This window comes from Cajanus cajan, chromosome 6 (assembly GCF_000230855.2).
Source record: "Cajanus cajan strain Asha chromosome 6, NIPB_CcT2T_4, whole genome shotgun sequence".
Classification (NCBI taxonomy): domain Eukaryota; kingdom Viridiplantae; phylum Streptophyta; class Magnoliopsida; order Fabales; family Fabaceae; genus Cajanus; species Cajanus cajan.
The window spans coordinates 30,062,752-30,134,840 of record NC_138522.1 but is presented as its reverse complement, the minus strand read 5'-3'; the positions used below and the strand labels follow the sequence as shown (position 1 = coordinate 30,134,840).

General features: G+C 39.4%; 1 non-coding gene across 1 annotated transcript; it reads right to left on the bottom strand.

Moving 5' to 3' along the window:
* Positions 1-50,918: 50,918 nt before the first annotated feature.
* Positions 50,919-51,024, bottom strand: LOC114915654 (small nucleolar RNA R71). Its single transcript, XR_003803744.1, has one exon. It is a non-coding gene; the product is annotated as a small nucleolar RNA R71 (small nucleolar RNA).
* Between the last annotated feature and the right edge of the window lie 21,065 nt (positions 51,025-72,089).

Sequence of the window (72,089 nt, the reverse complement as noted above, 5' to 3'; positions counted from 1 at the left end):
ACTCTCTTCACTCACAAGTCCTTTAGAGGAGATATTTTCCTCCTTACTCTTCCCTAAGATACTTGCTTTTTTTATTTCTTTTTTCCTTGTTTTTCTCAATTTTATTTTTGCTAAAAGTTTTTCTTCCTTTTGTTTAAGAATGTGAATTTCTTCCTCTAAATTTGCAAGTCGTGTTTTTCTTTTAAGCTATTCTTTTTCTCTTGTTAACACTTCTTGCTTTGTCCAAAGTGTTAGTGATTTAAGCTCTTGAGTAGGATGTGAAAAATGTTTTGGAGAGCTTGAGTCATTACCACTTGAGGAATGTTTTCTCATGATTAAACAAAAAGAATTTTATATTCTATGAAAAAAGATAATATTTTTGGTGTTTTCTAGGAATAAGACTAACACTTGGAAGTCTAAGTGTACAAATTGCACTATCAAGGGAGGTGAGCTACTAAGATCCACTAGTACTACACGTGAGTGATCTATAAGGGAATAGATATACCTGACCAGCTTCTTAATACTCCCTCCAAGCTATTACAATTTGAATGAATTTAAAGAAAATTGCAAAGAAAATTAAACTAGACTAAGCACATCAAATTTAGCAACCGATTTGCATCAACTAGTGACGGATTTGCAACAAATTGTTCAATTCCAATCCGTCACTACTTTTGGTGTCCTCCTTTGAAGATCTTGACCTGCACAAATAACAAACTAAATCCAGAAGTTATAGGTCTCCTCACAATGGAAAGGAAAGATCACTCTTGTGAAGGATGTTTAGAAGGTTTTAGGAAAAAATGTTGAATGTCCTCCAAAACCACCTAGCCTTAGGTCTCTTGTCCTTCCTCTAGGATTTGTGAGTTAATGTTTTCTCCTTTTGCAAAAGTTTGATGCAACTTCCAGCCAAGAATCCAAGGAGAAAAACAGAAAATGCACAATTAGGAAAGCTAAACCGAATAGGAATTAAGAAATGGCAAACTCAAAGAATTCCAATCAAGACTAAAAGACTAAAAATTAAGACTCACCTAAAAGTTGGCACACAAAGAAGAAAGTCTTAGATTGGCTCTAGATTAGATTAAGAAAACCAAAATCAAAGAGTAAAAATAAAAACAAGAAGCTATTCAATCAAAGAATACAATCCGGATTCAACTAAGTAGCAATGAATTTCAATATATTGTATTTCTCCTTTGGCTTTTTCTATTTGAATTCTTATTTTTTTTTTAACTTTTCTTTTCCAACTCTTTTCTTGAAATTTTAAGGAGTATATTGCCTTTTTCCAGAAAATTTTCCAACCACTATATATGAAGAAAGCAAGTCCGGATTGATTCAAAAATTTCATCTACAAGTAGTTCAAATTTGAATGAAATTTTGGTGCAATTTCTTGTCTCTAATGAACTTGTTTCTTTTCACTTTTTCTTTCAAACTTCTTTTCAATTCAATTATGTTTTTCCTCTGTTTTCACAAGTAATTTTCCAGATTTCATGGATCCCAAGTTATGCACCAAAATGAACTACTTCTACTAGCCAACAATCAAGTCAAAATGAACACAAATTTTTTTTTGTTTAAGGAATTGGAATTAAAACAATACAAACAAGAATGACACAATGGAAACCTAACTCTAAGAATCCATCAATGAACTAGTGATGAATCACACAAATTGCTAAACTAAGCACATCTTGAATTAATGACAATGAAATGACTAAACATGACTCTTGTAGACACCAATTTTGTCCGGGAGGTACAAAACAACAATATAGGACGTCAGGGACCCAAAAGACAAATTAGGGATTTTTTAGGGGCCCGGAACGGGCTGTTCTGGCCCCGGAACGGGACGTTCTGAATCCAGAACGGGCCGTTCTGGTCCCCCCCGGAACAGGCCGTTCTGATTTCAGAACGGGCCGTTCTGGGGTACAAAATTTAGGCACAACGGCCATATCCAGAACGGCCGTTCCGGTTTTGGAACGGGCCGTTCTGGACCCCCTTCCTGAAGTCTATAAATAGACAGCTGGGGTTCATTTCTCCAGACTCCGAAATTTCGTCCAGACTTCCTATAGCTCGAAATTTCTCTCTTTTTCTCTCTTCCTGATGGAATCATGCTTTGGAGTGCAAGAGGTGACATACTCAAAGAACCAAGAGGAGTTGGCTAGACATGAAGGTTTGGGCCAGTCAGGGCCCAATGGGCCTGATGGGCCTGGGAAGGCCCAAGTTGAACTTTTCATGGGTCATATTTTGTTATAGCTATTTTCATATGTTTTGTATACATCATGTTAGTATAGGTATCATATAATTTGGTCTTGTATTTTGGACCACATAGAGTAGCATTTTAGGTTTTAGGCTAGTTGGGCCTAGTTTTGGGCTTCATGGGCCTTTGGGCTTTTGGTACCCAATATTGGGCTCATTTTCATTCTTGTAATTTTTCCTTTCCATTGTAATTGTTTGACCAATGTAATTAGGTCATTAGAATAGGAAAATACAAGGAATACTAAAGTATGCTAATTAGGTTAAATTAGGTTTAATTTGGAAGTCATTTAAGTTACATTTGAGTCACATGTTTAGCACCATGGGTGGCTGAACATGTGCCACTCAAATTAACCCTAAATGACTCTCAAATCACACCTAAATGCACCTTGGTACCTAAATTTTCGGACTTACACATGTGCACCAAAGTTTGAATTCAAAATTCAAATTTGAATTCAAACTTTAGGCGCCATTTTGTGAGGCTTTAGTTTAGGCACCTATGGGTCACAATTCCGTGCATACTTAAGCCATTCTTTCACCTTTTGTATTCACTTTGAACCTTATATGAAATTTGAGAGCCAAGAGCCGAATTTCCTTTTCAAAGTCTTCTTGAGAATTCACCTCAAAAACCTAGGGAGTTCATCTTCTTCCTTCTCTTTGAAGTGAGTCTTCCATTGATCTTTGAGCTTGGATGCTTCCATCCAAGGCTTGAGCCTTCATCCATCCGTGTTCCTTCTTCATTCAAGCTCCATTTCATTCGGTGTTATCTCCTTAAAGAGGATCCGTGGCTAGGAGGAGCTAAGGAGAAGAACATTCATCACTTCTCCCTACTTTTTCCATCATTTTTGGTATCAAGAGCAAGGTTCTTCAAGGAGATAAGTGCTTCATCTTTTTGTGTCCGAATTTGTGTTCAATATGTTCTTCTTGTCTTGTTTAAGTTTCGTTGTGGATCTATATGTTTTGAATCCTCTTGTGTTCCATAGATCCATTGGTTGATTGTTTTTGAGTTTCTTTCACAATCAACATGAATTAGGACCTATTAGCTTGTGCTTGTTTTGATTTAATTTGAGTCTCTCCATTCTTGTATGTGTCCGTGATTGGACTTCATGCATTTGCATTAGATTTTTGGTTTTTAATCTTGTTTTGTCTTAGAGTTTGTGTGTAGTCCTTATATGTCATAAAATTCCTTGAATAGCATGTTGATCTAATTTTTGTTTTGAGTTCATTGTTCATTAATTTTGCTCTCGGTCATTGTTCATATGTGCCTACCTATATGTGCTTTTTATTTTACCTTATTGTGTTCATGATTTGCTATTAGTCCTAGCAAGTTTCCTTAGAGTTAGGTTTCCATTGTGTTCTTAAAGTTTTCAAATCACTTTCCATTGAAAAATCTTATAAAAACATTTATGATTCAAAATTTCAAGTACTTCTAGTGCATTATCTTTGGATTCAAATTTTAAAAAAAATATATATATTAAGGCTGGAAAAACAGAGTTAAAACAGAGCCTAAAGTGTTCAAAAGATCAAAAGAAAAGAGTTCATAAGGAATCCAAATCAAAACCTAAAGACTAGTGCACTAGTTTCTCAAGTTTACTTGAATTTTGACCTAATTTTTGGCTAACTTGTAGTCTCGGTTTCTATAGCTTGGAATCTTAGAAAAATTTGAAACAAAAGGCAAATATACTCTCTGGACTCTTAACTTGAATATAGAAAAAGAAAGAATTAAAAAAAAAATAGAGAAAGCATTTTAAAGTGAAAAAGCCGAGAGGTGTTCATTGATAAAAATCCATTTGATTCCTTGTTATTGTTTTGACTACTATTTGTTCTATACTTATCCAATTGCTTTCAAATTTTTTTTGTTTTGTTCATCTACTCTAGTACCTATCTAGGAACATTCCTAACTGAGTGCTAGCTTTATTTGGAGTCTTATTTTCCAGTTTTACTTGTTGAACCTCTTTGAGTCTTGTCATATATACATATTACTCTTAACTTTTGGTATAAGCTTTCCAAATTGTGCTTCTATTGCTTGTCTAGTTTTCTTTCAATAATTTCCCTGTGCTGGAAGTGGCCTCAAATCCTTGCTCAAGGATCAAGCATTTCTCAACAAAGAGTAGGAAAAGTTTGGACACTAAGACCTAAAAATTTGACCTAATTTAGTGACCAAAACTTCTCCTAAACTTCCTTTACTTGAGTGACCATTCCTTTCACCTTGTGAGGCAGCCACCATTAACCTCTTTGTTGTGTTTCTTTTGCAGGTCCAGTAGCATCATATTGAAGTATTAGTGGCGGATTAAACACTTGATTAAGTGTTGGAAAATTTGCACAACAATCTGTCACTAGTTGGTTGCTAAAGTCGCCACTTTATTGCTTTCCTAGACTAGTTTACATTTTTGCCAAATCTTTTGTATTTTAAACCAATTTGTAAAGCTTGGAGGGAGTATTAAGAAGCTGGTCAGGTATATCTAAATCCTTGTTAGCATCCTCACGTGTAGTGCTAGTGGAAGTGGCTTGGAAATTTCATATGTTTCAAGCTTCCACTTAGGGAACCCGACTAGTTACTTATCTTGATTCCTTTAAGTTCTTTGTCTTTTAATTGCTTTATTTTTCTGCCTTGAAACGTCTAGACTTGTGTAGATTTACTTGCTCACGTTTAGTTTAGTCTCAAAAACAAACAAATTGTGAAAAAGCATTCAAAATTTTTGTGAAAAGTTTTGGGGAATTGGAAGTACCACAAAGGAGTTTAGTGATTTCCACTTGAAAAGGCTTGGTTATTAAGTGGCTCTTTGTAGCTCACCTCCCTTGATAGTGCAACTTGTACACTTAGACTTCCAAGTGCTATTTTCATTCCTAGAAAATACCAAAAACATTTTATAACTTTTTGCATAGCATATAAAATCTTATTGCTTAATCATGAGTCAACATTCTCAAAGTAGTAGTGACTTTGAATCTCCTAAAAGTTTTAAAAGAATTGTCAAGGAGGTTGAGGCACTAAAACTTTGGAAGCATGATCAAATACTTCAAAAACAAAAAGAAAAACTTGAAAGGAAGTACAAATCATGGCTTTAGAACAAGAGATTCAAAAGATTAAGCAACGAGAAGAAAAACTTTTGAAAAGATTGAATAAAAATAAAAGTCCAAAAGGTTCTTCTAGGAGCTCAACCAAGAGCTCCAATGATTCTCAAAGCCAAGAATATGATGGTAGTTTGAACATGGATGAATACTACCAACCTCATCCTAGGAGAGTCATTAAAGAACACAAAGTGAGGGAATCAAGGGTTGATCTCCCTTACTTTCATGGAAAAGAAGATGTGGATGCCTACTTGGATTGGGAAATGAAAGTGGAGCAAATCTTCACTTGTCACCAAGTAGGTGAAGGAAGAAAAGTTCCCTTGGCCACCTTAGCTTTCCAAGGACAAGCTATGTATTGGTGGACATCCTTAGAGAGAGAGAGAAGACTTCACAATGACCCTCCAATCACTTATTGGAATGAGTTGAGGAGTGCTATGAGAAGAAGGCACATACCTTCTTATTATAGTAGGGAGCTTATGGATAAGCTCCAAAGACTCCAACAAAAGAATATGAGTGTTGAGGAGTATAGTCAAAAGATGGAGTTGTATCTCATGAGGGCTGGCATAAGAGAATAGGAAAGATTGACCATTGCTAGGTTTTTGAGTGGTCTAAATTTTGACATAAGAGATAGAGTTGAGTTACTCCCTTATAGGGACCTTGATGATTTGGTCCAACTTTGTATAAGGGTGGAACAACAAAATTTAAGGAAAAATTCTTTAAAAGGAAAAACTCAAGCTAACTCTTATATCAAGAATGACTACAAGAGGGAGGGTCAATATGACTCTTCTAAAAGCTCTAGTAAAAGTCAAGAAAAAGAAAAAGAAAATGATAAAAATGTTGTCACTTCTAGTAGTAAAACTAGTGACATCAAATGCTTTAAATGTCTTGGGAGAGGCCATATATCTTCTCAATGTCCAACTAAAAAGGTCATGATTTTGAGAGGACAAGACATTTATAGTAGTCTTGATGAATCTAGTTCTACCACTTCAAGTGGTAGTGAGACTAGTGAGGAAGATCCTAAAATTGAAAAGTTATATCCTGTGGATGGTGATCTTCTTATGATCAAAAGGCTTCTTGGAAGCCAACCTTGTCCCACTTCACTATCTCAAAGAGAGAACATCTTTCATACAAGATGTTTGGTTTCTAAAAGAACTTGTTCTCTCATTGTTGATAGTGGATCATGTTCTAATTGTTGTAGTACAAGGTTGGTTAACAAGTTAGCCCTTACCACCATTCCTCACCATCACCCTTATAAACTTCATTGGCTCAATGAAGGTGAGGAATTGGAGGTGAATCAACAAGTGAAGGTCAAGTTTTCTATAGGGGATTATAAAGACAAAGTTTTATGTGATGTGATCCCTATGGAAGCTTGTCATATTTTGCTTGGTAGGCCATGGCAATTTGATAAACAAACTATACATGATGGCCTCACTAACAAAATATCCTTCACTCATAAAAATAAGGAAATTGTTTTTAATCCTTTAACACCATCCCAAGTGTTTGAGGATCAAAAGCAAATGAAAAAGAAAAGAAACAAAGAAAAGAAAGAAGGAAAAAGTGTGGATAAAGGGGACTCCACTAAGACCTTTATGACAAAAGAGAGTTATTTTATGACCAAACAAGACTTGAAAAGAACTCTCTTTATTCAAAAAAGTCTTGACTCTTATCCTAATGCTGCCACTTATCTTAAAGTTGAGAATGAGGAACAAAATGAATTTCAAGTAAAGAATTTTTCTCAACTTCGAGATATAGTGAAGAAGGAGTGGACTATACCTAGTGTTACTCCTTATACTACTTCCTTGAAGGTGCACAAGGAAGGAAGTATTTCTTTAGATTTCATAAAGCACCCAATTTTCGGTTTACATTGTTTAGTAGATATAACTTGTAATAATCTATATTCTATGTTTGATCTTATGGGAAGTACTTATTTTTTTGAACTTAATATGCTTCCTTCCCTACAAGACAAAAATAGATTATATGACTATGAGTATCTAATAAACAATCAAATCCAAAATTGTTTAGGACGTTTTTTAGTAGTATTTTCTTTATATTTTAGGAAAAGCCTAGGATACCATTTAGGGTACTTTAGGCAAGATATTGTAGTGTTTAAAAATCAGTTTTTTCATTATCTTAGTCATAGTGTTCTTACATTTTTAGGTTTTACTTCTAGGTTATGCTTAGAAGAGGAGCCTATTTCTAGAGAGTCTAATATTTTATCTTTCTTTGTTAGGTTAGATACTAAGACTCCTCTTAGGATCCATGATCTTTTATCTTATCATGTTACTTCTTATTCCTTGCATGTTTTATATGTAGGTGTTAATTTTTCTTCTTCCATTCATCCTCGAGATTTGAGGACAAATCCTTTTCAAGAGGGAGGGGATGATGGAATCATGCTTTGGAGTGCAAGAGGTGACATACACAAAGAACCAAGAGGAGTTGGCTAGACATGAAGGTTTGGGCCAGTCAGGGCCCAATGGGCCTGATGGGCCTGGGAAGGCCCAAGTTGAACTTTTCATGGGCCATATTTTGTTATAGCTATTTTCATATGTTTTGTATACATCATGTTAGTATAGGTATCATATAATTTGTTCCTGTATTTTGGACCACATAGAGTAGCATTTTAGGTTTTAGGCTAGTTGGGCCTAGTTTTGGGCTTCATGGGCCTTTGGGCTTTTGGTACCCAATATTGGGCTCATTTTCATTCTTGTAATTTTTCCTTTCCATTGTAATTGTTTGACCAATGTAATTAGGTCATTAGAATAGGAAAATACAAGGAATACTAAAGTATGCTAATTAGGTTAAATTAGGTTTAATTTGGAAGTCATTTAAGTTACATTTGAGTCACATGTTTAGCACCATGGGTGGCTGAACATGTGCCACTCAAATTAATCCTAAATGACTCTCAAATCACACCTAAATGCACCTTGGTACCTAAATTTTCGGACTTACACATGTGCACCAAAGTTTGAATTCAAAATTCAAATTTGAATTCAAACTTTAGGCGCCATTTTGTGAGGCTTTAGTTTAGGCACCTATGGGTCACAATTCCATGCATACTTAAGCCATTCTTTCACCTTTTGTATTCACTTTGAACCTTATATGAAATTTGAGAGCCAAGAGCCGAATTTCCTTTTCAAAGTCTTCTTGAGAATTTGATGGAATAACACTAAGGCCGAGAAGACCAAGAGGTGATATATTAAAGGAGGCAAGAGGAATGGGTTAGTGAGGCCACTTTTGGACCTTAGCTCCTAAGTTCTTTTTAATCATAATTTATTTTACTTGTATTTCCAATTTTACCCTTGTATTTTGGGATGTTTAGGACTTAGAATTTATTTTCCCTTGTATTTCCCTTTTTACCCTTGTATTATGGGGTGCTCTAGATGATTAGGGTTTTTAATTTTGGGCTAGGGTGTTAACTAGAAGGGTGACACATTTTTTTGGTGTTCATTGGATCTATTTTTGGTGTTAGAAAGGCTTAGGCCCAAGTGGAGGGCAAAGGTTGCATGGTCTTATCATGCACCTAGATATAGCCAATCTAAACCCAAAGATTCCATCCTTGGCCACCAAGTTGCATCTAGGGTTCATTTGCATTTCATTTGGAATGCATTTGCCTACTCCAAATGCAACCCTAGATGCCTCCCCTCCTATAAATACCCAACACCCCACACCTTGTAAATACTTTGGATATTGAATATAAAGAGAGCCTTTAGTGCCTTTATATCTTTCCTTAGTCACCCTTGGCTATTTTCGGCCAAACCCTACCATCTCCACCTTGAGAGAAACAACCCTAGAAGTGGCCTTCATCATCATGAAGTGAGCCAACCCTAGAGTACCATTCTCAAGCATTTCCTCAAACACCTTTTACCCAACCTTCATTTTCGTCCATTCCATCATCATCCACCCTAAAACCTTGGTCCACCTTTGAAGAACTTGATCCTTGGAGAAGGCGTCCTCCTCCTTGCTCATCATCTCAAGTTCATGCAAGTAAGGATGCCATCAAGTGGTATCAAGAGCCAAGGTTCTACAAGGGTAACATCTAATCCTTTTGAGTCTCTTTGAGTCTTTTTGAGTCTTTTTGCTTTCGGTCACTTCCCTTCTCCTTGCTTTCTTTGTGTGGCCGAATAGCTTTAGGGTTCACACCTTGTTCTTTGTGAGCCTTCCATGCAATTTTAGGTTTCCATGATTAGGTTTTGCCATGATTTTCATTTTCTTGAGTTTCACATGAACATGATGAACATGCTTTTTGATTTTTGAATCCACCTATAGTTTTGTCATTTTTTGTTTCCTATATTTTTGTCTACATAAATTCCATGTATGTACCAAACACTTTGCATGAAACAAATCAACAAAATATGCCATTTTGCATTACATAGTGGGCGTGCCATACATGAACCATCTAGGAGTCATTCATGCATGCTATTTAGTTCTAGCATGTTCTAAGTGATTTTTGTCATCCATGTGTAAATGCCTTCTTGCACATGCATTGCCGCCCCACTTCCTTGCATTTCTCACTTGATTTAGTCTATTGTATGCCTAATGAAACCCTAAAAGAATCTAAGAGGTGTGCTGAATTTTTTGTGCAAAACTACTTGTCCAAAATAGTACAAAACCAATTCCACTAAAAAGATTCCCTTTGGACCTCTAAATTCACGCCACTTGTCATCACCTCCTCTCCTAAAAGTTTAACCTAATTTTTGACCATCCACAAGTGCAAAACCTAAGCAACAATTGGGCTTAATTTAACAAAAAAATTTCGGACCCAAGACATATAAAAGAAAGAATGCCGTGAGCAACAAAGAAAAAGACTAGAACAAAAAAAAATTCTTGGACCAAAAAGGACTTGTTGCTAGACTTGTGGACTTGGACAATTACCTATGCATTTGGGAGTTGGACTTATGACATTTTGACCTTAATTTGGGACCTTACCTTTGGCTGGACCGAAACATATAAAGGACTTAATCAAGTGAGCTTAAACACTTATTCATTCTAGTACTTTTCTAGGATTATTCTCTTTGTGTGCTTCCTTTCTTTGATTGAGTCTTAATTTTTAGCTTGTCTTTCTTGGCCTCTTTTGTTTTGTCTTCATCAAATTCTCTTTGAGTTTAGCCTTTCTTAATTGTGCTTTTCAGTTTTTATTTCTTGGACTCTTGCTTTGGGTTGGTTTTAATTTCATTGTAGGTCAAAACCCACTCTAGTCATTTTTCACACCTTTGGTGGATTTGAGTGGAGGGGTGAACCGAATCCAAGCCTAGCCTTTGGAGGGACTTACACCACACATAAAGGAGTGAACAAACACTTGGAGAGGTCTAACACGTTTGTTCATTGTGAAGGAACCCATTTGGAAGAGTTTGAAGACTTGAATCTTTGTTTTACTTGATTTTTGCTTAAATTTTCTCTCTCGGCCTTGTAGACCCCTAAAATTGTCCGGGTCGGAAATAAAACTCGAAGACCCTCAAAGATCAAAGGAAAGTCAGCCAGAAGGACTCCTAGAAGACCATAGGATGGCTATCTGTAGGTTTAGAGGTCTTAGAGTAGCTTAAAATAAGGAAGTGGAGGGAATGAAGCCCAATACGGCCGTACTAAACTTAATACGGCCGTATTGAAGCTTCAACACGGCCGCAGTGAACTCAATACGGCGTATTAAAGTTTCTGAAACTTCAATACGGCCGTACTGAAATCAATACGGCCGTATTGAAGCTTCAATACAGCCGCAGTGAACTCAATACGGGCGCATTGAAATTTCTGAATTTCAATACGGCCGTATTGAATTCAATACGGCCGTATTGAAGTTCAAAAATTTCAATACGGCCGTATTGATTCCATAGCCCGTATTGCGCCTATTCCCTATAAATATGGCGTCATTTTGACGTCATTCCAGACTTTTAAAAACATAGTTTCAACCCTCTCCTTGAGTATTCTGGGGTTTTTGAGCAGTGTTCTGCCCTAGAAATCACTCGGAGAGTTGATCCGACGAAGTTCTTGAGCCCCGAGCCATTTTTGCTTGAGGATCGAACCTAGTCGAAGGGAAATCCTCCGGATTTCCATAGTCAAAATTTTATAGGAGGGAGCGAGCGGGCTTGTAGAGCGAGGGAACGCCAAAAAGCTTCCCAGTTTTACTTGAAATATATAAAAGCACGCTTCAAAGGTTTCTTCTTAAAGTCCTTCCTTTTACTGCTTTCTGTGTGTATTTAAACTGTCATCATGTAATTTATAATTGCTTAGAATAAATAGGGGTAATTTAGTAATTTTACACTGTTATTTTAGAAATAATCTGTCATAGGGAACCCGAAAGGGGCGCTGTGGGGTGCTAACACCTTCCCCACGCGTAACCGACTCCCTTACCCGACTCTGGTTGTAATGGCCGAAGTCGATTTTTGAATCGATTGCCTTATCCCTTTTTCCAATGTTTTGAGTAAAACATTGGTGGCGACTCCAAAGAACCCTCCTTTTACGAAAATCGCTAATCCATGGAGGGTCCCGCTTGGGATTAACATGGATTGGTGAGCCTTTTAATAAAATTGCTCGTTTGACGAGGTCTCAGTTTGAGAATAAGTCATTCTAGCAATTCACATTTTTAAACAAAATAAAAGAGTCCAACCATCCTTCGCGAATGCCGAAAGCCCGTTTCGGGCCGGTGGCGACAAATGGCGACTCCACTGGGGAAGCTTCGAGAGTCAGTCCCATTTAGTGACAGATTGTTTTTAACAAATAATAGTTAAAAATTACTTCGTTACCCCTTGCTTGTATGATAACATGATTTATTATATGGCTTTAAATAACTGTTGTATGTTTAAATTTACGCAATTGTTTGAAATAAAAATTGCACACAAACCTTTGCACACAACAGTTCCCTCTATACCCGGGGGCATGAGTGATTAACCATAGGGAGTGGATGTTAGTACGGCCGGTTGTCGAATGGGTCTATAGGTGCCCGTAGACCGTTGTCGGAAAACATCACTCAAGGTGATAACCATGAACTTGAGTCCGACGGTGCGTTGGAGCTTTCCATCGACCTACGATGAGAGGAATTGGGTCCCTATAATGGGGGCACCTTGGGGGCCTCAGACCGGTGAGAACAGTTAGATCCACCTTGAATATGCACTTTTCTGCAGGATACCCCTACCTCGTGATTCGCTCGTGACTGTTCGTGGATGAGTGAATTGTTTGTGCATTGTTTATGTGAAATTGTTTGAGCATACATTGCATTTCTTTAAACATACAACATTCCTATTCTTTTAAAAATAAGAATAAATAGGAATAAGAATCTTCCATTATACAGTGTTAACATCTACCTTCATCACATTCATATAGGTAGTTTCCCTTTTCACCCAAAAAATACAAAAAATATATAAAATAAAAAATACCCAAAAAAAGAAAAAAGGGTTATTTATCCAAACCAAGCAATATCATGCATCATCTTAGGAACATCCTAAAAACATGATAATGCTTAGTTGAATAAACACTATGCATGCATATTCAACCTCATCATCTCATATCATGCATATAGATCATGGAGAGATCTAGGAGTCATTCATACATCTCTCCTAGTAATCCATTAATAAACATTAATAAAAAGAAAGAAATAATCGATGCGTATATTCAAAGAATGGATCACACGCCGTTCGTTATCAAGTGTAAGCCAACAACCGCGCCAAGCGAGCACACGTCAACTCCGTTGTTGGTAATCAAGACAAACAAAGGGGAAGGTCCAACACCATTAAGGATCACAGTTCCAAGGCCTTTCCCTTGCAAATCAAATAAGGCTGTGCCGTGGATATACGACATCCACTCTTCTGCCGACAGCGATATCTCCAACATCGCTGGACTTGGGGGCATGACTAGGAGTGGCAGGATCTACACTCCCGAAGATCTTCATGATAAAGCCCCCAAGAATAAAGAAAAAGAAGAAAAGAAAACCGAGGAAAAAGAATCCGAGGAGGAGACAGACGAGCTGTTAAAGTTTATCCGACAGAGCGAGTACTCCATCGTGGATCAACTTCATAGGACGCCAGCAAAGATTACGCTGTTGTCGTTGATCCTATGCTCCGAACCGCATCGACAAGCTCTGTTGAAAGTCTTGAACGAGGCATATGTGTCGCACACTATCTCCCAAGACAAGTTTGAGGGGATTGTTAGTCACATCACGGCTAATGATCACCTCACTTTCATCGATGAAGAAATCCCTGCTGAGGGACCGAACCACAACAAGCCCTTGCACATCTCTGTAAAGTGCAAGGAGTACCACATCGCTAAAGTCTTGGTAGATAATGGATCTTCCTTGAATGTGATGCCAAAAAGAACGCTCAAGCAAGTGGCAATCAAGGGAGTCCAAATGCGCCCGAGCAACATGATCGTTCGAGCTTTCGACGGATCTAAAAGAGAAGTAGTGGGAGAAATCAATCTTCCAATCCAAATTGGACCCACTATCTTCAACGTCGAATTTCAAGTGATGGACATTACTCCCGCATACAGCTGTCTCCTCGGCCGACCTTGGATTCATGATGCAAAAGCTGTTCCTTCTACGTTCCACCAGAAAGTCAAATTCACAGTGGGTGACAAGCTGGTGACCGTGCAAGCTGAAGATGACATACTCATCAGCAAGCCATCCACCATACCTTATGTGGATGCAGCAGAGGAAGCTTTGGAAACCGCCTTCCAAGCATTGGAAATTGCCAATGTTGAAACGTTTCCCCGAGAAATGAAGAAGGTAGCTCATATGCTCACAAAGAACGGATACTTGCCAGGACAAGGATTAGGCAAGTACTCCCAAGGAATCCCGGAGCTACCCATTATCAAGGACAATCCGGGGAAACAAGGGTTAGGATACAACCCTGTTAAAGATCAAAGAACGAAGAGGAATCAAGATCCTTCTCGACGTTCTTTAAGCCAGATCTTTAGGAAGGCTGGTTCACAAACGTCAAGGCCAGCTGTCGTCATCAAGTGTCCTTTTCCTTCTAATAGGGATGTGTAAATTCAGTGACTATTAGAGATCACTCCTCGGGGACAGCCCGACCCCCGAGCCTCGATAGGGCACATGTTTCCATTATGATTATAATAAAATCATTCTTCATTATTTCTTTATTGCTTCTTTTCTTGCTCGCAATAAAAATCTAAACCACGTTATTTAACCCTGTTTGAATAAACATGAATGAGGTTAAAATCATCTTGATAATAATAAACCCGCATCATTTTTATGTGGAAATGTGCATAACGACTTGGAGCACCTTTTCTTGGCCTCAATAAGTGCCGTCATGGATAAAAGAAATCCATTCAGGACAAAAATCCTAAAAAACAAAAAGCTCGGCAGGAAACCCAAAAAGGGGGCTGCACAAAAATAAGAGCAAAAGACCCGCTAGGAATCCCACAAAAGGGTGACCTAGGCAAAAATTAGGGTTACAAAATAATGAACAAAAACAAAAGCCCGCTAAGACATCACAAATGGGTGTTTTAGGCAAAAGTTAGGGCCGTCAAAAAAAGAAAAAACAAAATAAATCCATGATGGTACCATCAATTGAATTCAACAAGGGGCTCAAGAAAAGCTATCCAAGTTGTCAAAACACAATCATTAATAACAAAGATGTGCTTAACCTCATAAGTGTTTAATCGAACAAGCCTAAACACATAAGCCTACCATGGCCAGCCATTCTTACAAAAACCATTTTTCAAAAATAAAATAATCCCCTCTAAAACACAAACCTTTGAAAATATATCCTTTCCTTCTTTTCTCTCTTGTCCCAAACGATTTTTGAATAATCTTGTGGAAACATGGAGATATAGTGGTCAATAGGAGGGTTGACACATCTTCTAAAGAAAGGGAAGAATCATTTGGTTGATGACACCAAAATCAAATATGCATCATTCCTCGGTAACAGAAATCGGCAGAGCACAGTCCGTCTGGAGGAATGGCAAAATCCAAACACAAAAACGCATCGGTTAATTCTTTTGAAAAAAGAATCAAATAGAATTAGGTGCATCATACTGCATACATGCATACAGATGATAGGTGTACTGGAAGATCACTTATTCTCTGTTTATTGAAAAAACAAAAAAAATAAAAAATATAAATTTCAGAAAAAACAATGCGCCCGTACCATGTTCAGTACACCCGTACTAAAATCAGGGTTATGAACAAAATTTCAACTCAATACGGGCGTACTGAAATGGATGCGGCCGTATTGGCCATAAAGAAATTTTCAAAGACCTCGTCATGAGGCAACTACATAAATTAGAAAAAATAGGAAAAATTGCTTGTGTATGACAGCAGCAAACAAAATGCAAAGATTCAGAAAATCAACAGCGTCATACAGAATAACTAAGCCTGGAGAGGCTTGCCGAAAGAATACTCTCAGAATAACTGAGCCTGGAGAGGCTTGCCGAAAGAATACTCTCAGAATAACTGAGCCTGGAGAGGCTTGCCGAAATAATACTCTCAAAATAACTGAGCCTGGAGAGGCTTGTCGAAATAATACTCCCGCAAAATAATTGAGCCTGGAGAGGCTTGCCTAAATAATACTCCCGCAGAATAATTGAGCCTGGAGAGGCTTGCCGAAATAATACTCCTTCAGAATAATTGAGCCTGGAGAGGCTCGCTGAAATAATACTCTTTCATCATAACTAAAGCCTGGAGAGGCTTGCAGAAATAATACTCTCTCAGAATAAATGAGCCTGGAGAGGCTCGCAGAAATAATACTCCCCAGAGAAACCCCAACTCGAGCTCACGGAACAAATCCCCAGCGAGAGCTATCAAAGCAAGATCGACAAAATTCCCAATGGAAGTACGATCTCCCAAGCAGAATATCCAAGTCAAAGGACTTAAACTTCCTCAGTGAAGATAGCTCTCCAACTCAAGTGTTGAGTGAGGCTAAGCCTGCAGAGGCTTCCTAAATAATACTCTGGGATACATAAGATCCCTCATTCCCCAATCACCTACTCAGAGGCATCCCTGCAAAAAGAGAAAAATCAAAAATATCAATAAGTATTCCCCAAGCGGAATCTGGCACTCAGCCGAACACTGAACTTCAAATCCCCAGTCGCCTACACAAGAGGCACTCCTTCAAAAAGGAAAACCCAAAAAAAAAAAAAAAAAAAAAAAAAAAAAAAAATCAATAACAATTCCCCAAGCGGAATTTGGCTTTTTAGCCAATCATTGAACGTCAAGCTGATACGCCTAACAGAAGAGGCTAATCAAAATCAACGACAAAATCCAAAATCCCCAGCGGATAACAGCCTACACAGAGGCGACAAAAATCAGAAAACCCAAAAGAGATACCCGAATAAAGATAACCGGGATACTCCACCAACGTCAAAGGACGTCAGCCAAACATAAGGCATCGCTCAATTCAAGAAGAGCATCTGTGTCTACACCCCAAGGAAACAGAAATTCCTCAATGGGTACCAACAATGCAATGCAAGTTGGGACATAAGAACCTATGAATGACTGCACATCCCCTAGACGGATCCCTGCGTTATCCAGCCCTCAGTGGCACAAAATCAGAAAAACCGTCGAAGCAGCATCGTGGACTGTGGAGACAAAATCATATCAAAGCCTAAAAGGCAATACCCAGCTACCCAGTTGTCGAGAGCACCGAGGTATGCACCAGCCTGCAGAGGCAATACTCAGCTGCCCAGTTGTCGAGAGCACCGAGGTATGCACCAGCCTGGAGAGGCAATACTCAGCTACCCAGTTGTCGAGAGCACCGAGGTATGCACAAGCCTGGAGAGGCAATACTCAGCTGCCCAGTTGTCGAGAGCACCGAGGTATGCATAAGCCTGGAGAGGCGAAACTCACACTGCTACCGTTGTCACAAGGGTACTTAGCTTCCGGCTCGAACAAAGAGTGAAGCTAAGCCTGGAAAGGCGGTACTGACAGCTTCCAGCTTGGGCAACAAGCAAAGCAAAACCTGGAGAGGCTACTCGACAATTTTCCACCGGAAGACGCTACAAGTCAGAAGGTCGGCGCATCACCCGGACAATTGGGTCAACTCATTTACTTGTCAGCCGGTACACCAAAAGGCCGTCCGACTAAGTAAAGGGGGGGTAGCTGTAGACCCCTAAAATTGTCCGGGTCGGAAATAAAACTCGAAGACCCTCAAAGATCGAAGGAAAGTCAGCCAGAAGGACTCCTAGAAGACCATAGGATGGCTATCTGTAGGTTTAGAGGTCTTAGAGTAGCTTAAAATAAGGAAGTGGAGGGAATGAAGCCCAATACGGCCGTACTAAACTTAATACAGCCGTATTGAAGCTTCAACACGGCCGCAGTGAAAATACGGCGTATTAAAGTTTCTGAAACTTCAATACGGCCGTACTGAAATCAATACGGCCGTATTGAAGCTTCAATACAGCCGCAGTGAACTCAATACGGGCGCATTGAAATTTCTGAATTTCAATACGGTCGTATTGAATTCAATACGGCCGTATTGAAGTTCAAAAATTTCAATACGGCCGTATTGATTCCATAGCCCGTATTGCGCCTATTCCCTATAAATATGGCGTCATTTTGACGTCATTCCAGACTTTTAAAAACATAGTTTCAACCCTCTCCTTGAGTATTCTGGGGTTTTTGAGCAGTGTTCTGCCCTAGAAATCACTCGGAGAGTTGATCCGACGAAGTTCTTGAGCCCCGAGCCATTTTTGCTTGAGGATCGAACCTAGTCGAAGGGAAATCCTCCGGATTTCCATAGTCAAAATTTTATAGGAGGGAGCGAGCGGGCTTGTAGAGCGAGGGAACGCCAAAAAGCTTCCCAGTTTTACTTGAAATATATAAAAGCACGCTTCAAAGGTTTCTTCTTAAAGTCCTTCCTTTTACTGCTTTCTGTGTGTATTTAAATTGTCATCATGTAGATAGTTAATTTATAATTGCTTAGAATAAATAGGGGTAATTTAGTAATTTTACACTGTTATTTTAGAAATAATCTGTCATAGGGAACCCGAAAGGGGCGCTGTGGGGTGCTAACACCTTCCCCACGCGTAACCGACTCCCTTACCCGACTCTGGTTGTAATGGCCGAAGTCGATTTTTGAATCGATTGCCTTATCCCTTTTTCCAATGTTTTGAGTAAAACATTGGTGGCGACTCCAAAGAACCCTCCTTTTACGAAAACCGCTAATCCATGGAGGGTCCCGCTTGGGATTAACATGGATTGGTGAGCCTTTTAATAAAATTGCTCGTTTGACGAGGTCTCAGTTTGAGAATAAGTCATTCTAGCAATTCACATTTTTAAACAAAATAAAAGAGTCCAACCATCCTTCGCGAATGCCGAAAGCCCGTTTCGGGCCGGTGGCGACAGGCCTCTTTGTGTTTTTTGGCCTTAGCTTCTTTATTTTGGTTTGTAATTTGGCCATTATTAAACCTCTTCAACTTGGTTTTAGTTCGTGTAGTTGAAGGTGATTTGAAAACCTTCACCTAGGACCTCGACTAGAACATGTTTTAAGTGCTTTCCTTTTGCATGTTTTAAAGCTTTTAGTAGTATAATTGCTTAGGACTTTATCTTTGTGCAATTACGTTTAGAAGGCTTGTTTTGCCTACTAGGGGTAACGTGCACACACTCACTTATTGCTTGTGCTAATTGTTTTGTAAGAAAAGTAGCAAAAGGCTTAGTGATTTTTACTTGATAGGGCTTGGTTATTAAGTGATTCATTGTAGTCCACCTCCCCTTGAAAGTTCACTTTGTGCACTTAGGCCTTTTCATACCTATCTTGCACCTTGAAAATCCTTTTTTGTGAAAACCCTTTTATCACTCACTCTTTGTGAAAACTTTTTCAAACCTTTTTGAAAACACTTTGTGAAAACCTTTTAGGATCAAAGATGAGTGATCATTCTAGTGTCCATGGTCATAACTCTTGTAGTACTAGGTCTAGTGTTAGGGAAGAAATTAGGCAACTCAAAGAGTACCTAAGAAAAAAAGAAGAGGAAAATATAAAAAGAGAGGAAGAATTGAGAAGAAAAGAAAAAGAGTTTGAAAAAAATAATGAGGAAATAAAACAACTACTTGCAAAATTAGTTGAGAGGAGAGAAACTAGTGGATCCCAACCTAGGATTGTTCCAACTAGATCTCAAAAAGGCAAAGAAGTTAGAGTTCCTAGGAGTATGCATGAGCAAGAAAATACAACAAGAGAGGAGGAACTTAGAAGGAAAGAAAAAGAAAAGAAAATAGAAAAGAAAGAAAAAATAAAGAAAAGTATAGAGAAAGTTAAAGAGTGGCTAGAAAATGAAAAACAACAACCAACACTCTTAGAGAAGAGTAAGGAGGATAATGTTTCTTTCAAAGGGCTTATGCTTGAAGAGAATCACTTTCCCATTGAAAATGATTTTAAAAAGACTTTCTTCATTCATCAAGACCTTAACTCTTGCTCTCACGTTGCCACTAGTCATGAAGTGGAGATTCAAAAACAAATCCTTTTTAAAGAAAAAGAATCTCAACTTCAAGATTTAGTGAAGAAGAAGTGGACTTCACTTAGTCCCACTTCTTGTGCTACTTCCTTGGTGGTGCCCAAGGAAGATAAGCCTTCTTTCTTTAAGACTCTTTCTACTTTAGTTTTCTTCATAAAGCACCCAACTTTTGGTTTGTATGGTTTGTTGGATACATCTCATGGTGTTGTATCTTCTATTTTTGATCTTGAAGGAAGTTCAAACTTATTTGAACTTAACTTGAATACTTTCCTACAAGACAAACTTAGATTATATGAGTTTCCTAGACTCCTCTTAACACCTTTTTCTCATATGTATCTAACAAATTATGCAATACAAAATTGTTTAGGTAATTTTTTAGTTAAGTTTTCTTTATTTTCCAATACATACCTAGGTCATTACATTGGGCACTTCCAACAAGATATTTTAGTTTTTAGGACTAATACATTAGTGTGCGATAGTTTTAGTCATTTTACCTTTATAGGTTTTAGTTATACACCTAGACTTCACCGTGGGGAGGATCCTATCCTTAACATTAGAAAGTATAGTCCTTTTAATTTAGACAATCTTTTTAGCATTTTTAGTAGAACTCCTCTTAGGATACACTTTCCATTTCTATCATATACTATTACCTCTAATGCTTATTTTTATGTTTTTGTTGGTCATGATGCCCACCATAAGGAACCTCTTAATTTGAGGTCAAATCCTTTTCAAGAGGGAGGGAATGATGGAATAACACTAAGGCCGAGAAGACCAAGAGGTGATATATTAAAGGAGGCAAGAGGAATGGGTTAGTGAGGCCACTTTTGGACCTTAGCTCCTAAGTTCTTTTTAATCATAATTTATTTTACTTGTATTTCCAATTTTACCCTTGTATTTTGGGGTGTTTAGGACTTAGAATTTATTTTCCCTTGTATTTCCCTTTTTACCCTTGTATTATGGGGTGCTCTAGATGATTAGGGTTTTTAATTTTGGGCTAGGGTGTTAACTAGAAGGGTGACGCATTTTTTTGGTGTTCATTGGATCTATTTTTGGTGTTAGAAAGGCTTAGGCCCAAGTGGAGGGCAAAGGTTGCATGGTCTTATCATGCACCTAGATATAGCCAATCTAAACCCAAAGATTCCATCCTTGGCCACCAAGTTGCATCTAGGGTTCATTTGCATTTCATTTGGAATGCATTTGCCTACTCCAAATGCAACCCTAGATGCCTCCCCTCCTATAATTACCCAACACCCCACACCTTGTAAATACTTTGGATATTGAATATAAAGAGAGCCTTTAGTGCCTTTATATCTTTCCTTAGTCACCCTTGGCTATTTTCGGCCAAACCCTGCCATCTCCACCTTGAGAGAAACAACCCTAGAAGTGGCCTTCATCATCATGAAGTGAGCCAACCCTAGAGTACCATTCTCAAGCATTTCCTCAAACACCTTTTACCCAACCTTCATTTTCGTCCATTCCATCATCATCCACCCTAAAACCTTGGTCCACCTTTGAAGAACTTGATCCTTGGAGAAGGCGTCCTCCTCCTTGCTCATCATCTCAAGTTCATGCAAGTAAGGATGCCATCAGAATTCACCTCAAAAACCTAGGGAGTTCATCTTCTTCCTTCTCTTTGAAGTGAGTCTTCCATTGATCTTTGAGCTTGGATGCTTCCATCCAAGGCTTGAGCCTTCATCCATCCGTGTTCCTTCTTCATTCAAGCTCCATTTCATTCGGTGTTATCTCCTTAAAGAGGATCCGTGGCTAGGAGGAGCTAAGGAGAAGAATATTCATCACTTCTCCCTACTTTTTCCATCATTTCCCTCTCTTTTGTATTTCTTGAGAGTTTGTGAGGCATTGTAGTGTGAAGGGTTGCCACAAAGCACCTTTTTTGGAAGATCCAATAGAGCTCATTCAAGAGGTATTTCAGTCAATTTTCTTCTCTTTATTTTATTTCTTAGCTTTAATAAATATTGTTTATAATAAAAGCAATCATGTAGATATTTTAGGATTAATTGTATAATTTAATTTTTAAGCATGTAAATAATTATTAATAAGAGGGGATCTAATATTTAATTTATTATTTCTTATTGCGTTAACTTCATCATAGGGTACCGATTTAGGGCGCTGTAGGGGTGCTTAATACCTTCCCTACACGTAACCGACCCCCGAACCTAATTCTGGTTATCAAGGCCATTATTGGACTTTTAAAAACCTTTTCTTTTTCCAATGTTTTGAGTAAAACATTGGTGGCGACTCCATGAACTCATTTTTCAAAACCATTAATTAAGGATTAGTCTGGTGTCCGGGCATTCCTTAATTCATGAGCCTTTTAAAAGGATGTCTAAAGCATTAGTCGCAAGATCGGAAATTTTTGGGTTGCGACAGATGGCGACTCTACTGGGGACGTTTAAAGAGGGTCAGGCCCATTTAATTGATGAATTTAATAAAATAAAAATAATAATTTAAATATTTTCCCCTTTACTTTGTTTGCTTTATTTGTTTGGCTTTAATATTTGTTTGCTTGTTTAAATTCAGCATTTGTTTGAAATAAAAATTGTACACAATCCTTTGCACACAACAGTTCCCCCTACACCCGGGGGCATGAGGGTAATAAACATAGGGAGTGGTTAACGTACGACCGGCCCAAGTTTGGCCTTGGAGCCTGCGAGCCTTGTCGGAAATCACACTCAAGGTGATAACCGGTTACTCTAGCCCGAAATACTGCGACAAACCTTAGAGTTTGCCAGGTGACGGCGATAGAGATACTGGGTCCCTATAATGGGGGCACCTTGGGGGCCTTAAGACCAGCCAGATTAGAACTATCCTATACAATGCACTTTTCTTGCAGGGACCACAGACCAAGAATTTAAACGTGATTGTTCGCGGGTGTACATTTGTTTGAGCATATGTGTGTTGCATTCGTTTGTGTTTATTTATTTCAAATAGATAAGAATTACAAACAAATAAATATTAATAAAAAATATGATAAAATTTTAACTGCCTTCTATATACCCAAACTTCAAAGCATCATATAGGATAGTTTATTTCAAAAAAAAAAGATAAATATATAGCAAAAATCATGCATCATTTCCTTTTAGTAAAAAAAAATGAATGATAAAGTTTAGGCAGAAAACAAATATCATGCATCTTTTAGTTTAGCATATACATTCATTAGAAAATGGAAGACACATAGTATGTAAAGATTTTTGAGAAAGGAGAACATTCTAAAGTACAAGAATCGTGTGCACACACTAAAGAGGCCTACTAGGCTTTGGACTCTCGTCATCCTTTCAATAGAAGGCAAAGTCTACATCTTCTCAGACTTCTTCCGATTTAAAAAGATGTCATTCCTCAACTCAAATAGGAGATTATTTGAAATTTCGAAAAGGAGGCACGCAAAAAAAAAAGAAATTGAAGCGAAAATTTTTTTGATGATAAGTTCCCCTAATCCTCCAATTTGTTATCAAATCACTCCAAATTGCATCTTTCTTTTATGACTCATTAACCTCGTCAATAAAGATGAAAATTTTGGTAATCACCAAAATAGTGGTGAACTTGAAGATCCTATTGATGGTTACTTCTGATGGGAATAACAAGAAGAGAATCTGAGAAGAAACAAGAACTAATTGCAAATCAACGAACGAGCAAGCATGTCCATAGGGACATCATTCAAGCATGAGCTTCTGTAGCCTCAACAACATCATCAAAGTGCACCAAAAGATTTGTACAAAGAATGTTCTCTAAACAAATAAATCAATGAGAATGATATTTGTTGAATTTCTCAATCATCTTTGCATCCTATTTTGCACTTCATATAGATAATATGTCTTCCTTGTAAATAATAAATAAGAATAAAAAGGGAAACCTAACATGTGCGTGTTAATCAAATAATGAGATCACTGGTAGTCAAGTGCAAACTCGATACATCAAATTGAAAGCACTTAAAAACAAGTAATTGTGCAAGAAGACTGGGGGCCATAACACGCCCAAATTGACGATTCAAACACCAAGAGTTCTCCATGCGGAAATGACAATTGTTGGGATAGGAGGAACAATCAAGAATGAATGAATCCTTGCTTCTAGGGAATTACAACAAAACTCAATTGAATAATAAAGGCATTGCATGACAAAAACCCGCTAGGATGAAAACCTGTAAAGGGTGTCCTAGGCAAAAATTAGGGTAAAAAAAAAGAATCAAAATCCCGATAGGATACGTCCTATGCAAAAGTTAGGGATACATAAAAATAAAAAAAAATAATAAAAAAAAAGTAATGCCTACTTGAGTTGAAAACTGAAAGGCGGCTTGAGTATTCCCTTTAGAAAGAAAGAATTCATAAAGGTTTCACTCCGAAGTCGAAACACCTACATTCAAGCAAGTGGGAATGCATTCATAATGTAGTTCAACCAATCGTTAACCATGCCTCTCTAGGGGGCAACCTCGGTTTATCTCTCTGTGTATGAATCACGAACTCGGGGCATGCCCGGGCCTCCGAGCTTTGCTAAAGGGGCACGTGTAAATTGGAAGTACTGTTTTAAATGCCATAACATTCTTTCATTTCTCTTCTCCCTTTAAAATATTCACTCTAGGCCTCATCCATCAACCCTTAACAAACAAAATGTATTTGCAACAAAGATGTTACTCAATAATAGCATGGAAAGGATAACAAAGGAACAACCAGGAATTCAAACATGACTAGGGTTTGATAAAGTAAAGACATTCCATACCTCATGAATGCTGCAAAAATGAAGGCCCGGCAGGAAACCCACTAAGGGGGCTGCGCAAAAGTTAGGGTAAGATCTGCTAGGCAACCCACAAGTAAAAATGGGTAACCTAGGCAAAATAAAAGATCAAAAGAAAATGTCCGCTAGGGAAAACATCTCAAGTAACCTAGGCAAAAGTTAGGACGTCAAAGCAGCGACCTGAGTTGAAAATTGAAAGGCGGATCAGGGGATCATCTAAACAAAGCACAACCCTAAGTCATCACTCCACTTTCCAAAAAGGCTAAAAAACAATGATAGCTTCCTTGTAGCAAATACATTTTGTTTGATAACCCTAAACACCAAAGCCTACCTTGGCTAGCCATTCTTCTAAAAACCCCTTTTGAAAAAAAAATCCTTTCTAACAACCTTTTGAAAAAATACAAACATCCCTTTTCTTTCTTTTCTCTTGACCCTTATGGCATTAAAATGGTACCAAAAATATACACGGAGAATGCACAGTGAATACTCACAGAGGAAAGATCGAGACGTCCCCGAACGGAGTTGGGAGACGCTTGACTACACATTGATAATTGAGGAGCCACTGGAACCTCGTGTTCAAAAGAACATATCCCAACAATGATCATAAACGACATGAATGAAAAGGAATCGTCATCATTAACCTTAACACGTACAGGTTAATTTCCCGATATAAAAAAAATGAATTGCATCTTTAGGAACAAACACAAGCATAAACTGTATCGCATGCATATGAGTTAGGGGCTGTAGACCCCTAAAATTGTCCGGGTCGGAAATAAAGCTTGAAGACTCTCGAAGACTGAAGGAAGATCAGCCAGAAGGACTCCTGGAAGGCCCTAGGAGGGTTCTCTGTAGGTCTAGAGGTCTTAGAATAGCTCAAAATAAGGAAGTGGAGGGAATGAAGCCCAATACGGCCGTACTGAACTTAATACGGCCGTATTGAAGCTTCAATACGGCCGCAGTGAACTCAATACGGCGTATTGAAGTTTCTGAAACTTCAATACGGCCGTACTGAAATCAATACGGCCGTATTGAAGCTTCAATACAGCCGTATTGAACTCAATACGGCCGTATTGAAGTTCAAAAATTTCAATACGGCCGTATTGCTTCTGTAGGCCGTATTGCGCCTATTCCCTATAAATATGACGTCAATTGGACGTCATTCCACACTTTTTCAGATAGTTTCAACCCTCTCCTTGAGTATTCTGGGGTTTTTGAGCAGTGTTCTGCCCTAGAAATCACTCGGAGAGTTGATCCGACAAAGTTCTTGAGCCCCGAGCCATTTTGCTTGAGGATCGAACCTAGTCGAAGGGAAATCCTCCGGATTTCCATAGTTAAAAGTTTTAGGAAGGAGCGAGCGAGCTTGTAGAGCGAGGGAACGCCAAAAAGCTTCCCAGTTTTACTCAATATATAAAAGCACGCTTCAAGAGGTTTCTTCTTAAATCCTTCCTTTTACTGCTTTCTGTGTGCATATTTAAACTGTCATCATGTAGATAGTTAATTTATAATCGCTTATAATAAATAGGGGTAATTTAGTAATTTTACGTTGTTATTTTAGAAAATAATCTGTCATAGGGAACCCGAAAGGGGCGCTGTGGGGTGCTAACACCTTCCCCACGCGTAACCGACTCCCTTACCCAACTCTGGTTGTAATGGCCAAAGTTGATTTATAAAATCAATTGCCTTATCCCTTTTTCCAATGTTTTGAGTAAAACATTGGTGGCGACTCCACGAACCCTCCTTTTACGAAAACCACTAATCCATGGAGGGTCCCGCTTGGGATTAATATGGATTGGTGAGACATTTTAATAAATAAATTGGATAAGATCGACAAGGTCTCAGTTTAAGAACAAGTCGTTCTAATAATCCAATACATTTTCAAAACTAAAATAAAAGCGAGCTCGACCGTCTTCGCGACCGCCGAGGCCCGTTTGGGCCGGTAGCGACAGATGGCGACTCCACTGGGGAAGCTTCGAGAGTCAGTCCCATTTAGTGACAGATTATTTTTAACAAATAATAGTTAAAATTACTTCATTACCCCTTGCTTGTATGATAACATGATTTATTATATGGCTTTAAATAACTGTTGTATGTTTAAATTCCGCAATTGTTTGAAATACAAACTGTACACAAACCTTTGCACACAACAGTTCCCTCTATACCCGGGGGCATGAGTGATTAACCATAGGGAGTGGATGTTAGTACGGCCGGTTGTCGAATGGGTCTATAGGTGCCCGTAGACCGTTGTCGGAAAACATCACTCAAGGTGATAACCATGAACTTGAGTCCGACGGTGCGTTGGAGCTTTCCATCGACCTACGATGAGAGGAATTGGGTCCCTATAATGGGGGCACCTTGGGGGCCTCAGACCGGTGAGAACAGTTAGATCCACCTTGAATATGCACCATTTCTGCAGGATACCCCTACCTCGTGATTCGCTCGTGACTGTTCGTGGATGAGTGAATTGTGTGTGCATTTTTTATGTGACATTGTATGAGCATATATTTGCACCTTTTAAACATACAACATTCTTGTTTACAATAAAAAAAAATAAGAATAAATAGAAATAAAGATTTGCTAGTACATGGTGTTAACGTCTGCCTCCATTGCATTCATGTAGGTAGTTTCCCTTTTCACCCAATAATAATAATAATAATAAAAAATACCCAAAAAAGAAAAATACGTATTTATCCAAACCAAGCAATATCATGCATCATCTTAGGAATATCCCGAAAACATGATAATGCTTAGTTGAATAAACACTATGCATGCATATTCATCGCCATCATCTCATATCATGCATTGTATTGTAGATTATGGAGAGGTCTAGGGAGGTGCAAAGGCCATTAAAGAAAGTGGACTTCCTATTATACCGTGCTGAGAGGTTGGATCACCTCTGCACCTTGATGTCAAGAGAGGCTCGCGTCGAGTTTGAGAAATCTTATGGGCGAGTTCTCGATTTGATGAGGATTTGTGTGGATCCAGCTTTTCTGAGGGCATTGGTTCATTTCTGGAGTCCCGATCTGCACTGTTTTGAGTTCCCCCAGTTTGACCTGGTTCCTACTCTAGAGGAGTACGAGCTCATGTTACGGTGGCCTAAATCAGCTGGGGTCTACCTTTTTCAGGGGAACCATGTGGCCGTAGAGAGAGTAGCCACTCAGGTCAAACTACCACCACGATCAGCTGCCTTAGTAGGGAACGGCAGTATCAAGGGTTGGAAGCTTGCTATGATCGAAGACCACCTTTCTTCCTTGGCTGGTGAGGGAGATTGGTTAGCTTTCAACAAGACTCTTGCGTTAGCCGTGTTTGGAACGATCCTATTCCCCTTTCACGCTAACACAGTGGACCATGCTGCGATGGACGCTTTCTTTGCTTGGGACGTGCATATGAAGAGTCCCGTGCCCGCTATTCTTGCCGACACCTTGCTATCTGTTCATCTATCTCAACAGAAGCAAGGGAAGATCATCCGATGCTGCACCTCCTTGTTATATGTGTGGGGCATCACACATTTCTACGCCTCCAGTCACATGGGGACCTTGCCCGATCCGTTGAGAAGCTTCTCAAAGATCCCCGTCTGCCGCCGATATGCTTCCGAGTGGAAGGATGAGATGGAACAGTGGAGTATCGAGCACTTCACGTGGGTTTGCCCTTGGTTCCGTCCGAGCCATGTATTGACCAGATGCGGCAGTTATTCGAGCATACCGTTGATGGGCCTCAGAGGTTGCATAACCTACTCACCTAAACTGGTTATGAGGCAACTAATGAGGACCCAAATCGTTCCTACCATAGAGGAGCTGGGAGGGTTGTGTTTCTCTTTCGATCCCGAGCATCAGAGAGATATGCACGCTGTTATAAGAGCGTGGGAGAGACCAACCTATGAGGGAGATCTCGAGCTTGAAAAGCCTCGGGTGTCCGTTTCCATTGACTATGAGAAATGGAGGAATGAGAGGGGGGTGTCACGACCATCCACCTCTTGTGCAACCACGACTACAAGGAGGGTGTTGCATGAACAGGTCGACGCCTTTACCAAGAAACTGGGAATCATGGGAGCTCAGATGAGAGTTCTTGAAGAGAAAAACGAAGAATCCAGTTTCACCATTGATGGTCTTCAAAGGCAATGCAAGAAGAAGGACCATGAGATAGAGCGGCTCAAGGATGAGTGTGCTAACCTCAACGAGGAGACTACTCGGGCATCCAAAATGCCAAAGGTTGAACCGAGTAGTCAACTCCGAGAAGTCAATGAGAAGATAGCACGCCTTGAAGCCGAGCATGCAAAGCAGGCACAGTTGATCAAGGACATGCAAGATAATTTGTTTCTGACTCGATCCGACGCACAGCAATGGCGGGAGGTCGCTCAACGACAAGCCGCAAACCTTTCCGATTTCCACAGAAAGGATAGGGAAGGATTGGCACAAATGGCCAAACTCCAAGAGGAGAAGGATCGAGCCGAAGACGAGCTTAATGAGCTACAGGCCATGATCAACTACTATACTCAGAAAGCGAAGGAGGCTCAGAAAATCAGTGACGATATGAGCCAAGCGGTCCATACGCAGATTAAAGCAATGGGTCGTCATGTCGAGGAAGCCGAAGATGAATGGCAAAGAAACATGAACCCGCCTGTGGGTTTTTACCGGCTTTTCTCTTATTGTAAACAGGCCATGATCAACTACTATACTCAGAAAGCGAAGGAGGCTCAGAAAATCAGTGACGATATGAGCCAAGCGGTCCATACGCAGATTAAAGCAATGGGTCGTCATGTCGAGGAAGCCGAAGATGAATGGCAAAGAAACATGAACCCGCCTGTGGGTTTTTACCGGCTTTTCTCTTATTGTAAAAAATTGCTTCAAAGCATTGTATAAAGTTGTACACTTTCTTTAATGAATAAAACAGTATTTTTGAGATTTATTGCCTTTGCATCTCATTAGTCATTCATTTTGCATTTATCTCTCCTAGTAATTAATAATAAAGATTAATAAAAAGAAAGAATTAATCGATGCGTATGTTCAGAATGGATCGCACGCCATTTGTGATAAAATGCAAACCAACAACTGCGCAAAGTGAACACACGACGACGCCGTTGTTGGTAATCAAGACAGAAAAAGGGGAGGGTCCCACGCCGTTAAGGATTGTCGCTCCAAGACCTTTCCCTTACGAATCGAATAAGGCTGTGCCATGGATATACGACATCCATACTTCTGCCGACAATGATATCTCCAATATCGCTGGACTTGGGGGCATGACTAGGAGTGGCAGGATCTACTCTCCCGAAGATCTGCACGATAAAGCTCCCAAGAGTAAAGGAAAAGAAAAGGAGAAAACCGAGGAAGATAGAGAATCCGAGGAGGAGACTGATGAGCTGTTAAAAATCATCAAACAAAGCGAGTACTCCATTGTGGATCAACTTCACAAGACACCAGCAAAGATCACTTTGTTGTCGTTGATCCTAAGCTCCGAACCGCATCGGCAAGCTCTGTTGAAAGTCTTGAACGAGGCGTATGTATCACACACCATATCCCAAGACAAATTTGAGGGAATTGTTAGTCACATCACGGCTAATGATCACCTCACCTTCACAGATGAAGAGATCCCCACCGAGGGACCGCACCATAACAAGCCCTTGCACATCTCTGTAAAGTGCAAGGAGTATCACATCGCGAAGGTCTTGGTGGATAATGGATCTTCCTTGAACGTGATGCCAAAAAGGACGTTCGATCAGATGGCAATCAAGGGAGTCCAAATGCGCCCAAGCAACATGATCGTTCGAGCTTTCGACGGCCCTAAAAGAGAAGTGGTGGGAGAAGTCAGTCTTCCAATCCAAATCGGACCCACTATCTTTAATGTCGAATTTCAAATAATGGACATTACTCCTGCATACAGCTGTCTCCTCGGCCGACCTTGGATTCATGATGCGAAAGCTGTACCCTCTACGCTCCACCAGAAAATCAAGTTCATCGTGGGTGACAAACTGGTGACCGTGCAAGCTGAAGATGACATACTCATCAGTAAGCCATCCAACATACCTTATGTGGATGCAGCAGAGGAAGCTTTGGAAACCGCCTTCCAAGCATTGGAAATTGCCAATGTTGAAACGTTTCCCCGAGAAATGAAGAAGGTAGCTCATATGCTCACAAAGAACGGATACTTGCCAGGACAAGGATTAGGCAAGAACTCCCAAGGAATCCCGGAGCTACCCATTATCAAGGACAATCCGGGGAAACAAGGGTTAGGATACAACCCTGTTAAAGATCAAAGAACGAAGAGGAATCAAGATCCTTCTCGACGTTCTTTAAACCAGATCTTTAGGAAGGCTGGTTCACAAACGTCAAGGCCAGCTGTCGTCATCAGGTGTCCTTTTCCTTCTAATAGGGATGTGTAAATCCAGTGACTATTAGAGATCACTCCTCGGGGACAGCCCGACCCCCGAGCCTCGATAGGGCACATGTTTCCATCATGATTATAATAAAATCATTCTTCATTAATTCTTTATTGCTTCTTTTCTTGCTTGCAATAAAATTCTAGACCACATTATTTTAACCCTGTTTGAATAAACATAAATGAGGTTAAAACCATCTTAATAATAATAAACCCACATCATTTTTATGTGGAAGTGTGTGTGTCAATTTGGAGCACCTTTCCTTGGCCTCAATAAGTGCCATCATGGATAAAGAAATCCTAAAGACAAAAAGCTCGGCAGGAAACCCAAAAAGGGGGACTGCGCAAAAATAAGAGCAAAAGACCCGCTAGGAATCCCACAGAAGGGTGACCTAGGCAAAAATTAGGGTTACAAAATAATGAACAAAAACAAAAGCCCGCTAAGACATCACAAAAGGGTGTTTTAGGCAAAAGTTAGGGCCGTCAAAAAAGAAGAAAAACAAAATAAATCCATGATGGTACCATCAATTGAATTCAACAAGGAGCTCAAGAAAAGCTATCCAAGTTGTCAAAGCACAATCATTAATAACAAAGATGTGCTTAACTTCATAAGTGTTTAATCGAACAAACCTAAACACAATAAGCCTACCATTGGCCAGCCATTCTTACAAAATCCATTTTTCAAAAATAAAACAATCCCCTCTAAAACACAAACTTTTGAAAATATATCTTTTCCTTCTTTTCTCTCTTGTCCCAACGATTTTTGAATAATCTAGTGGAAACATGGAGATATAGTGGTCAATAGGAGGGTTGACACATCTCCTAAAGGAAGGGAAGGATTATTTGGTTGATGACACCAAATCCCAAAATCAAATACGCATCATTCCTCGGTTACAGAAATCGGCAGAGCACAGCTCGTCTAGAGGAATGGCAAAAATCCAAACAGAAGAACGCATCGATTAATTTTTTTGAAAAAATGAATCAAATAGAATTAGGTGCATCATATACTGCATACATGCATACAGATGATAGGTGTACTGGAAGATCACTTATTCTCTGTTTATCCTCAAAAAAAAAAAAAAAAAAAAAAAAAAAAAAAAAATCAATGCGCCCGTATTGAGTTTAATACGGGCGTAACAAGGTGAACGTTGAAGCAACGTTTCGTATTCAATACGACGTATTAAACACAATACGGGCGTATTGACGCTCAATACGGCCGTATTCCATTCAATAAGGGCCGTATTGATTGCCACATTTGTACAATAACGGTAAAGCCAATACGGCCGTATTATATTCAATACGGCCGTACTGGCGAAAACTTCTCTATAAATAAGCCTCCCCCCCTCTCATTTTTGCATACCAATCTTCATTCTCTGCATATTTTGTTTGTGAGTGCACCCTAGACAGCTTCTCAGAAATGGCAGAGTCATCCCGAAAAAGACAGAGAGCCCCAGCTCGACGTGAGATGACGGATCGACACAGGCAACGGCTGGAGCTCATAGAGACATTCAACTTCGAGCCGTCAAGGGTGCTCGACTTTGACCTTCTCCGAGCAGTGGGCTTGGAGGATGACGTCAGGGGTTACTTCGGCAGCATAGGATGGGAATTTCTCCTTGATTCCCCTTCTCAGCTGTACTTGACAGCCACGAAGGAGTTCCTGGCCTCCGTCGGTATTACTGAGTCGACGAACAGTTATGGGGAAGATGTCTGCTCGGTTGACTTCTGGATGAATCAGGGGTACCGCTCCTTGACCTTGGACGAGTTCAATGTCCAGGCAGGATTTTTCAGCCGCACTGATCAGCTGGAATTTCGGGATGCCATATGCGAGTGGCCTGATCAGTGGACTCCGGTTGACATGTGGAGATTGCTCACTGGCCGAGAGGATTACCATTCAGGGGTAAAGGGTTCCCGGCTTCCGACCGCTCTTCGGATCTGCCACAAGATCCTTACCAGTACTATCCATGGCAGGTCCAAGAGCCCCGAGTCGATTACTCGTCCGGACCTGCTGGCATTATATTGCATGGCCACCGGACGGAAGGCCAACCCTGGATATTTCTTCCTCGAGCATGTGAAGAAGCTGGGGACACGAGAGGGAGGAGAGTCTAGACAGGGGTATATCTTGGTCGCCCCACTCCTCTCACAGCTGGCGGAGACATGGGGATGCCCCGATGGCGAAGAGCCAAGGGCGCTGGCGCCAAAGCTGATCGGTGCTACCACTTTGATTAGCATGAGGATCATTACTAGATCAGCTGGGGGGTTTGTACGAGTAGATGGCCCCGATGCCTATGCCGACATCCTCAATGACCTCGACTTTGAGGGCGATGGCAGCCCACAGCCAGAGACCGGCACTTCGCAGTCGGATAGGGCCTACTTTGATGCCCGCTTTGACGCTTTACAGCAAAGCATCGATACTCGATTCGATGCTTTTCAGCATAGCATCGGCACATGGCAGCAGAGTACAGATGCTCGACTAGATACCTTGGTGCAGGGGTTCGACAACCTCTCCGTCTGGATGCATCGCCGCTTCCCGGACCCGTCACAGGACCCGCCGGCAGAGGAGTGAAGACTGGCTTCTGTTTTATTGCTTTTTCATGCATTAGTTTGGTTGGGCTTAGCCCCATTTCTCAAATTTTCCTTGTACAAATTCATTTTTAGTAATGAAATTTGCCACTTTTGAACTCAAAATTCTCTAGCAATTTAAATTCTGTACAGCAAAAGCCAAAAACATAAAAAAGGCAAAATACAGAAAAAGCCAAATCAGAAGAAAAGGCAAAATACAGAAAAAGCCGAAAATAAAAAAGGCAAGGATACAGAAAATCCAACAAACAGTTTGTACAGAATAACTGAGCCTGGAGAGGCTTACCAAAACACTCCTCATCCCCCAACTGTACAGAGTAAATGAGCCTGGAGAGGCTCGCAGAAATAATACTCTCCAGAGAAAACCTCAACTCAAGCTCATGGAACGAATCCCCAGCAAGAGCTATCAAAGCAAAATCGACGCAATCCCCAATGGAAGTGCGATCATCCAAACAGTATATACAAGTCAAAGGACTTAACACTTCCTCAGTGGAAGATAGCTCTCCGACTCAAAGCGCTGAGTGAGGCTAAGCCTGCAGAGGCTTCCTAAATAATACTCTGGGATACATAAGATCCCTCATTCCCCAATCGCCTACTCAGAGGTATCCCTGCAAAAGGAGAAAAAATCAAAAAACATCAATAACTATTCCCCAAGCGGAATTTGGCACTCAGCCGAACACTGAACTCCAATTCCTCAGTCGCCTACATAAGAGGCACTCCTTCAAAAGGAAAAATCATAAAAAGATCAATAATCATTCCCCAAGCGGAATCCGGCTCTCAGCCTATCATTGAATATCAAGATGATCTGCCTAACAGAAGAGGCCAATCACAACCAATGACAAAATCCCCTGGCGGATAACAGCCTACACAGAGGCAACAAAATCCAAAAGTTAAAAAGAGTTACCCGAATAAGGATAACCGGGATACTCCACCAACGTCAAAAGGACGTCAGCCAAACATAAGGCATCGCTCAACTCAGAGAGAAAGAGCATCTGTGTCTATACCCCAAGGAGTCAGAAATTCCCCAAGGGTACCAACAATGCAATGCAAGTTGGGGCACAGGAACCTGTGAATGACTGCACATCCCCTAGACGGATCCCTGCGTTATCCAGCCCTCAGTGGCACAAAATCAAAAAAACAACCGTCGAAGCAGCATCGTGGACTGTGGAGACAAAATCATCACAAATCCCTGAAAAGGAGATATTCACACTACCCCGTCGTCACAAACACGGAGGTACACAGCTTCCGGCTCGAGCAATGAGCGAAGCTATCTCTGGAAAGGAGGCACTCACTGCTTACCGTCGTCACAAAGGTACTTAGCTTCCGGCTCGAACAAAGAGTGAAGCTAAGCCTAGAGAGGCGGTACTCACAGCTTCCAGCTTGGGCAGCAAGCAAAGCAAAGCCTGGAGAGGCGAAACTCACACTGCTCACCGTCGTCACAAAGGTGCTTAGTTTCCGGCTCGAACAAAGAGCGAGACTAAGCCTGGAGAGGCGAAACTCTCACTGCTCACCGTCGTCACAAAAGTGCTTAGTTTCCGGCTCGAACAAAGAGCGAGACTAAGCCTGGAGAGGCGAAACTCACACTGCTACCGTTGTCACAAGGGTACTTAGCTTCCGGCTTGAACAAAGAGTGAAGCTAAGCCTGGAGAGGCGGTACTCACAGCTTCCAGCTTGGGCAGCAAGCAAAGTAAAACCTGGAGAAGCTACTCGACAATTTTCCACCGGAAGACGCTACAAGTCAGAAGGTCGGCGCATCACCCGGACAATTGGGTCAACTCCTTTACTCGTCAGCCGGTACACCAAAAGGCCGTCCGACTAAGTAAAGGGGGGGCAGCTGTAGACCCCTAAAATTGTCCGGGTCGGAAATAAAGCTTGAAGACTCTCGAAGACTGAAGGAAGATCAGCCAGAAGGACTCTTGGAAGGCCCTAGGAGGGTTCTCTGTAGGTCTAGAGGTCTTAGAATAGCTCAAAATAAGGAAGTGGAGGGAATGAAGCCCAATACGGCCGTACTGAACTTAATACGGCCGTATTGAAGCTTCAATAGGCCGCAGTGAACTCAATACGGCGTATTGAAGTTTCTGAAACTTCAATACGGCCGTACTGAAATCAATACGGCCGTATTGAAGCTTCAATACAGCCGTATTGAACTCAATACGGCCGTATTGAAGTTCAAAAATTTCAATACGGCCGTATTGCTTCTGTAGGCCGTATTGCGCCTATTCCCTATAAATATGACGTCAATTGGACGTCATTCCACACTTTTTCAGATAGTTTCAACCCTCTCCTTGAGTATTCTGGGGTTTTTGAGCAGTGTTCTGCCCTAGAAATCACTCGGAGAGTTGATCCGACAAAGTTCTTGAGCCCCGAGCCATTTTCCATAGTTAAAAGTTTTAGGAAGGAGCGAGCGAGCTTGTAGAGCGAGGGAACGCCAAAAAGCTTCCCAGTTTTACTCAATATATAAAAGCACGCTTCAAGAGGTTTCTTCTTAAATCCTTCCTTTTACTGCTTTCTGTGTGCATATTTAAACTGTCATCATGTAGATAGTTAATTTATAATCGCTTATAATAAATAGGGGTAATTTAGTAATTTTACGTTGTTATTTTAGAAAATAATCTGTCATAGGGAACCCGAAAGGGGCGCTGTGGGGTGCTAACACCTTCCCCACGCGTAACCGACTCCCTTACCCAACTCTGGTTGTAATGGCCAAAGTTGATTTATAAAATCAATTGCCTTATCCCTTTTTCCAATGTTTTGAGTAAAACATTGGTGGCGACTCCACGAACCCTCCTTTTACGAAAACCACTAATCCATGGAGGGTCCCGCTTGGGATTAATATGGATTGGTGAGACATTTTAATAAATAAATTGGATAAGATCGACAAGGTCTCAGTTTGAGAACAAGTCGTTCTAATAATCCAATACATTTTCAAAACTAAAATAAAAGCGAGCTCGACCGTCTTCGCAACCGCCGAGGCCCGTTTGGGCCGGTGGTGACAGGGGCATATGGAAGGGCGTTACACAAAAAAAAGTAAAAGAATCATTCTTGTCTTGCATTTTCTTTGCATCCTTGCATCCATGCATTCTACTTGCTATGGGTCAAGAAGAGTCATCAGGACAAAACACTCGTAAAAGCTCAAAAGCCAAGCATGAGTCGAAACGGTGACAAACAAAAACCCCAAGTGATTCTACGTGCCCACTAAGCAAAGACACATCAATAGTAGAATAGAATGGAATCGACCAAGCAAGCAACTATAAGCATGAAAAGGCCACCACGCCTTACTTCTTCAGCAAATGAAAGATGATCCAAGAGAATGCCAGACTAGGAATGGTTTCCTCACCAAAGCCAGGAGTGGCTTCCGAAATAATACTCATTAATAAAGATTCAGCACAAAATAAAACAGAAAAAAGGGCAAGCTTCGTACATGTAGAAAAAGTCGAAGCATCTAAAAATAGCAGAAAAAGGCAAGCTTCAAATGTGAAAAAGCCGAAGCTAAACAAAGAAATGAAAAGAAAAAAAAACCTACAACAAGAAGATGCCTGGAGAGGCATTACAATACTCACCTTGACAAGAACAAAACCAAACTCCTATCAACCATCCCACAATGAAGACGCCTGTAGAGGCATCATAATACTCACATGGCAGGGGCAACACTAGAATCCTTGTCATCCATCTATCTTTGCCCACCAACACAGGGGCACATCAAACGTCTCTTGCCCATTAACTTAGGGGCAGCCTTTCATCCCACAACACCCACAAGAAGACATCAAGTACAAGATCGGTAAGGGTTGCTAGATCCCCAAAACTAGTACATGATCAGAAAAGGTTGCTAGATCCTCAAAACTAGTACAAGATCAGTAAGGGTTGCTAGATCCCTAAAACTAGTACAAGATCAGTAAGGGTTGCTAGGTCCCTAAAACTAGTACAAGATCAGTAAGGGTTTCTAGATCCCTAAAACTAGTACAAGATCGGTAAGGGTTGCTAGACCCTAAAACTAGCAGTGGGCCGGCTGAAGCCCTAAATATCAGTCCAGCTTGGAGAGGCTGAGCTCAGAATATACTCCCTCGTTAACAAGCCACAAATAAAGAGACACACTACCATGAGACAAGCAGAAGCAGTAGGAAGCGTCTATATCAAGACTAGAAGCCTAGATGTTTCGGTTTACCATCCTTATCACCCGACTGAGCATAAACCAACACTCAGTTACTCTTAGGGACAGGGATACAGGTAAACACCATCTACCCGAAAGGAATGATGTGGGAGCATCTATACTGCTGAAGTAAAGGAGAGGATTCGGACACAGAAAGCGACATGGGGCATTCACATGGATCTTGAAGGCTGGATGTTTCGGTTTACCATCCTTAACACCCAACGAAGCATACAACCTAACACTTAGTTGCTTCAAGGGGCAGGGATATAGGGAACACCGTCTACCCAAAGGAAACAATGTGAAGGTATCCATTGTCAAAGCAAGAGTGAAGATCCGAATTTTCACCTCACTATCACGAGAAAAACAATGGAGCTTCTACTTGAAGACTGAAGATAAGGTGTACAATTTGTCAGCCTTGTTACCCAAGAGTATGCAACTGCTCTAAAGGGTGATGATACGAGCAAATACATCTATCCAAGGGAAGCAACGTAGAAGCATCACACAAAGAGACAAAGAGAAGACCCGTACGAAATGTCTACGTCTTTACTTGCCTTTGGAAAAGCAACACAATTATTCCAAAGGACAAGTAAAGAGGGGCAGCTGTAGACACCCAATTTCGTCCGGGAGGTACAAAACAACAATATAGGACGTCAGGGACCCAAAAGACAAATTAGGGATTTTTTAGGGGCCCGGAACGGGCCATTCTGGCCCCGGAACGGGACGTTCTGAATCCAGAACGGGTCGTTCTGGTCCCCCCCAGAACAGGCCGTTCCGATTTCAGAACGGGCCGTTCTGGGGTACAAAAATTTAGGCACAACGGCCATATCCAGAACGGCCGTTCCGGTTTTGGAACGGGCCGTTCTGGACCCCCTTCCTGAAGTCTATAAATAGACAGCTGGGGTTCATTTCTCCAGACTCCGAAATTTCGTCCAGACTTCCTATAGCTCGAAATTTCTCTCTTTTGCTCTCTTCCCCTCTCTTTTGTATTTCTTGAGAGTTTGTGAGGCATTGTAGTGTGAAGGGTTGCCACAAAGTACCTTTTTTGGAAGATCCAATAGAGCTCATTCAAGAGGTATTTCAGTCAATTTTCTTCTCTTTATTTTATTTCTTAGCTTTAATAAATATTGTTTATAATAAAAGCAATCATGTAGATATTTTAGGATTAATTGTATAATTTAATTTTTAAGCATGTAAATAATTATTAATAAGAGGGGATCTAATATTTAATTTATTATTTCTTATTGCGTTAACTTCATCATAGGGTACCGATTTAGGGCGCTGTAGGGGTGCTTAATACCTTCCCTACACGTAACCGACCCCCGAACCTAATTCTGGTTATCAAGGCCATTATTGGACTTTTAAAAACCTTTTCTTTTTCCAATGTTTTGAGTAAAACATTGGTGGTGACTCCATGAACTCATTTTTCAAAACCATTAATTAAGGATTAGTCTGGTGTCCGGGCATTCCTTAATTCATGAGCCTTTTAAAAGGATGTCTAAACCATTAGTCGCAAGATCGGAAATTTTCGGGTTACGACAACTCTAGACAAACTTTGGATTCAAAAATTAAAAGAAACACATGCAATACTGTCGCCACCCGGCCCAAACGGGCCTCGGCGGTCGCGAAGACGGTCGAGCTCGCTTTTTATTTTAGTTTGAAAATGTATTGGATTATTAGAACGACTTGTTCTCAAACTGAGACCTTGTCGATCTTATCCAATTTATTTATTAAAAGTCTCACTAATCCATATTAATCCCAAGCGGGACCCTCCATGGATTAGTGGTTTTCGCAAAAGGAGGGTTCGTGGAGTCGCCACCAATGTTTTACTCAAAACATTGGAAAAAGGGATAAGGCAATTGATTTTATAAATCAACTTTGGCCATTACAACCAGAGTCGGGTAAGGGAGTCGGTTACGCGTGGGGAAGGTGTTAGCACCCCACAGCGCCCCTTTCGGGTTCCCTATGACAGATTATTTCTAAAATAATAGCGTAAAATTACTAAATTACCCCTATTTATTATAAGCGATTATAAATTAACTATCTACATGATGACAGTTTAAATATGCACACAGAAAGCAGTAAAAGGAAGGATTTAAGAAGAAACCTCTTGAAGCGTGCTTTTATATATTGAGTAAAATTGGGAAGCTTTTTGGCGTTCCCTCGCTCTACAAGCTCGCTCGCTCCTTCCTAAAAACTTTTGACTATGGAAATCCGGAGGATTTCCCTTCGACTAGGTTCGAATCTCCAAGCTAAGTGCTCGGAATTCCAGAACTTCGTCGGATCGACTCCCAGAGAGATTTCTAGGGCAGAACACTGCTCAAAAACCCCAGAATACTCAAGGAGGGAGTCAAAACTGAGTAAAAAAGTGTGTAATGACGTCCAATTGACGTCATATTTATAGGGAATAGGCGCAATACGGCCTACAGGGGCAATACGGCCGTATTGAAATTTTTGAACTTCAATACGGTCGTATTGAAGTTCAATACGGTCGTATTGAAGTTCAATACGGTCGTATTGAAATTCAGAAATTTCAATACGCCCGTATTGAGTTCGCTGCGGTTGTATTGAAGTGTCAATACGGTCGTATTGACTTCAGTACGGCCGTATTGAAGTTTCAGAAACTTCAATACGCCGTATTGAGTTTCGCTGCGGCCGTATTGAAGCTTCAATACGGCCGTATTAAGTTCAGTACGGCCGTATTGGGCTTTTTCCCTCCACTTCCTTATTTTGAGCTATTCTAAGACCTCTAGACCTACAGAGAACCCTCCTAGGGCCTTCGAGGAGTCCTTCTGGCTGATTATCCTTCAGTCTTCGAGAGTCTTCAAGCTTTATTTCCGACCCGGACAATTTTAGGGGTCTACAGCTGCCCCCCCTTTACTTAGTCGGACGGCCTTTTGGTGTATCGGCTGACAAGTAAAGGAGTTGACCCAATTGTCCGGGTATTGCGCCGACCTTCTGACTTGTAGCGTCTTCCGGTGGAAAAATGTTGAGTAGCCTCTCCAGGTGGGTGCATACCTTGGCGCTTCTGACATCCTCGGTAGCTGAGTTTACCTTCTCCAAGGTCAACTTCACTCGACGCCCGAGCCGGAAGTTGGACATCAACGCGCCTCTGATGACGCTGATGGTTGAGTACCGCCTCTCCAGGCTTAGCTTCACTCTTTGTTTGAGCCGGAAGCTAAGTACCTTTGTGACGACGGTGAGCAGTGTGAGTTTTGCCTCTCCAGGCCTTGCTTTGCTTGTTGCCCAAGCTGGAAGCTGTAAGTACCGTCTCTCCAGGCTTAGCTTCACTCTTTGTTTGAGCCGGAAGCTAAGTACCTTTGTGACAACGGTAAGCGGTGAGTACCCCTTTTCCAGAGATAGCTTCGCTCATTGCCCGAGCCGGAAGCTGCATACCTCCGTGTTTGTGACGACGGGGTAGCGTGAATATCTCCTTTCCAGGGATTTGGTGATGATTTTGTCTCCACAGTCCATGATGCTGCTTCGACGGTTGTTTTTTGATTTTGTGCCACTAAGGGCTGGATAACGCAGGGATCCGTCTAGGGGATGTGCAGTTACTCATAGGTTCTTGTGTCCCAACTTTCCATTGCGTAGTTGGTTCCCACTGGGGAATTTCTGATTCCTTTGGGTGCAGACACAAAGATGCTCTTTCTGGTGTGAGCGGTGCCTTATGATTGGCTGACGTCCTTTCGACGTTGGTGGAGTATCCCGGTTATCCTTGTTCGGGTAACTCTTTTTGATTTTCTGATTTTTTGCTGCCTCTGTGTAGGCTGTTATCCACTGGGGGATTTTGTCGTTGATTAGCCTCTTCTGTTAGGCATATCAGCTTGACGTTCAATGATTGGCTGAGAGCCAGATTCCACTTGGGGAATGATTATTGATCTTTTTGATTTTCTTCCCCTTTTGTGGGGATGCCTCTTGGATAGGCGATCATCCACTGGGGATTGATGTTGATTGGCCTCTTTTGTTAGGCAGATCATCTTGACGTTCATTTGTTAGGCTGAGAGCCAAATTCCACTTGGGGAATAGTTTATTGGTCTTCCTTTTGAAGAAATGCCTCTTTAGTAGGCGATTGGGGATTTGAAGTTTTTATTCATCCCAGAGTATTATTTAGAAAGCCTCTTCAGGCTTAGCTTCACCCATCGCTTTTGAGTTGGAAAGCTATCCTCCATTGGGGAAGTTTAAAGTCCTTAGACATTTTTCTTGGATGATCAGGCCTCCTTTGGGGATTTCGCTGATCGCATTCTGATAGCTTTCACTGGGGAATTTGGCCTGTGAGTGTAAGCTTGAGATATCTCTGGGGAATCGAGCCTTTCTAGGCCCAACTATTCTGAAGGAAGAGTATTGTTTCTGCGAGCCTCTCCAGGCTCAATTATTCTGAGGGAGTATTCTTTCTGCGAGCCTCTCCAGGCTCAATTATTCTGAAGGAGTATTATTTCTGCGAGCCTCTCCAGGCTCAATTATTCTGAGGGAGTATTCTTTCTGCGAGCCTCTCCAGGCTCAGTTATTCTGAAGGGAGTATTCTTTCTGCGAGCCTCTCCAGGCTCGATTATTCTGAAGGAGTATTCTTTCTGCGAGCCTCTCCAGGCTCAATTATTCTGAGGGAGTATTCTTTCTGCGAGCCTCTCCAGGCTCAGTTATTCTGAAGGGAGTATTCTTTCTGCGAGCCTCTCCAGGCTCGATTATTCTGAAGGAGTATTGTTTCTGCGAGCCTCTCCAGGCTCAATTATTCTGAAGGGAGTATTCTTTCTGCGAGCCTCTCCAGGCTCGATTATTCTGAAGGAGTATTATTTCTGCGAGCCTCTCCAGGCTCAATTATTCTGAAGGAGTATTATTTCTGCGAGCCTCTCCAGGCTCAATTATTCTGAAGGGAGTATTCTTTCTGCGAGCCTCTCCAGGCTCGATTATTCTGAAGGAGTATTATTTCTGCGAGCCTCTCCAGGCTCAATTATTCTGTCTGATCGGGAGAGTATTATTTAGGAAGCCTCTACAGGCTTAGCCTCACTCAATGCCTGAGTCGGAGAGCTACTTTCCACTGAGGAAGTCTGAAGTCCTTTGACTTGGATATATTACTTGGATGATCGTACTTCCTTTGGGAGATTTTCACGATCTTGCTTTGAAAGCTCTTGTTGGATATTGGCTTCATGAGCTGAGGTTCCCTTTGGGGAGTATTATTTCTGCGAGCCTCTCCAGGCTCGATTATTCTGCATACTGTGGAGGATGTGGAGTATTATTTTGGTAAGCCTCTCCAGGCTTAGTTATTTGGTACAAATTGTTTGTTGGATTTTCTATATCCTTGCCTTTTTTATTTTCGGCTTTTTCTGTATTTTGCCTTTTCTTCTGATTTGGCTTTTTCTGTATTTTGCCTTTTTTATGTTTTTGGCTTTTGCTGTACAGAAATTAAAAGTGCTAAAGAAATTAAATTTATGAGAGAGTATTATTTCGGCAAGCCTCTCCAGGCTCAGTTATTTTGTAGGAGTATTATTTCGGCGAGCCTCTCCAGGCTCAATTATTCTGTATGACGAGGGAGTATTATTTCGGCGAGCCTCTCCAGGCTCAGTTATTTTGTAGGAGTATTATTTCGGCGAGCCTCTCCAGGCTCAATTATTCTGTGGGAGTATTGTTTCGGCAAGCCTCTCCAGGCTCAGTTATTCTGAGAGTATTTTTTTTCGGCAAGCCTCTCCAGGCTCAGTTATTCTGTATGACGCTGTTGATTTTCTGAATCTTTGCATTTTGTTTGCTGCTGTCATACACAAGCAATTTTTCTATTTTTTCTATTTTATGCAATTGCCTCATGATGAGGTCTTTGAATGTGCAATTAATTGTGCGCGATGCACAAAATGCAAGTTTAATTTATTTTATTTTTTGGAAAAAATGAATGGCTTCCCCTATCCTCTTCTTCTTGGAGGAATTTTGTCATTGATGTGAGGGAGGATTTCTGTTATTGCCAATACGGCCGTTATTCATTTCAGTATGCCCGTAGAAAATTTGTTCATAACCCTAATTTTGGTACGGGCATACTGAACACGATACGGGCGTATTGTTTTTCTGAAGTTTATATATTTTTTCTTTTTTCAATAAACAGAGAATAAGTGATCTTCCAGTACACCTATCATCTGTATGCATGTATGCAGTATGATGCACCTAATTCTATTTGATTCTTTTTTCAAAAGAATTAACCGATGCGTTTTTGTGTTTGGATTTTGCCATTCCTCCAGACGGACTGTGCTCTGCCGATTTCTGTTACCGAGGAATGATGCATATTTGATTTTGGTGTCATCAACCAAATGATTCTTCCCTTTCTTTAGAAGATGTGTCAACCCTCCTATTGACCACTATATCTCCATGTTTCCACTAGATTATTCAAAAATCGTTGGGACAAGAGAGAAAAGAAGGAAAAGATATATATTTTCAAAAGTTTGTGTTTTAGAGGGGATTATTTTATTTTTGAAAAATGGATTTTGTAAGAATGGCTGGCCATTGGTAGGCTTATTGTGTTTAGGCTTGTTTGTTTAAACACTTATGAGGTTAAGCACATCTTTGTTATTGTGCTTTGACAACTTGGATAGCTTTTCTTGAGCCCCTTTGTTGAATTCAATTGATGGTACCATCATGGATTTATTCTGTTTTTTCCTTTTTTTGATGGCTCTTACTTTTGCCTAAAACACCCATTTGTGGTGTCTTAGCGGGCTTTTTATTTTGTAACCCTAATTTTTGCCTAGGTCACCCTTTTGTGGGATTCCTAGCGGGTCTTTTGGTCTTATTTTGTAACCCTAACTTTTGCCTAGGTCACCCTTTTGTGGGTTTCCTAGCGGGTCTTTTGCTCTTTAGGATTTCTTTATCCATGATGGCACTTATTGATGCCAAGAAAAGGTGCTCCAAGCTGTCATGCACATTTCCACATAAAAATGATGCGGGTTTATTGATTATTAAGACGATTTTAACCTCACTTATGTTCATTCAAACAGGGTTAAATAATGTGGTTTAGAATTTTATTGCAAGCGAGAAAAGAAGCAATAAAGAATTAATGAAGAATGATTTTATTATAATCATAATGGAAACATGTGCCCTATCGAGGCTCGGGGGTCGGGCTGTCCCCGAGGAGTGATCTCTAATAGTCACTGAGTCTATACATCCCTATCGGAAGGAGAAGGACACTTGATGACAACAGCTGGCCTTGACGTTTGTGAACCAGCCTTCCTAAAGATCTGGCTTAAAGAACGTCGAGAAGGATCTTGGTTCCTCTTCGTCCTTTGATCTTTGTTAGGGTTGTATCTTAACCCTTGTTTCCCCGGATTGTCTTTGATAATGGGTAGCTCCGGGATTCCTTGGGAGTCCTTGCCTAATTCTTGTCTTGGCAAGTATCCGTTCTTTGTGAGCGTATGAGCTACCTTCTTCATTTCTCGGGGAAACGTTTCGACATTGGCGATTTCCAATGCTTGGAAGGCGGTTTCTAAAGCTTCCTCCGCTACATCCACGTAAGGTATGGTGGATGGTTTGCTGATGAGTATGTCATCTTTAGCTTGTTCGGTCACCAGTTTGTCACCCACTATGAACTTGACTTTCTGGTGGAGCGTAGAGGGTACAGCTTTTGCATTATGAATCCAAGGTCGGCCGAGGAGATAGCTGTATGCAGGAGTAATATCCATCACTTGGAATTCGACGTTGAAGATAGTGGGTCCAATTTGGATTGGAAAATTGATCTTTCCCACCACTTCTCTTTTAGAACCATCGAGGGCTCGAACGATCATGTTGCTCGGGCGCATTTGGACTCCCTTGATTGCCAATTGCTTGAGCGTTCTTTTTGGCATTACGTTCAAGGAAGATCCATTATCTACCAAGACTTTTAGCGATGCGATACTCCTTGCACTTTATAGAGATGTGCAAGGGCTTGTTGTGGTTTGATCCCTCGGCGGGGATTTCTTCATCGATGAAGGTGAGGTGATCATTAGCCTTGATGTGACTAACAATCCCCTCAAACTCGTCTTGGGAGATAGTGTGCGACACGTATGCCTCGTTCAAGACTTTCAACAGATCTTGTCGATGTGGTTCGGAGCTTCGGATCAACGACGACAGCGTAATCTTTGCTGGCGTCTTATGAAGTTGATCCTCGATGGAGTACTCGCTCTATCGGATATACTTTAACAGCTCGTCTGTCTCCTCCTCAGATTCTTTTTCCTCGGTTTTCTTTTCTTCTTTTTCTTTATTCTTGGGGGCTTTATCATGAAGATCTTCGGGAGTGTAGATCCTGCCACTCCAAGTCATGCCCCCAAGTCCAGCGATGTTGGAGATATCGCTGTCGGCAGAAGAGTGGATGTCGTATATCCACGGCACAGCCTTATTTGATTTGTAAGGGAAAGGCCTTGGAACTGTGATCCTTAATGGTGTCGGACCTTCCCCTTTATTCGTCTTGATTACCAACAACGGAGTTGATGTGCGCTCGCTTGGCGCGGTTGTTGGCTTACACTTGATAACGAACGGCGTGCGATCCATTCTTTGAACATACGCATCGATTATTTCTTTCTTTTTATTAATGTTTATTAATGATTACTAGGAGAGATGTATGAATGACTCCTAGATCTCTCCATGATCTATATGCATGATATGAGATGATGATGATGATGAATATGCATGCATAGTGTTTATTCAACTAAGCATTATCATGTTTTTAGGATGTTCCTAAGATGATGCATGATATTGCTTGGTTTGGATAAATAACCCTTTTTTCCTTTTTTTTGGGTATTTTATATATTTTTTGTATTTTTGGGTGAAAAGGGAAACTACCTATATGAATGTGATGAAGGTAGATGTTAACACCATGCAATGGAAAATTCTTATTCGTATTTATTTTTATTTTAAAAGAATAGGAATGTTGTATGTTTAAAGAAATGCAATGTATGCTCAAACAATTTCACATAAACAATGCACAATCAATTCACTCATCCACGAACAGTCACGAGCGAATCACGAGGTAGGGGTCTCCTGCAGAAAAGTGCATATTCAAGGAGGATCTAACTGTTCTCACTTGGTCAAAGGCCCCCAAGGTGCCCCCATTATAGGGACCCAATTCCTCTCGTCGTGGGTCGATGGAAAGTTCCAACGCACCGTCGGACTTAAGTTCATGGTTATCACCTTGAGTGATGTTTTCCGACAACGGTCTACGGGCACCTATAGACCCATTCGACAACCGGCCGTACTTACATCCACTCCCTATGGTTAATCACTCATGCCCCCGAGTATAGAGGGAACTGTTGTGTGCAAAGGTTTGTGTACAGTTTGTATTTCAAACAATTGCGGAATTTAAACATACAACAGTTATTTAAAAGCCACATAGATAAACATGTTATCATACAAGTGAGGGGTAACGAAGTAATTTTTAACTATTATTTGTTAAAAAACAATCTGTCACTAAATGGGACTGACTCTCGAAGCTTCCCCAGTGGAGTCGCCATCTGTCGCCACCGGCCCAAACGGGCCTCGGCGGTCGCGAAGACGGTCGAGCTCGCTTTTTATTTTAGTTTGAAAATGTATTGGATTATTAGAACGACTTGTTCTCAAACTGAGACCTTGTCGATCTTATCCAATTTATTTATTAAAAGTCTCACTAATCCATATTAATCCCAAGCGGGACCCTCCATGGATTAGTGGTTTTCGCAAAAGGAGGGTTCGTGGAGTCGCCACCAATGTTTTACTCAAAACATTGGAAAAAGGGATAAGGCAATTGATTTTATAAATCAACTTTGGCCATTACAACCAGAGTCGGGTAAGGGAGTCGGTTACGCGTGGGGAAGGTGTTAGCACCCCACAGCGCCCCTTTCGGGTTCCCTATGACAGATTATTTCTAAAATAATAGCGTAAAATTACTAAATTACCCCTATTTATTATAAGCGATTATAAATTAACTATCTACATGATGACAGTTTAAATATGCACACAGAAAGCAGTAAAAGGAAGGATTTAAGAAGAAACCTCTTGAAGCGTGCTTTTATATATTGAGTAAAACTGGGAAGCTTTTTGGCGTTCCCTCGCTCTACAAGCTCGCTCGCTCCTTCCTAAAAACTTTTGACTATGGAAATCCGGAGGATTTCCCTTCGACTAGGTTCGAATCTCCAAGCTAAGTGCTCGGAATTCCAGAACTTCGTCGGATCGACTCCCAGAGAGATTTCTAGGGCAGAACACTGCTCAAAAAACCCAGAATACTCAAGGAGGGAGTCAAAACTGAGTAAAAAAGTGTGTAATGACGTCCAATTGACGTCATATTTATAGGGAATAGGCGCAATACGGCCTACAGGGGCAATACGGCCGTATTGAAATTTTTGAACTTCAATACGGTCGTATTGAAGTTCAATACGGTCGTATTGAAATTCAGAAATTTCAATACGCCCGTATTGAGTTCGCTGCGGTTGTATTGAAGTGTCAATACGGTCGTATTGACTTCAGTACGGCCGTATTGAAGTTTCAGAAACTTCAATACGCCGTATTGAGTTTCGCTGCGGCCGTATTGAAGCTTCAATACGGCCGTATTAAGTTCAGTACGGCCGTATTGGGCTTTTTCCCTCCACTTCCTTATTTTGAGCTATTCTAAGACCTCTAGACCTACAGAGAACCCTCCTAGGGCCTTCGAGGAGTCCTTCTGGCTGATTATCCTTCAGTCTTCGAGAGTCTTCAAGCTTTATTTCCGACCCGGACAATTTTAGGGGTCTACAAATACTCAAAATGACCGAATCAAATTTAAAAGGAAATGACTCAAACAAAATGAAACCGCACAAGTAGAATCCTAGACTCCTAGTGATTGTGGAATGAAAACAAATACAATCACTCAATTGGATCTATCAAATTTTGAGTAGAAAAATTAGATCCAAACAGAAAGAACACAATGAGACACATAAGAACACAAACACACAATTTCAATCGGTGAAAATGAAGAACTTAACCTCAAGTGAAGAACCTAAGCTCTTGATACCAAAAATGAAGGAAACTTCTAGTGGAAAGGATTGATGTTCTCCACTCTTTGATTTGCTCGGCCTTATGATCACTTCCTTGAGGTGATGAAGAGATGGATTGTTCACGGAAGGAAAGAAGAAGATGAAGATGGAAGGAGAAGGAAGCACTTGAGCTAAAGGAGCAAAAGATTGCTCACAAAGTTTAACCTAATTTCCTAGAAGAAAGCTAAGAAACTTTCGGTCAAGGTGACTTTGAGGGAGAGACTTGGCTGAATAACTTTCAGAAATCTCATTCATGATTCAAAATGTTTACCAAGAGTGAAGGAACAAGCACTTATAGATCCTAGAAGCAAGCTAGGTGGCGCCTACTTCACTAGCCAATATTGGAGCCAAAAATTCAAATTTCAAATGGAAATTTGAATCCAAATTCAAGGCTCCATGTGCTTATTTGGTGAATATGGGGCTGCCATGCATCTAAATTTCATTTAGGGGACATTTAGAGTGTATTTGGAGCTGCATATGTTCAGCCATGCTTAGCAAGAAACATGTGATCCAAATGCATCTCAAATGACTACTAAATGAAACCTAGATTTTAGCTTCTTGGTCTATTTTAGTATTCCTTCAATATTCCTATGCTAATGGCCTAAATACAATGGCCAAACATATACAAACATTAGGAAATAATAAAAGAAACAAAATGAGCCCAATATTGGGTACCAAAAGCCCAAAGGCCCATGAAGCCCAAAACTAGGCCCAATAAGCCTAAAGCCCAAAATGCTACTCTATGTGGTCCAAATACAAGACCAAAATATATGGAAACTATACTAACAACACATAATAAGATTGGATATAACAAGATAGGCCCATTAGAAGCTTAACTTGGGCCTTCCAAGCCCATCGGGTCCATTGGGCCTTGACTGGCCCAAACCTCCATGTCTAGCCCACTCCTCTTGGATCTTTTAGGATGTCACCTCTTGCCTTCCTAAGCATGATTCCATCAGATCTTTTCTTGGCCATGTAGGTTTCTATAAGCGCTTCGTCAAAGAATTTAGCAAGAAGGCCCTTCCGCTATCCAATCTACTACAGAAAGAGGTTGATTTTGTTTTTGATGGCAAGTGTAAACAGGCTTTTGACTGCCTCAAGGAAGCACTCACCACCACTCCAATCATTCAGGCACCTGATTGGAGAGTCCCATTCGATCTGTCCTAGGACAGAGAGTTGACAAGTTGCCTCAAGTGACATATTATGCTTCCAGGACTTTGGACGCTACCCAAGCAAACTACACTACCACAGAGAAAGAGCTTCTTGCCATTGTTTTTGCTCTTGATAAATTTAGATCTTATTTGCTTGGTTCTCGTGTTATTGTCTATACTGACCATGCAGCTCTGAAGTACCTGCTATAAAAGGCTGAGTCAAAGCCTAGATTGATCAGCTGGATGCTCTGGCTCCAAGTGTTTGATTTGGATATCTGGGACGGGAGTGGAGCTCAAAATTTAGTGGTAGACCATCTCAGTAGAATTGAAAGAGCTGAGGATAGTGCTGACATCTTGCCCATCCAGGATAATTTTCCTGATGAAAATTTGTTGATTGTTTCTTCTATTTCTATTACTTCTACCACCCCTTGGTTTGCAAATGTTGTTAATTTTTTAGTTGCTTCTTTTTTTCCTCCCTTAGCATCACGAGCTCAATTTGATAAAATTAAGAGTGATGCTAAGCATTATATTTGGTTCATAGGTGGTTCATATAGTTAGGCTTTGAATTTTGCTCTCAAATTTTTTGTAGTAGTTTCTAATGATTTTAGGATGATATTGGTGCATTAGTTTTGATGTTTTCCAAGTTTTCATGAAAAATCCCTTTTTACCCCTACTGTTCACTGTCATTATTCATGTAGTAGTTCATGTAATGCATGACTAGGAGCAACCCTAATTTTTTGCATCCATTTGATCCTCAGATTGGTAGGACATTCCATAAACTAATTAGAGAGCATATCATTCCAATTTTAGATAGTGATAGTGATAGTCATAGTGTTAGTCATAGTGTAAGTGTTGCATCTGAGATTGATTCAAGTCAACCAGAAAACATGGGTGAACAACCTTATAATGGACCTCGTGAGAGGACCCTTAGGTAGATGGCTACACCTGATTTCACATATGAGAGTCTATGCAATCAGTATCCTGAAAAGGATGTTCCTTTTGTGCTTAAAACTTGACTAATCCATTTGTTGTCCGAGTTTCATGGTCATGCAGGTGAGGATCCACATAAACATCTGAAGGAGTTCCATATTGTTTGTTCTACCATGAAGCCTCCTGATGTTCAAGAAGACCACATTTACCTGAAGGCATTTCCACATTCATTGGAGGGAGTTGCTAAAGATTGGTTGTATTATTTGGCTCCAGGTCCATCACTAGTTGGGATCATATGAAAAGAATGTTTCTGGAGAAATTCTTCCCTGCCTCGAGGACCACTGCAATCAGAAAAGATATATCAGGTATCAGGCAACTTGGTGGAGAGAGCTTGTATGAGTACTGGGAGAGATTCAAGAAGTTGTATGCAAGCTGTCCTCACCACCAGATTTTTGAGCAGTTGTTGCTGTGATAGAAAAAATGGCCTCCAACTCTCAACAATTTAGTACCAGAAACAAAAATGAAATTACCATCAGATGAGTTCATGATGTGGCCACTGATGCAGATAAAAAGCTGGAGAGTAAACTTGATGCATTAGTCAACCTGGTGACTCAACTTGCTGCAAATCAAAAATCTACGTCTGTAGCAAGGGTTTGCGGCCTTTGTTCTTTAATTGATCATCACACAAATTTATGCCCTTTTCTGCAGCAGTCAGGAGTAAATGAGCATCCAGAGGCATATGCTACAAATATTTACAACAGACCTGTCCAACAACAACAATAGTAGAATTATGACCTCTCCAGCAATAGGTACAATCCAGGTTGGAGAAATCATCCCAATCCCAGATGGTCTAACCAGCAGCAGCAACAACAACAGCCATCCCCTCCCTTCCAAAAACAATTTTGGTCTTAGCAGATATGTGCCTCCCCCTATCCAACAATGGCAGCAGAGACAACATGAAGCTCCTGCACCACTAGCTCCTCAACCTTCTACTTCTAAACCTTCATTGGAGGAGTTAGTGAGGCAGATGACTCTTCCAAATATGCAATTCCAGCAAGAGACCAGAGCTTCCATTCAGAGCTTGACCAATTAGATGGGGCAGATGGCTACTCAACTCAATCAGGCACAGTCTCAAAATTCAGATAAGTTGCCTTCACAAACTATGTAGAATCCAAAAAATGTGAGTGCCATCACATTGAGGTCGGGGAAAAAGATTGACATACCCACTGCAGTACCTCCACCTCAATCTGCACATGTGCTAGTACCAATTCCTGCATCTGCACCTGAGAAAAATGATGAACCAGTGGGTGCCTGAAATTTTCATCCAGATGGACCTTCTTCCAGCACCAATTTCGATTTGCAGCAGCCTCCTATCCCTCTTCCATTTCCTCCTGAATTGATTCAAAGCAAAAAAGATGGAAGAGGTGGATAAAGAGATTTTGGAGACCTTCATAAAGGTGGAGGTGAACATACCTCTGCTTGATGCCATAAGGCAAATCTCGAGATATGCAAAATTCTTGAAAGAGTTGTGCACTCATAAGAGGAAAATGAAGGGAAATGGGAGAATCAGCATGGGAAGAAATGTGTCTACTTTGATAGGTAAATCTGTTCCGCACATTCCTAAAAAATGTGATGGCTTCCTCCTTCCATGATTGACGTAGAGAATGAAGGAGAAGGCTTTTCCCTTGATCTAGGCTCACCAAAGGTGATGGAATCATGCTTTGGAGTGCAAGAGGTGACATACTCAAAGAACCAAGAGGAGTTGGCTAGACATGAAGGTTTGGGCTAGTCAAGGCCCATCGGGCCCAATGGGCCTAGGAAGGCCCAAGTTGAACTTTTCATGGGCCATATTTTGTCATAGCTATTTTCATATGTTTTGTATACATCATGTTAGTATAGGTATCATATATTTTGGTCTTGTATTTTGGACCACATAGAGTAGCATTTTAGGTTTTAGGCTTGTTGGGCCTAGTTTTGGGCTTCATGGGCCTTTGGGCTTTTGGTACCCAATATTGGGCTCATTTTCATTCTTGTAATTTTTCCTTTCCATTGTATTTGTTTGACCATTGTATTTAGGTCATTAGATTAGGAAAATACAAGGAATACTAAAGTAGGCTAATTAGGTTAAATTAGGTTTAATTTGAAAGTCATTTAAGTTACATTTGAGTCACATGTTTTGCACCTTTGGTGGCTGAACATGTGACCTCAAATTAACCCTAAATGACACTCCAAATTACACTTAGATGCACCTTAGGTACCTGAATTTTCGGAGTAGCACATGGGAGCCAAAATTTGAATTTAAAATTCAAATTTGAATTCAAATTTTGGGCGCCACATGTCACCTTTTGATTTAGGCGCCCAAAGTGTGCAAAACCTTGCTTACTAAAGTGTTTCCTTCACCATTTTGTATTCACTTTGAATATTCAGAAATTTGAGAGCCATTGAGCCAAGTTTCTCCCTCAAAGTCACCGAAATTCCAAGAGAGAAAGTCTTAGAGAGTGCCTTCAAAATACCCTAGGAAAACCTATTTTCCTTCTCTTTGAAGTGTGCAATCCCTTGAGGCTTGAGCTTGGATGCTTCCTTCTATGGATTAGGAATCCTCATCCGCAGGTTCTACATCTTCTAGAGGTGTTCTACATTCGGTTTATCTCCATTGAAGTTGATCCGTGCATAAGGAGAGCTAAGGAGAAGAACATCCATCACTCCTCCTTACCACTTCCATCATTTTTGGTATCAAGAGCAAGGTCTTCAAGGAGATAAGTGTTCTTGAGTTTTGGTCCGTTTGTTTTTGTGTTCATTGTGTTCTCATTGTCTTCTTTGAGTTTCTATTCGGATCTATATGCTTTATATCATATTTTGTTCCATAGATCCATCGGTTGATTGATTTTTGATTTTCTCCTTCAATCAACTTGTTAGGACCTATCAGCTTGTGCTTGTTTTTTGATTTTAATTTTGAGTCTCTCCATTCCTAATATGTGTCCGTGATTGGACTGCATACATTGCATTTAGATTTTGGTTTTTAATCCATGTTTTGTCTTAGTATGTTTGTGTAGTCTTTATATGTCTTAAAATTCCTTGAATAACATGTTGACCTAAATTTTCTTTGTGTCTAGTTCATCAATTTGTTGCTCTCGGATTGCTTATTGTTCTTGCTTCCTATATGTGCTTTTTCTTTTACCTTATTGTGTTCATAACTTGCTATTAGTTCTAGTAAGTTTCTTTAGAGTTAGGTTTCCATTGTGTCTTAAGTTTTCAAATCACATTTCCATTGAAAAATCTTATAAAAAATTTTGTGACTCAAAATTTCAAGTGCTTAATCTTACTTCTAGTGCACTATCTTTTGGATTCAAATTTTAAAAAGTAAATAGGCTGAAAACAGAGACAAAAACAGAGCCTAAATCAAAAGAAAAGTACAAAGATTCAAATAAGAAAAGTGTACAAAAGAATCCAAGACAAAACCTAAAAACTAGTGCACTAGTTTCCTTGTTTTCACTTGAATTTTTGTCTAACTTTTAGTCACGGTTTCTATAGCTTGGAATCTTAGAAAAATTTGAAACAAAAGGCAAATATACTCTCTGGACTCTTAAATTGAATATAGAAAAAGAAAGAATTAAAAAAAAATTAGAGAAAGCATTTTAAAGTGAAAAAGCCGAGAGGTGTACATTGGTGAAAATTCATTTGGTTCCTTGTTATTGTTTTGGCTACTACTTTTGCTATACTTGTCCAATTGCTTTCAATTTTTTTTTGTTTTCTTCATCTACTCTAGTACCTATCTAGGATTCATTCTAACTGAGTGCTAGCTTCATTTTGGAGTCTTAATTTTCCAGTTTTACTTGTTGAACTTCTTTGAGTCTTGTCATATACACATATTACTCTTAATTTTGGTATAAGCTTTCCAAATTGTGCTTTGTTGCTTGTCTAGTTTTCTTTCAATAATTTCCTGTGCTGGAAGTGGCCTTAAATCCTTGCTCAAGGATCAAGCATTGCTCAACAAAGAGTAGGAAAAATTTTGGACACTATAATCACCAAATTTGACCTAATTTAGTGACCAAAATCCTCCTAAATTTCCTTCACTTGAGTGACCAATCCCTTCACCTTGTGAGGCAGCCACTTTAACCTCTTTGTTGTGTTTCTTTTGCAGGTCCAGGAGCATCATATTGAAGGATTAGTGGCGGATTAAACACTTGGTTAAGTGTTGGAAAATTTGCACAACAATCCGTCACTAATTGGTCACTAAAGCCATCATTTACTTGTTTTTCCTAGGCTAGTTTACATTTTTGCCAAATCTTTTGTATTTTAAACCAATTTGTAAAGCTTGGAGGGAGTATTAAGAAGCTGGTCAGGTATATCTAACCCTTGATAGCCTTCTCACGTGTAGTACTAGTGGAAGTGGCTTGGAAATTTCATATGTTTCAAGCTTCCACTTAGGGTTATCCGACTAGCTACTTGTTTTTGCTTCCTTTAAAGTTTCTTGTCTATAATTGTGTTTACTTAGTTGCTTAATTTCGTCTAGACTTGTGTAGATTTGATTGTTCACGTTTAGTTAGTCTTAAATACAAACAAATTGTGAAAAAGCATTCAAAATTTTTGTGGAAAATTTTGGGGAATTGAAAGTACCACAAAGGAGTTTAGTGATTTCCACTTGAAAAGGCTTGGTTATTAAGTGGCTCTTTGTAGCTCACCTCCCTTGATAGTGCAACTTGTACACTTAGACTTCCAAGTGCTATTTTCATTCCTAGAAAATCTCAAAAATATTTTATACCTTTTTGCATAGCATATAAACTCTTATTGCTTAATCATGAGTCAACATTCTCAAAGTAGTAGTGACTTTCAATCTCCTAAAAGTTTTAAAAGAATTGTAAAGGAGGTTGAAGCACTAAAACTTTGGAAGCAAGATGAAGTACTTCAAAAACAAAAAGAAAAACTTGAAAAAGAAGTACAAATCATGGCTTTAGAACAAGAGATTCAAATGATTAAGCAACGAGAAGAAAAACTTTTGAAAAGATTAAATAAAAATAAAAGTCCAAAAGGTTCTTCTAGGAGCTCAACCAAGAGCTCCAATGATTCTCAAAGCCAAGATAATGATGGTAGTATGCATATGGATGCTTACTATCAACCAACACCTAGGAGAGTCATTAAGGAACACAAAGTGAGGGAATCAAGGGTTGATCTCCCTTACTTTCATGGAAAAGAAGATGTGGATGCCTACTTGGATTGGGAAATGAAAGTGGAGCAAATCTTCACTTGTCACCAAGTAGGTGAAGAAAGAAAAGTTCCCTTGGCCACCTTAGCTTTCCAAGGACAAGCTATGTATTGGTGGACCTCCTTAGAGAGAGAGAGAAGACTTCACAATGACCCTCCAATCATTTATTGGAATGAGTTGAGGAGTGCTATGAGAAGAAGGCACATACCTTCTTATTATAGTAGGGAGCTTATGGATAAGCTCCAAAGACTCCAACAAAAGAATATGAGTGTTGAGGAGTATAGACAAAAGATGGAGTTGTATCTCATGAGGGCTGGCATAAGGGAAGAGGAAAGATTGACCATTGCTAGGTTTTTAAGTGGTCTAAATTTTGATATAAGAGATAGAGTTGAGTTACTCCCTTATAGGGACCTTGATGATTTGGTCCAACTTTGTATAAGGGTGGAACAACAAAATTTAAGGAAAAATTCTTTAAAAGGAAAAACTCAAGCTAACTCTTATATCAAGAATGACTACAAGAGGGAGGGTCAATATGACTCTTCTAAAAGCTCTAGTAAGGGTCAAGAAAAAGAAAAAGAAAATGATAAAAATGTTGTCACTTCTAGTAGTAAAACTAGTGACATCAAATGCTTTAAATGTCTTGGGAGAGGCCATATAGCTTCTCAATGTCCAACTAAAAAGGTCATGATTTTGAGAGGACAAGACATTTATAGTAGTCTTGATGAATCTAGTTCTACCACTTCAAGTGATAGTGAGACTAGTAAGGAAGATCCTCAAATTGAAAAGCTATATCCTGTTGATGGTGATCTTCTTATGGTCAAAAGGCTTCTTGGAAGACAACCTTGTCCCACTTCACTATCACAAAGAGAGAACATCTTTCACACAAGATGTTTAGTTTCCAAAAGAACTTGTTCTCTCATTGTTGATAGTGGATCATGTTCAAATTGTTGTAGTACAAGGTTGATTAACAAGTTAGCCCTTACCACCATTCCTCACCCTCACCCTTACAAACTTCATTGGCTCAATGAAGGTGAGGAATTGGAGGTGAATCAACAAGTGAAGGTCAAGTTTTCTATAGGGGATTATAAAGATAAAGTTTTATGTGATGTGATCCTTATGGAAGCTTGTCATATTTTGCTTGGTAGGCCATGGCAATTTGATAAACAAACTATACATGATGGCCTCACTAACAAAATATCCTTCATTCATAAAAATAAGGAAATTGTTTTTAATCCTTTAACACCACCCCAAGTGTTTGAGGATCAAAAGCAAATGAAAAAGAAAAGAAAGAAGGACAGAGTGTGGATAAAGGGGACTCCACTAAGACATTTGTGACAAAAGAGAGTTATTTTATGACCAAACAAGACTTGAAAAGAACTCTCTTTATTCATAAAAGTTTTGACTCTTGTCCTAATGCTACCACTTATCTTAGAGTTGAGAATGAAAAACAAAATAAATTTCAAACCAAGAATTCTCAACTTAGAGATATAGTGAAGAAGGAGTGGACTATTCCTAGTGTTACTCCTTATACTACTTCCTTGAAGGTGCACAAGGAAGGAAGTATTTTTTTGGATTTTCTAAAGCACCCAATTTTCGGTTTACATTGTTTAGTAGATCTAACTTGTAATAATCTATATTCTATGTTTGATCTTATGGGAAGTTCTTATTTTTTTGAACTTAATATGTTTCCTTCCCTACAAGACAAAAATAGATTATATGACTGTAGACCCCTAAAATTGTCCGGGTCGGAAATAAAGCTTGAAGACTCTCGAAGACTAAAGGAAAGTCAGCCGGAAGGACTCCTGGAAGACCCTGGAAGACCCTAGGATGATTATCTGTAGGTTTAGAGGTCTTAGAGTAGCAAAAAATAAGAAAGTGGAGGGAATGAAGCCCAATACGGCCTCCCAAGAGTTCAGTACGGCCGTATTGAACATTTTAAACTACAATACGGCCGCACTGAATTCAATACGGCCGTATTGAAGTTCAATACAGCTGCATTAAACTCAATACGGCTGCACTGAACTTCAATACGGCCGTATTGAGGTTTTTGAACTTCAATACGGCCGTATTGAATTCAATACGGCCGTATTGTAGTTCAAAACTTCAATACGGACCGTATTGACCCCCAGAAACCGTATTGAGCCTCTTCCCTATAAATATGACGTCAATGGGACGTCATTTGAGACTTTTGGACTGAGTTTTAACCCTCTTCTTGAGTATTCTGGGTTTTTTTTGAGCAGTGCTCTGCCTAGAAATCACTCGGAGAGTTGATCCGACGAAGTTTTTGAGTTCTGAGCATTTTGCTTGAGTCTCAAACTAAGTCGAAGGGAAATCCATCGGATTTCCAAGTCAAAAATTATTTTTTAGGAGGGAGCGAGCGGTCTTGTAGAGGGAGGGAACGCCAAAACGCTTCCCAATTTCTGTCAAGATATATAAGAAAGCACGCTTCAAAGGTTTATCTCTTTAAAGTCCCTTCTTTTACCGCTTTCTGTGTGTACATATTTAAACTGTCATCATGTAGATAGTTAATTCATAATTGCTTAGAATAAATAGGGGTAATTTAGTAATTTCGCACTATTATGTTTAAATAATCTGTCATAGGGAACCCGAAAGGGGCGCTGTGGGGTGCTAACACCTTCCCCACGCGTAACTGACTCCCTTACCCGACTCTGGTTGTAATGGCCGAAGTCGATTTTTGAATCGATTGCCTTAAAACTCTTTTTCCAATGTTTTGAGTAAAACATTGGTGGCGACTCCATGAACCCTTCCTTTTTATGAAAACCGCTAATCCATGGAGGGTCCCGCTTGGGATTAACATGGATTGGTGAGCCTTTTAATAAAATTGCTCGTTTGACGAGGTCTCAGTTTGAGAATAAGTCATTCTAGCAATCCATATTTTTAAACAAATAAAAGAGTCCAACCATCCTTCACGAATGCCGAAAGCCCGTTTCGGGCCGGTGGCGACAGATGGCGACTCCGCTGGGGAAGCCTCGAGAGTCAGTCCCATTTAGTGACAGATTATTTTTAACAAATAATAGTTAAAATTACTTCATTACCCCTCGCTTGTATGATAGTATGTTTTATCTATTTGGCTTTAAATAACTGTTGTATGTTTAAATTCTCGCAATTGTTTGAAATAAAAACTGCACACAAACCTTTGCACACAACAGTTCCCTCTATACCCGGGGGCATGAGTGGTAAACCATAGGGAGTGGATGTTAGTACGGCCGGTTGTCGAATGGGTCTATAGGTGCCCGTAGACCGTTGTCGGAAAAGCATCACTCAAGGTGATAACCATGAACTCGAGTCCGACAGTGCGTTGGAGCTTTCCATCGACTTACGACGAGAGGAATTGGGTCCCTATAATGGGGGCACCTTGGGGGCCTCAGACCGGTGAGAACAGTTAGAACCACCTTGAATATGCACCTTTCTGCAGGATACCCCTACCTCGTGATTCGCTCGTGACTGTTCGCGGATGAGTGAATTGTTTGTGCATTTTTATGTGACATTGTTTGAGCATACATTGCATTTCTTTAAACATACAACATTCCTTTTTAAAATAAGAATAAATAGGGACATCCCGAAAGAAAAATAAAGAAAAAAGATTATTTATCCAAACCAAGCAATATCATGCATCATCTTAGGGACATCCCGAAAACATGATAATGCTTAGTTGAATAAACACAATGCATGCATATTCAACGTCATCATCTCATGTCATGCATTCTTATCAAAGATCATGGAGGGATCTAGGTTTGCATTTCATACATCCCTCCCAATAAATCATTAATAAACATTAATAAAAAGAAAAAAATTAATCGATGCGTATGTTCAAAGAATGGATCGCACGCCGTTCGTTATCAAGTGTAAACCAACAACCGCGCCAAGCGAACACACGTCAACTCCGATGTTGGTAATCAAGACAAACAAAGGGAAAGGTCCAACACCATTAAGGATCACCGCTCCAAGGCCTTTCCCTTACGAATCAAATAAGGCTGTGCCGTGGATATACGACATCCACTCTTCTGCCGACAGCAATATCTCTAACATCGCTGGACTTGGGGGCATGACTAGGAGTGGCAGGATCTACACTCCCGAAGATCTTCACGATAAAGCTCCCAAGAATAAAGGAAAAGAAAAGGAGAAAACCGAGGAAAAAGAATCCGAGGAGGAGACAGACGAGCTGTTAAAGTTTATCCGACAGAGCGAGTATTCCATCGTGGATCAACTTCATAGGACTGTTGAAGATTGAAGAATCTACATCTGGAAGATGTTCCCTAGAAGTTTTAGTTTTGATGTTTTGCTCATGTTGCTTTTTATTTTAAGCCTATGTCAAAAGGATAATGTATTGATTGTTTAAAAGATTAGGCTTGTATGTGTTTGTTTGTTATGTGTTAAAAATTAGTAATTAACATGAAGGTGAAAATATCATAATACTCATTTTTCTTATTTCATTCATTGTTGAGAACATGAAGTATTAATTTACTGAGTGTTTGAGACTTTAAATGAAAACTTGAAAACATCAGAAATTTTCTGAGTTAAGGAATAGATTACCTGAACTGGTAATAGATTACCTGACTCATGTTGAAAAACTGATTGATACTGGAATAATCGATTACCATGTGTGGTAATAGATTACCAAACTGATTCTGATGATTTCAAGAGGAAAAAGGATCGTGTTAATCGATTACCTCTTTAAAGTAATCGATTACCTCTGTTCCAAATGTGAGTTTTGTGTTATTTTGGCATCGTGTTAATCGGTTACCATGTTAGGTAATAGATTAAAACAGGAGCTGAAACAATTAGTTCAGTTATTCTAACTCGTGGTAATAGATTACCATCACAGGTAATAGATTATCTCTGTTATGAATATAACTGAAATAACTGTTTCCTTGCACATGAAAATTGTCTTTAAATAAGATTAAAACTGAAGCTTTTAAAAGAGAATTTTCACACACGAAAAAAAAGAGATACTTACACGAACTAGAGAGATTTTTTTTTAATACACATTACTGCAAAAGAGAAAAAGATTTTCTGAAAAAGAAAGAAAGAACATATCTGCTGAAAATCAACTTTTGGAAAAAGAAGTGTGCAAGATCAATTCAAGAAGATGAAGTTCATATAGAAAATTCATTCTAAACTGGTTTACGTTGTTGAAGATCATATCTACACGAACAGGTGTACTCGTTTCTGATCTTTTGTTATTGTTTGAATGGTTTTAACTCTTGAGATTAGAGAATCTCTGGAAGAGTTGTGTAAAGAGAAATCTTGAGATAGGTTTTTCTCAAGTAGGATATTGTGGGATCAATATTCTTGGGTTATATGTTTCTTGTGGAGTCAAGAAATGGTTTGTTAATCTTGTAGGTGTCAAGATTTGCTTGTTAAATTCATTGATTGGATATTGCTTGTGCAGGGTGCTTGTAAAGAATATCAATAGTGGATTTGACTGGATTTAGAGGTGTATCTAAATCTGAAACTGGATGTAGGCCTTTGGATGGCTGAACCAGTATATATCTTGGTGCATGATTTTCTTAACTCTTACACTCTTTACATTCTGTATAAGTTTCTTGATTAATGTTGTATGAAGAAAAACATTATCTGCAGAAACTGAACTTTAAAGATTCTTGGTAATTGATAAATTCAATCTTTACATATCTTGTTATTCAAATCTTGTTGGATAAGCTGTGCATATATAACTCTGAATTACTTTTTATGTTTAAAGGTTTGTTTTAAATCAAGATTTGTTTGGTAAAGATTTAGAAAGCAAACAAGAAAAGGAAAAATAACATAGAATCTATTCAACCCCCCCTTCTAGATTCTAACCGTAGGGACCAACAATTGGTACCAGAGCTGTATCTTGTAAAACATTCAAGACTAGATCTTTAGAAAGGTTAGATGGCTGGTAATCAATTACCGTTTGCTGAAGGTGCTTCTATAAACAGACCCCCATTGTTTTGTGGAGATAACTATCCCTTTTGGAAAGTTAGAATGAAAATTTTCATGGAATCTGTTCATAGAAATATTTGGCAGGCTGTAATCACAGATTACAAAATACCCACTAAGATAGAGGGAGGAAAAGAAATTGAGAAACCATATGATAGCTGGGATCAAAGTGAAATTAGAAGAGCAGAGAATGATGCAAAAGCTTTAAATATCATACATTCTGCACTAAATTCTGATGAATTTTTTAGAATTTCAGCTTGTTCTACAGCAAAGGAAGCTTGGGATTTAATCCAAGTAACACATGAAGGAACTCCAGAAGTGAGAAGAGCTAGAAAGAACACACTCATTCAGGAATATGAAACCTTCAGAATGAATCAAGGTGAAACTGTCATGGATATGCAAAAAAGGTTCATTCACATAATAAATCACCTAAAAGGATTAGGGAAAGACTTCGTGGAAGAAGAAGTAAATGTCAAAATCCTGAAGTCACTAAACAGAAGATGGCAACCAACTGTCACAGCAATTACAGAGTCAAAGAACTTAGCTCAGATGACAAGTGCTGAGTTATTTGGAAAGCTAAGAGAATATGAGATGGATCTGTCAAGGATTGCTGATGAAGAACAAAAAGATAAAAAGGCAAAAGGTCTGGCCTTAAAGGTAAAAGAATCCTCAAGTGATGAAGAGGATAGCAGCAATGAAAGTTCTGAACAAGAAGAATTAAATCTAATGGTGAAGAATTTCAGAAAATTCATGAGAAGGAAGAACAACAATAAGAGATTCTCCAGTCAGAAGAAATCCTTCAAGAAGAATGAAAACTCATCTCCAAAGTTCAAATGTTTTGAATGTGGAAAAGCTGGACACATGAGAGCTGACTGTCCAAGCCTGAAAAAGAATGAGGAGACAAAACAAAAGTTCAGATCAAAGAAAAAGAAAGCATACATAGCATGGGAAGAGAATGCCTCAACAACTTCAAGTGATAGTGACGAGGATCAGGAAGCAAATCTCTGTCTCATGACCAAACATAATTCAAATTATGAGGTATATGATTCTGACTCATCTATTGACTCGTATGATGAATTGCAAAATGCATTTGCTGAACTGTATGCTGAAGCAAAGAAATTAGAAAAATCAAATAATGTTTACAAAAAGAAAATGACACACATGAGAGATAAAATTTCTGATTTAGAGAATGATAACAGGAAACTACTTTCAGATATCTCTAAACTAAAGTCACCATGTGAGAACTGTGAAACATTGTATGCTGCATTAAAAGCAAAGGATAAAGAAAAATAGAATGTTAATGTTATGAAATCCATTAATTCCCACTCATGTAACTATTGTATGAAATCTGGTCATAACTACTACAGATGCATGATAAGGAAATTTGGCATTCCTAGTGGAAAATATAAATGGATTAAGAAATTAGATTATGTACTCACTGATTCTCCAGGACCCAAGATCCATTGGGTACCAAAATCAAATTGAATAACTTGTGTTGCAGGTGTGCTTGAGAGCAAAGCAATCAATGTGGTACTTAGACAGCGGCTGCTCAAGACACATGACAGGAGATAAAAGCAAATTTATCTCATTACAAGAAAAAGAAGGAGGATCTGTAACATATGGAGATAACAACAAAGGCAGAATACTAGGCTCAGGCAGTGTTGGTAACAATTCCAATACTCTCATTGAAAATGTCCTGTATGTAGAAGGTCTCAAATATAACCTGCTTAGTATTAGCCAGCTTTGTGACAAAAATTACAATATCTCTTTTAATAATCAATGCTGTATGGTTTGTGATAAGGAATCAAATGAAGTCCTGCTTATAGGAAAAAGAGTCAATAACATATACATCTTAGACTTAGAGCATTCATCATCCAATTCTTATCTCACATCACATGATAATGTAACATGGTTATGGCATAGACGCATTGCACATATAAATGCAGATCAGTTAAATAGACTTGCATCTAAAGATCTTGTTAGTGGTCTTCCAAAGATCAAGTTCTCTAAACAAGGACTTTGTGATGCATGTCAAAAGGGAAAGCAGACTAGAGCTTCTTTTAAATCAAAGAAAGTTATGTCAACCTCTAGACCGCTGGAACTTTTGCACATGGATCTCTTTGGACCATCAAGAACCAAAAGTCTAGGTGGAAACACTTATGCTTTAGTTCTCATTGATGACTACTCCAGATTCACATGGGTTGCATTTATATCCCATAAAGACAATGCTTTTAAAGCCTTTAGAATCATTTCAAAAAGAATTCAGAATGAAAAGGACTTGAAAATTAAATCTTTGCGAAGTGATCATGGTGGTGAATTTCAAAATGAATCTTTTCAAACTTTTTGTGAAGAAAATGGTATTAATCACAATTTTTCTGTCCCTAGAACTCCTCAACAAAATGGAGTTGTAGAGAGGAAAAATAGATCTCTAATAGAGCTAGCAAGAGCCATCTTAAATGAAAATGGTTTACCAAAATACTTTTGGGCTGATGCAGTAAGCACTGCATGCTATGTTCTAAATAGAATCTTGATTAGACCTATGTTAAAGAAAACACCATATGAGCTTTACAAAGGAAGAAAGCCTGACATTTCACATTTTAAAGTGTTTGGCTGTAAGTGTTTTGTTCTGAATAATGGAAAAGACACTCTTGGAAAATTTGATGCTAAGGCTGATGAAGGAGTTTTTATTAGATATTCTGCAATTAGCAAAGCATATAGAGTCTTTAACAAAAGTACCTTATCTGTTGAAGAATCTATACATGTTACCTTTGATGAAACTAACATCCTTGAAAAAGGAAAATCTCTTAATGATGAAGATGAGATAGGTGACAGTATTACACAAGAAGAAGAAAAACTGGAACTACAGCAGAAAACACCATCTGAAGACACATCACTACCCAAAGAATGGAGGAAACCCAAAGATCTATCTCTGGATAACATTCTTGGAGATATAAATAAGGGAGTTTCTACTAGACACTCTTTTAATCTTCTAAGTGATGATATGGCATTTGTTTCTCAAATTGAACCATTATGTGTGGAACATGCATTAAAAGATGAATTCTGGATAATGGCCATGCATGATGAACTGAATCAATTCAAAGGAAATGATGTTTGGATTTTAGTTCCTTTCAATAAGAATATGAATGTCATTGGTACAAAATGGGTTTTCAGAAACAAACTAAATGAAGAAGGTGTAATAGTTAAAAATAAAGCTAGATTAGTAGCCAAAGGATACAATCAACAGGAAGCTCAACCACCTGGTTTTGTTGACTGCAAATTACCTAAGCATGTTTACAAGCTCAAGAAAGCTTTGTATGGACTGAAACAAGCTCCAAGGAAATGGTATGAAAGGCTGAGTAAGTTTCTACTAACTCATGACTTTCAAAGAGGTAATGTTGATAAAACTCTTTTCATAAAGAGAAAATCAAAAGATATTCTGCTGATTCAGATTTATGTTGATGATATAATATTTGGATCAACTAACCAATCTCTTTGTGGAGAATTTGTTTCCAATATGCAGAAGGAGTTTGATATGTCTATGATGGGAGAATTAAGCTTCTTCCTAGGACTACAAGTCAAACAAATGGAAAATGGAATTTTTCTACATCAAACTAAATATAGCAAAGAACTGTTAAAGAAATTTGATATGGAGAATTACCTGACATCATGTACAGTGTATGTGTATGTGCTAGATTCCAATCAAAACCAAAGGAATCACATCTGAAGGCTGTAAAGAAAATACTGAAGTATTTGAAAGGCACAATCAATGTTGGATTGTGGTATCCTAAAGGTACTTCTCCATCTTTAACTGGTTACTCTGACTCCGATTTTGCTGGTTGTAAATTGGATAGGAAAAGTACAAGTGGAACGTGCCACACGTTTGGAGAATGTCTCATATCGTGGCAGAGCAAGAAACAAGCTTGTGTAGCACTCTCAACTGCTGAAGCTGAGTATATAGCTGCTGGAAGCTGCTGTGCTCAGTCAATTTGGTTTAAACATCAACTTCAAGACTTTGGTTTGAAGATTGATCACATACCACTGAAGTGTGACAACACAAGTGCAATTAACATTTCAAGGAATCCTATTCTACACTCAAGAACTAAGCACATTGAAGTTAGACATCACTTTATCAGAGATCATGTAGAGAAAGGAGACTGTGACATCAAATTCATAATGTCAGAAGATCAACTTGCTGACATCTTTACAAAGCCTCTACCAAAGGAAAGATTTTTCAAGCTAAGAACCAATCTTGGTATCATTAGTGAGTCCAATCTATCCTAAATCTCATAATTAAAGTATGATTGTGTGAATATGCATGAAATTGCTAAGCACTTATAGGTTTAAACTTGATGTATGTGCACTCATAATAGGAAATCACACAAAACACAGTATGCCCTGTATCTGCACACATTTCACTGTGATAATCGATTACCTATCGGGTTAATCGATTACCACTCACTCACTTGCATAATTACCCTGTTTCAGTTGCGAGATAATCGATTACCAACTGGGTTAATCGATTACCTGACGCGAACCCCTGTTTTTTTTTTGTACTCAAAAACCCTCTTTAAATCTGTTTCGAATTCAAATTAATTCAAAACTCTCTCCATTTTTGCTTCAAACTAAAACGAACGAAACCCCTGGTTCCCTTTTCTATCTCAAAATCTATTTCAAAACCTAACCCTAAGCCCCATTCATGGAAAGTCTTGGCAAAGGAAAGCGTGTAAAGCACATAGCCAACAGAGATTACCCTCGTCCTACTACTCAAGGTCAAGGTACATCTAAAAAGAAGAAACAAGAGTCCTCTCGTCCAGAACCTGAAGAAGAATATTCTCATTCGTGGTTCACAAGGAAGTCTCAAGAGGAAACTTTCAATGAGTCTTTTGCTTGCAAAGACATTGTGGCTCCAAAGGTACTCTACTCGTCTTGGCTTATAGAGCAAGGTTTTACATTCCCTACTCTGTTATCTTGTCAAGGAGTTAGCAAATTTGTTGGGTTAAGTGGACTGTACTACCCTGATCTTGTTAGGGTCTTTTACTCAAATTTGGGAAGAGATGAAAATGGTGCTTTGGTTTCAGAAGTTAAAGGAATAAAAGTTACTCTATCTGCTGATGTATTTTTGAAGATTGGTGGATTAACCAGAAATGGTATTAAACCTACCTTCAATGAATTAAAGATGAAAAATTTCTCAATAGGTAAAGATACGTTTTTTATGAGTATGCTGAGGGATGTTTCAGCCTGGGAGGCTAATAAAGAATACAAAAGAAAAGAAAAGAGGAAAATTACATATAATGCTGGAGGTCTACGAGTGGAAGATAGACTCCTACATTATGTAATTGTCTGGATTCTGGCAGCAAGGGGGAGCAATCACGCACAAATCAGTGAAGAAGATATGGCACTGCTCGCAGCTTTTAAGAACAACATTCAAGTTGATTGGGTATATGTGGTAGAAGACATAATGCTAAAGACAAGGAGGTTAATGGACTGCAAGTGTCCATATGCTGTGTTCATAAGCAAGGTATTGGTGTTCTATAAAGTTCCCTTAACTGGTGAAGCAAGAGAGGTCACCAGAGATGTTCATGATATCAAGGATAGAGCTCTGAAAATGATGAAGCTAGTGAAAACAGATGCTGGTTGGATAGCAAAGGAAGATGTTCCTACTGCTGAGACTACAGAACCGTCTCAACCTGAAGTTCAAACTGAAGAAGAGGAAGGAGCTGAAGAGCCCAAGCCTCTTTCTACTTTTGAGCTATCTGTTCTGGCAAAGCTAGATGACATCAGAGAAACTCAGAGAAGAGATTATCAAGAGCTGAAGGCTTGTTTTGAATCTATATCTGAACGACTGGATGCGATGAACATACCCTACCCTGAAGAACTTTAGTTATGCATTACATTTTAGGCACTGCATTTTAATTTGTTCTGCATAAATACTTTGATTTATATTTCAGACTTAAAGTTTGTAATAGTTGTAGTATTTGTATGCTTCTGAACATTTTTAATGCTTATATGATGAAAGTCTTATTAAGTGCTTGTTGTTTTTGTTGCATAAGTATCATGTTATTTCTCTGTTTACTCTGTTTTTTTTTGGTTTGGTTAAGCCAAACAGGGGGAGAAATTCATGAGAAACTGATTAAATGTTTATTTGGTTGTTTATGTATTGTATAAGAAAGAAATGGAAATAGAACTGCATAATGCTTTGTATGGAAGTTTTTGTTCTAGACATATGCAGGTTCAAATTCAAGTTCAAATTTCAAACAAACAAGTGAAACAAAACAACATGATGATTGTGAAAGTCAACATGAAGAGTTTGGCTCATCAAAACCAAAAAGGGGGAGATTGTTGAAGATTGAAGAATCTACATCTGGAAGATGTTCCCTAGAAGTTTTAGTTTTGATGTTTTGCTCATGTTGCTTTTTATTTTAAGCCTATGTCAAAAGGATAATGTATTGATTGTTTAAAAGATTAGGCTTGTATGTGTTTGTTTGTTATGTGTTAAAAATTAGTAATTAACATGAAGGTGAAAATATCATAATACTCATTTTTCTTATTTCATTCATTGTTGAGAACATGAAGTATTAATTTACTGAGTGTTTGAGACTTTAAATGAAAACTTGAAAACATCAGAAATTTTCTGAGTTAAGGAATAGATTACCTGAACTGGTAATAGATTACCTGACTCATGTTGAAAAACTGATTGATACTGGAATAATCGATTACCATGTGTGGTAATAGATTACCAAACTGATTCTGATGATTTCAAGAGGAAAAAGGATCGTGTTAATCGATTACCTCTTTAAAGTAATCGATTACCTCTGTTCCAAATGTGAGTTTTGTGTTATTTTGGCATCGTGTTAATCGGTTACCATGTTAGGTAATAGATTAAAACAGGAGCTGAAACAATTAGTTCAGTTATTCTAACTCGTGGTAATAGATTACCATCACAGGTAATAGATTATCTCTGTTATGAATATAACTGAAATAACTGTTTCCTTGCACATGAAAATTGTCTTTAAATAAGATTAAAACTGAAGCTTTTAAAAGAGAATTTTCACACACGAAAAAAAAGAGATACTTACACGAACTAGAGAGATTTTTTTTTAATACACATTACTGCAAAAGAGAAAAAGATTTTCTGAAAAAGAAAGAAAGAACATATCTGCTGAAAATCAACTTTTGGAAAAAGAAGTGTGCAAGATCAATTCAAGAAGATGAAGTTCATATAGAAAATTCATTCTAAACTGGTTTACGTTGTTGAAGATCATATCTACACGAACAGGTGTACTCGTTTCTGATCTTTTGTTATTGTTTGAATGGTTTTAACTCTTGAGATTAGAGAATCTCTGGAAGAGTTGTGTAAAGAGAAATCTTGAGATAGGTTTTTCTCAAGTAGGATATTGTGGGATCAATATTCTTGGGTTATATGTTTCTTGTGGAGTCAAGAAATGGTTTGTTAATCTTGTAGGTGTCAAGATTTGCTTGTTAAATTCATTGATTGGATATTGCTTGTGCAGGGTGCTTGTAAAGAATATCAATAGTGGATTTGACTGGATTTAGAGGTGTATCTAAATCTGAAACTGGATGTAGGCCTTTGGATGGCTGAACCAGTATATATCTTGGTGCATGATTTTCTTAACTCTTACACTCTTTACATTCTGTATAAGTTTCTTGATTAATGTTGTATGAAGAAAAACATTATCTGCAGAAACTGAACTTTAAAGATTCTTGGTAATTGATAAATTCAATCTTTACATATCTTGTTATTCAAATCTTGTTGGATAAGCTGTGCATATATAACTCTGAATTACTTTTTATGTTTAAAGGTTTGTTTTAAATCAAGATTTGTTTGGTAAAGATTTAGAAAGCAAACAAGAAAAGGAAAAATAACATAGAATCTATTCAAACCCCCCTTCTAGATTCTAACCGTAGGGACCAACAAGGACGCCAGCAAAGATTACGCTGTTGTCGTTGATCCTAAGCTCCGAACCGCATCGGCAAGCTCTGTCGAAAGTTTTGAACGAGGCATATGTGTCGCATACCATCTCCCAAGACAAGTTTGAGGGGATTGTTAGTCACATCACGGCTAATGATCACCTCACTTTCACCGATGAAGAGATCCCCGCTGAGGGACCGAACCACAACAAGCCCTTGCACATCTCTGTAAAGTGCAAGGAGTATCACATCGCTAAAGTCTTGGTGGATAATGGATCTTCCTTGAACGTAATGCCAAAGAGAACGTTCGACCAAATGACAATCAAGGGAGTCCAAATGCGCCCGAGCAACATGATCGTTCGAGCTTTCGACGGCTCTAAAAGAGAAGTGGTGGGAGAAATCAGTCTTCCAATCCAAATTGGGCCCACTATCTTTAATGTCGAATTCCAAGTAATGGACATTACTCCCGCATACAGCTGTCTCCTCGGCCGACCTTGGATTCATGATGCAAAAGCTGTTCCTTCTACGCTCCACCAGAAAGTCAAGTTCATAGTGGGTGACAAGCTGGTGACTGTACAAGCTGAAGATGACATACTCATCAGCAAGCCATCCACCATACCTTATGTGGATGCAGCAGAGGAAGCTTTGGAAACCGCCTTCCAAGCATTGGAAATTGCCAATGTTGAGACGTTTCCCCGAGAAATGAAGAAGGTAGCCCATATGCTCACTAAGAACGGATACTTGCCAGGACAAGGATTAGGCAAGGACTCCCAAGGAATCCCGGAGCTACCCATTATCAAGGATAATCCGGGGAAACAAGGGTTAGGATACAACCCCGTTAAAGATCAAAGAACGAAGAGGAATCAAGATCCTTCTCGACGTTCTTTAAGCCGGATCTTTAGGAAGGCTAGTTCACAAATATCAAGGCCGGCTGTCGTCATCAAGTGTTTTTCTCCTTCCGATAGGGATGTGTAAACCTGATGACTATTAGAGATTACTCCTCGGGGACAGCCCGACCCCCGAGCCTCGATAGGGCACATGTTTCCACTATGATTATATTAAAATCATTCTTCATTATTTCTTATTGCTTCTTTTCTTGCTTGCAATAAAAATTCTAAACCACATTATTTAACCCTGTTTGAATGAACATAAGTGAGGTTAAAATCGTCTTAATAAAAATAAACCCGCATCTTTTTTATGTGGAAGTGTGTGACAACTTGGAGCACCTTTCCTTGGCCTCAATAAGTGCCATCATGGATAAAAAGAAATCCATTCAGGACAAAAATCCTAAAAATAAAAGAAAGCTCGGCAGGAAACCCAAAAAGGGGACTGCGCAAAAATAAGAGCAAAAGACCCGCTAGGAATCCCACAAGAGGGTGACCTAGGCAAAAATTAGGGTTACAAAATAATGAACAAAAACAAAAGCCCGCTAAAACTCCACAAATGGGTGTTTTAGGCAAAAGTTAGGGCAATCGAAGAACAGAATAAATCCATGATGGTACCACCAACTGAATTCAACAAAGGGGCTCAAGAAAAGCTATCCAAGTTGTCAAATCACAAATGTTAAATAACCAAGACGTGCTTAACTTCATAAGTGTTTAATCAAACAAGCCTAAACACTTAAGCCTACCATTGGCCAAGCCATTCTTACAAAATCCATTTTTCAAAAAATAAATAATCCCCTCTAAAACACAAACTTTCGAAAAAAAAATATCCTTTCCTTTCTTTTCTCTCTTGTCCCAAACGATTTTAGGATAATCTAGTGGAAACATGGAGATATAGTAGTCAATAGGAGGGTTGACACATCTTTTAAAGGAAGGGAAGGATCATTTGGTTGATGACACCAAATCTCAATATAACACGCATCATTCCTCGGTTACAGAAATCGGCAGCGCACAGCCCGTCTAGAGGAATGGCAAAATCCAAAAACGCATCGGTTAATTCTTTTGAAAAATGAATCAAATAGAATTAGGTGCATCATACTGCATACATGCATACAGATGATAGGTGTAATGGAAGATCACTTATTCTCTGTTTATTGAAAAAAACAAAAAAATATAAACTTCAGAAAAACAATACGCCCGTATCATGTTCAGTACGCCCGTACCAAAATTAGGGTTATGAACAAATTTTCAATTCAATACGGGCATACTGAAATGAATAACGGCCGTATTGGCAATAACAGAAATCCTCCCTCACGTCGATGACAAAATTCCTCCAAGAAGAAGAGGATAGGGGGAGCCATTCATTTTTTCTAAAAAACAACAAAACATTAAATAATAAAACTTGCATTTGTGCATCACGCACATTAATTGCACATTCAAAGACCTCATCATGAGGCAGTCGCATAAAATAGAAAAATAGGAAAAATTGCTTATGTATGACAGCAGTCAACAAAAGCCGAAAACGAAAAAAGGCAAGGATACAAACAATACTCCTCA